At 37.1% G+C, this 53,406-nt stretch overlaps 4 protein-coding genes, 1 long non-coding RNA gene and 1 pseudogene across 17 annotated transcripts; 3 read left to right on the top strand and 3 right to left on the bottom strand.

Annotated features, from left to right (window-relative positions):
• Positions 1-7,253: 7,253 nt before the first annotated feature.
• Positions 7,254-10,246, bottom strand: LOC133725023 (uncharacterized). 11 transcript variants are annotated; one of them, XR_009854227.1, is made up of 5 exons: positions 10,034-10,246; positions 9,763-9,914; positions 8,527-9,639; positions 8,314-8,437; positions 7,254-7,592 (listed from the first exon to the last, which is right to left on the bottom strand). It is a non-coding gene; the product is annotated as an uncharacterized LOC133725023 (long non-coding RNA). The 11 variants fall into 11 exon arrangements; XR_009854220.1 differs by having other exon boundaries at positions 8,314-9,639; positions 10,034-10,245; XR_009854223.1 differs by having other exon boundaries at positions 7,254-7,528; positions 8,314-9,639; positions 10,034-10,245.
• A 13,957-nt stretch (positions 10,247-24,203) lies between these two features.
• Positions 24,204-24,883, top strand: LOC133728695 (uncharacterized). The gene is made up of 2 exons (XM_062156125.1): positions 24,204-24,515; positions 24,611-24,883. Exons 1-2 carry the CDS (start codon positions 24,204-24,206, stop codon positions 24,881-24,883), a joined length of 585 nt encoding a protein of 194 aa, XP_062012109.1.
• An 856-nt stretch (positions 24,884-25,739) lies between these two features.
• Positions 25,740-28,935, top strand: LOC133725022 (uncharacterized). Of its 3 annotated transcripts, none has more exons than XM_062152038.1 (3): positions 25,740-26,286; positions 26,884-28,040; positions 28,796-28,935. In XM_062152038.1, exon 1 carries the CDS (start codon positions 25,826-25,828, stop codon positions 26,162-26,164), a length of 339 nt encoding a protein of 112 aa, XP_062008022.1. In that variant the 5' UTR covers positions 25,740-25,825; the 3' UTR covers positions 26,165-26,286; positions 26,884-28,040; positions 28,796-28,935. The 3 variants fall into 3 exon arrangements, with proteins under 3 accessions (XP_062008022.1, XP_062008023.1, XP_062008021.1); XM_062152039.1 differs by having other exon boundaries at positions 26,857-28,040; XM_062152037.1 differs by lacking the exon at positions 26,884-28,040 and having other exon boundaries at positions 25,741-26,286.
• On the bottom strand, positions 28,373-31,173 carry LOC133725021 (aquaporin NIP6-1). The gene is made up of 5 exons (XM_062152036.1): positions 30,677-31,173; positions 30,226-30,450; positions 29,848-30,042; positions 29,194-29,255; positions 28,373-29,019 (listed from the first exon to the last, which is right to left on the bottom strand). The coding sequence occupies exons 1-5, from the start codon at positions 30,917-30,919 to the stop codon at positions 28,818-28,820; spliced, it is 927 nt and encodes a 308-aa protein (XP_062008020.1). The 5' UTR covers positions 30,920-31,173; the 3' UTR covers positions 28,373-28,817.
• A 7,126-nt stretch (positions 31,174-38,299) lies between these two features.
• LOC133728685 (aminopeptidase M1-like) lies at positions 38,300-41,423 on the bottom strand (annotated as a pseudogene).
• On the top strand, positions 40,776-47,893 carry LOC133725020 (factor of DNA methylation 1-like). The gene is made up of 8 exons (XM_062152035.1): positions 40,776-40,910; positions 41,879-42,800; positions 43,257-43,438; positions 44,214-44,303; positions 44,395-44,682; positions 45,381-45,593; positions 46,735-46,969; positions 47,624-47,893. The coding sequence occupies exons 2-7, from the start codon at positions 41,888-41,890 to the stop codon at positions 46,963-46,965; spliced, it is 1,917 nt and encodes a 638-aa protein (XP_062008019.1). The 5' UTR covers positions 40,776-40,910; positions 41,879-41,887; the 3' UTR covers positions 46,966-46,969; positions 47,624-47,893.
• The last annotated feature ends 5,513 nt before the right edge of the window (positions 47,894-53,406 follow it).

Here is a 53,406-nt window from a genome sequence, read left to right as displayed (position 1 = left end):
TGGTAGCAGTGAAGAGGATACTGTGCTACTTGAAAGGTACTGCTGATCTTGGAATCTTTTATAAGAAGTTTCAAAGTTCAAATTTGTGTGGCTTCACAGATAGTGATTATGCGGGTGATATGGACGATAGAAAGAGTACGTCTGGGTTTGTGTTTATGATGGGTTCAGGAGCTATCTCGTGGTCAGCAAAGAAGCAGTAAATAGTGACATTGTCAACTACTGAAGCTGAGTTTGTTGCAGCTGCTTCGAGTTCATGTCAGGCTATTTGGTTACGAAGGATGCTTGGAGTTTTACAAAACCAGCAGCAGAGTCCAACCATTATTTATTGTGACAACAGTTCAGCAATTAAACTCTCAAAAAATTCAGTTTTACATGGGAGAAGCAAGCACATTGATGTGAGGTATCATTTCCTCCGTGATCTTATTAAGGAAGGAGCAATCGAACTGGTGTATTGTCCTAGTAATGATCAAGTGGCAGATATTTTAACTAAGCCTCTCAAATCAGCTGTTTTTGTGAAATTACGTGGAGAGCTGGGTATGTGTTCTTGGAAAGAAGCTGTGGATTATGGAGTCTGTGGTGGAGAAGTGAGCTGCTGGAGTTTTCTTTGTAAACTGATGTCCTAGGACTTCAGTTTAAGGGAGAGTGAAAGAGTTTGTTTTATTTGAATAATTGTGGAAATCCTAATCTGGTTTGTGATGACCCAGTCTTTAGGAAGACCAATTCTTTAGGAATATCCCTAAAGATTAGGAGACATAGTTTAGTTGTTGTTATCAGTTGAGTAGACTAGTCATATTGTAGTGGACTAGCTGTTGCTTTCTTTTCGTAGAGTTGGTTGTAGGTTTACTATTTAAACCATGTTGATCAGTCAATAAAGGCACTTTTGAATTCCAGAAAATCCTCTTCTTGTTCGGTTGTTATAGTTTTGTTTTTGAAAGGATTGGTAAAAGAGGAGAAGTTGAGTTTGTCTACTGTCATTTCGACTCCAGAGAAGTGAAGTACTTCTGGTGTAGGTTTGTAAATAGATATCTCGACCAAGTGCCTCAATTGTTGGATGTGTACCGAAGAAAAGGTGACAGCACTAGGCTGTTGATCTCCAGAGGAGCTTTCTAAATGCTGACGAAAAAAAGAGGTTTCTCAATCATTTTTCTCAGCCTTCAATTCACTTTTTTCTTTTTCTTTTGTTAGTGTTAGTTCTAAACTTCTAATTTGCCATGTCCTGTTACAGTGAAACTAGTATCGCTCATTTGCCTATTCATTGGCCATTTGGTTACTTACTCGCATTCTGCAACTTCCATCTTGGTGTGACTCTTCTTTTCACACTTTTGTTGACAGTAATTACAATCGCTGGAAAACTATTTTAAGCATTCAATGATTATTTTGCTATTGGTTCAAATGCATAAATTTAGGGAATGTGTGACATGCTATATTATATTTTGTTAGCTAAGTTTCAAACCTAATGTGTTCCAATGAAAAGCATGTTTGAATCTACGGATTTCACCTAAGTTATACATGAGTTCTATGTCTTTACTTCATAGATGTTGGAAGTTGAAACTGAAATACTTCTAAATTTTGATCATGTTCTTAGGGTGGGCAGGGTTACTGGAATTGCATTCATATGCCTAATATTTCTGTTACTTTTGGAACCCTCTTTGGAATTTTAGTTACTTACCAAATTTCATTGATTCAAAATAAAAAAGATTCCTAAACTATCCTATGTATCTTTCCTTTGCTCTCTTTTTGCCTTTTTCTGTCTAAAGTGGCAAATTGGTTTCACCTTTAATGGCTTGTCTATAGTTTTGAGATGCATTTCCATCTTGTATTTACTACATGGTTCTAGAATTTACTGCTAGCCTGCTTTTCTATTTCCATCTCTGTTGTTCAATTGAAAACCCACAATTTCCAGATTCAGAAAATTAAGTTTGGGGAATCTGTTTCAATGTTATCCACAGTTCCACATTTCACTGATTTCTACTGTTAGTTTCACCTATCAGACTAATCTTATACTTAAACAATGACATTATGCCACATCAATTTACAGTTGACAAGATGGTCAGAAAAGCAGTTAGTAGAGTGGTTAGAAGAGATGCTGAGATACAGAAATTCATCTCCAGACATCTAAAGACTGAAACAAGGAACATGAATAATGAGGTACGTTTAGGAAGCTTTCTCATATCAACATAAGCTGATACGCGACTGATGATTTTTCTTTGTTCTTTTTGCAGAACCGAGTGTGTGATGTTCAAATCATCGATTATGAAATTACCCAGAACTTAAGAAAGGGCTGCAAATAGAAGCTAGCTTTGTGGGATTTCTTATATCTGAAGAGATGGAAGCAATCAGATGTTTCAGCGCAACTAAGCAACTCGGCCATCATTCTATTTTGACACTTATTTTCCTCGGTTATGATTCAGAAAAGGACAGGATATTACTGTTCTATGAGAGGTATGACTCTTTGTTAGCTGATTGGAGAGAAGGACATGAGATTTGGTAGCAGCAAGCTATATGATAACTCTATTTTAATATCTCAAAAGCATGTCTTGCAGTAAATATATGTAATGACTTGACAAGGAAACATGTTTTGCAGTGAACAGATACAGGCCACAAAATATTTACACGATAAAGGGTTTATTCATACAGGCCTCAATAACTCAAGAAATTTTGCCATCCAAAATAACAAGTTAAAGATGTTAAACATCACCTCGAGCCTACAGGACTATCTACATGCACTTCCACAAACCAATGCAGAGACAATCAAGAGGGATAACTTCAGAAGTCTGAGGGACTTGATGAGGCTAAGATATCAGGGATAACTTGAGTAAGAACTTTGTTCTCCTGGTATCTTAGCCTCATGAAGTCCCTCAGACTTCTGAAGTTATTCCTCTTGATTGTCTGTTCATTGGTTTGTGGATGTGCCTGTAGATACTCCTGTAGGCTCGAGGTGATGTTTAACATATTCAACTTGTTATCTTGGATGACAAAATTCCTTGGGTCATTGAGGCCTGTATGAATAAACTTTTTGTCGTGTAAATATTTTGTGGCCCGTATATGTTCACTGCAAAACAGGTTTCCTTGTCAAGTTATTACATATATTTTCTGCAAAACATGCTTTTGAGAGATTAAAATAGACTTACTGTGTAGCTTGCTGCCACCAAATCTCATTCCCTTCTCTCCAATTAGCCAACAAAGAGTCATACCTCTCATAAAATAGTAATATCCTTTTCTTTTTTGTACTGTAGCTGAGGAAAATAGGTGCCAAAATAGACTGATGGCTGACTTAGCGAGTTGCACTAAAACAACTCATTGCTTCCCTCTTTTCAGATTTACGAAATTCCCCAAAGCGAGCTCTTAGTTCCATACCTCCCCTAAGTCTTATTATGGATGCAGATTTGCTCACCATCAACAATTAAGTGGTGATACCACCACTATATATGAAGCTGCCACATGTATAACAATCTAACCATAGTTAACTACGTCTAACTCAATCAATTAAGAATGAGAAAAAAACATTTAACATTATGAAAATCTTTATATTTTATTTATTTTACTATTCATCTCCATCTTTCATCATTCATCCTTAATTATCATCATTTTTTCTGGGTTTTCTCTTGGATTCGTTCTAAAAAAGCAGTTAACATTATTAAAATCTTTATATTTTATTTATTTTACTATTCATCTCAATCTTTCATCATTCATCCTTAATTATCATCATTTTTTCTGGGTTTTCTCTTGGATACGTTCTAAAAAAGCATTTAACATTATTAAAATCTTTATATTTTATTTATTTTACTATTCATCTCCATCGTTCATCATTCATCCTTAATTATCATCAATTTTTCTGGGTTTTCTCTTGGATTCGTTCTCCAAGAGGGATAACTTCAGAAGTCTGAGGGACTTGATGAGGCTAGGATACCAGGGATAACTTGAGTAAGAACTTTCTTCTCCTGGTATCTTAGCCTCATGAAGTCCCTTAGACTTCTGAAGTTATTCCTCTTGATTGTCTCTTCATTGGTTTGTGGATGTGCATGTTGATACTCATGTAGGCTCGAGGTGATGTTTAACATATTCAACTTGTTATCTTGGATGACAAAATTCCTTGGGTCATTGAGACCTGTATGAATAAACCCTTTGTCGTGTAAATATTTTGTGGCCCGTATCTGTTCACTGCAAAACAGGTTTCTTTGTCAAGTCATTACATATATTTTCTGCAAAACATGCTTTTGAGAGATTAAAATAGACTTACTGTGTAGCTTGCTGCCACCAAATCTCATTCCCTTCTCTCCAATTAGCCAACAAAGAGTCATACCTCTCATAAAATAGTAATATCCTTTTCTTTTTTGTACTGTAGCTGAGGAAAATAGGTGCCAAAATAGACTGATGGTTGACTTAGCGAGTTGCACTAAAACAACTCATTGCTTCCCTCTTTTCAGATTTACGAAATTCCCCAAAGCGAGCTCTTAGTTCCATACCTCCCCTAAGTCTTATTATGGATGCAGATTTGCTCACCATCAACAATTAAGTGGTGATACCACCACTATATATGAAGCTGCCACGTGTATAACAATCTAACCATAGTTAACTATGTCTAACTCAATCAATTAAGAATGAGAAAAAAGCATTTAACATTATTAAAATCTTTATATTTTATTTATTTTACTATTCATCTCCATCTTTCATCATTCATCCTTAATTATCATCATTTTTTCTGGGTTTTCTCTTGGATTCGTTCTAAAAAAGCATTTAACATTATTAAAATCTTTATATTTTATTTATTTTACTATTCATCTCCATCTTTCATCATTCATCCTTAATTACCATCATTTTTTCTGGGTTTTCTCTTGGATTCGTTCTCCCCCCCCCCCCCCCCCCACTCCAACGGCCAAAGCCATGACTGTCGAAGGAGAAAGCAAAAGAAGAATCGGAAAGCTTCTCGGGCCACTGCCAAGGACGTCAGCGGCGGCGGCGATGTGAAGGAGAACAACGATGAACGATCCTCCACGGGTTGTTGGGAAGTTGAAATCGAAGAAAGCCCGAGCTAAATGAAGACATCATGGACGAGGAGTTCAGAAAAAATTTCAAAAATTCACGTTCAAGAGTGCTGCGAGTGTTGTGGAGGAAGCCTCAAGGAAGAAGGTTGATTCAACGGATTGCAGAATTGAAACAGATTTGTGCAAGGCCTGCTGTTGTTGAGGTGTGGGAATGTGGGATGCAAATGCTGATCCTAAATATCTTTTCTTTCAGAAATCGTATATTTTCTGGATGTTGTGGTGTTGGAGAGATTAAGGTTTGGGGATTTGGTGAGCAGTTTTGAGATGGTTGAAGAGAGTCTGTAGATGAGACTGAGAGATCGATACCCAAACGAGAAAGAAATAAGATGGATTAGAGATGGGCAGATGCAATTAATTGTAAAACAGACTTTTATTATTACATTTATTGTGTGAGTTTGGCAAAAAAATTAACTATAGTTATCTTATTTTACACATGTCAGTATTTGAGAGGGTGGTGACACCACCACCAACTGTTGGTGGTGAGCAAATTTGATTCCTCTTATTATTGCATGCTTTTGTCAATAATTTGTAATCTGATAACCAATGACATCTACACCAGATACTTCATTCTACAAAAAATACATAAGTAAATAACAAATCACATATGAGCTTATGTTACCACATTATCAGCCATGTTTGATTGTGTTAAACCTTTCTAAATGTACCTCATTATTCCTAGACCGAAAAAAGAAAAGAAAACATACCTCATTATTCATCCTCCTTCTTTTCTGGTTCGTGGTAACATCCCTTAGAGATTTGGTGTTGTATTGCCGTATCTTGGGCTCCGCAGAGAGTCTTTTAAAGTTTAAACGAATCCTTAACCATCTTGTTAATTGTAAATTGATGTGACATAATGTCATTGTTTGAGTTGCAGGCATGCATCATATAGGGTTGAGAATTCAGTATTCAAGAGTACATGATTGTTTTGGCAAAATTTTGAAGTATAAGAGTAGTCTGATAGGTGAAACTAACGGTAGAAATCAGTAGAAATCAGAGTGAAATGTGGAAACATTGATAAACATGGTGCATGGAGCAAATCTACTACAACCAACCAACCAACCTGAGTTTTCAAAACTTTAAAGGCACGTTTACTTACTTGGAATGGGAAGGAATGATTACAGGATAAAACTATTCCTACGTTTACTAACACATAAAGGAATCAAAATGATTTCGGGTAAAAGTATTCATGCGTTTACTAACACATGAAGGAATCAGAATAGGTGTAGGTCTCACCTCCTTATTAGGAATTGATTCCTGAATACTCAGGAATTTGATTACGATGGGGGGAGATGGATTTAGGAATCAACTCATCCGGTTTCTTCTCCCATTCCAGTTGTCTCCGATTTATGATTATTTTCCATTCCAAGTAAGTAAACGTGTCATAAGGGTATCTACAAGAGCAAATCTAAGTCGACAATTCTAGTTCTAATGGTCAACTTGAATTACATATCAAGCGTATCCATAAGAAACCATAAAACTCGCTGTTAATCAATTGGAATCTTCGAATTATTAATTAAGCATGGTATGTTGCCCTGTAATTCCATTAACATTTTGCTTTCTAGCAGGCGATTTCTTGCAGAGTAAAAGGAGGAACATGGAGAAAGGGTAAAAGAGGAAATATCAGGAAAAAAAATGGCAAAAAGAATTTGAGATGTGTGTATTACGAGGGTAGGAATGTGTGAGTAAAATTACTCAAAATTGTGTAGTGTATACGAATAGAACAACTCAACAACACTATAAGCGCCTTCAGAAAATAGAATGGGCAATGGGCCAGAAAAAGAGGAGGCTGATTGGAGATTCTTTTTTGTTTTTTTATCAGCCCAGCAATTTTGCCTTTAGGAATATGATTTTTGATTTTTTGTCCTACTCAATTTGTGTGCTCTAACTTATGTGTTTATTATCACGAGCCATAGCTGCCCGCGCGTTGCTGCGGGAGTTATGGTTGCTAGTGAATTGCTTAGAAAAGTAAATGATTGTATACAAAAGAATATCATTGATTTTGTATTGTTGGTTTGTACATTTGGTTTGCTTTAAATTGTTTGATGGTGGTGCAAAAATTTAGGTAAGATATATTTGATTTGAAAGGGTATCGTGTAGAGAGATACAATAGAATATTCATTTGGTGTTGTTGTTGCTTGCTGGTTCTTCGACTGCAATTTCTCTAAAAGAAGAGCTTGTCTTACTCTGTCAGCAATCATGATAACCATATGTCGATTTTCTTCAGAGTTCTTTTTCAATGTGGTTACTCTGCGGGTGTATTATCAATATGATTAATACTACATTTACTGACATTAAACACATTATATGTCCTTTGCGGGTGCATTTGCCAAACACAGGCTAAGCAAAAATTGTCTATATTTGCAATTAGAATCAACTAATTTACATCAGCTCCTTCGGTGTGACCCCCCCGTGATTGTATCATGTCAGTTTCATCAGTTGGAGTAGTTACCAGCTCCTTTGGAATCTGATTTGAGATGTTGTCACTGGAAGTCAGCTCTCAGTCAACTCTCATGTGTTTAATACTACTGTTGAAATTCCAGAAACAAACTGGATCCAGAATGAATCAAAGTTGCAAGAAATAACCATTAATGCATAGCAAGTATAAAATCAAAATCAAAGCAACATAAGATTGATTCGATTTCAAAGCAGAAATCAAAGCTCAGGACAATATCTAGACATCAAAATCAGTTTTGAGAAGAATAATAAACTTCAATCCGAATTAAGCACACAAATCTGAAATGAAGAATAAATTCAGAGAAGATGAAAATTGATGTCAGAACTGTATGATTAATGATACTCAAGTATAATATCATTTGAATCATTAAGTTTGTTTTTGAGTAATAGAAATAATTTCATTTTGATTAATGACAAAAAGCTACATATTATAATGTCTAATATTTCCTTCCCTTGATTATTTTTATGGTGCCTTTATATATATATCTGAGAAGCAAACTGATAAACTGATAAAGCAAAGATGCATAACAGACTTTACTATTCAGAAGTGTTCAGATTTGAGAAACAAACTCAGGAATCAAAGATGCAAGAAATAGTCATTATTGTATAGCAAGTAGATCCAGCATCAAAAAAGATAAAGACAATTGTAAGAAACTAAGCAGAAATTTGACAAAATCATATATAAACAAAAACAAAGAAAAGAAAAATCTGTCTCTGAAAGTCACTGAATACCACAGAGAAAAAAAAAATCACTTTGAATTCAGAAGAAAGACCACAAATTCAATAAAAACAGAGATTCAATTACTTGACAAACCTAGTGAGCAGTGTCTGGGAATAATAATGTTGAAACAAACGCAGATGCAAACCTGTCCTTTTCTTGTCTTGGCAAGGACAGTTCCAAAGGTTCGGGCGGGTAAGTGTTCCTCTGCTGAATCCTCCTGACAGTTCAAAAAGATTAAACTGCAAGTGACTTGTACACAACCAATACTAAAATAAATCCAGCACAAAGAGTATAAGGGTTGCATACCTCAGGAGCTTTTGGCGGTCTTCTTATTGAGTGTGCAAGAAATTTCCTAAATGCATCATTAAATATTTCTATGGGCTGAACACTCTGAACAAAATAATAATCGCTTAATGCATGTCTACAATGAGTAAGAAACAGACGAAATGCGATATTCAAGTTTAAAATGAACATATGGAGACCTTGATATCCCAAGATTTGAAATTCATTGGCAGCTTTCACCTTGTTCTTGGATTCCATGAGCAAAGCATAAGATATGTAAAACTCAGAATGTGTCTTTCCAATCTCATTTTTTAAACATTTTAAATCTTTGAACTATATGATTAAGAATTAAAAATTTAGGAGGGAAATCAGCAATGATGAAGGGGAATACTGGATTCATATTTTCATACTTCAAAATAGTTTTGGAACTATTCCTAGACCTCTGCTATCCTATCAAGGTTCAAGAGAGGCAGAGAAGCTGCTTGTAATATTTATTTAAAGAATTGTAGAAAAGTTCATTCACATAAGTTTCATGCTTTTACTTATTAGTAAAGTAACTGAGCACATTGATATGAATCACTCATATTAGTGGTTAGAGTTATTCAACTTTGGGCATTTATTTGCCGAAGATCGAATCAAAGACTATTCAGCCAAAAGCAGTAATTGTATGATGATCCTATAAGCAAACAAATCCAACAGAACAAAGTTTAATCGCTTTTAAGAGCTTGGAAAACCAATTTTCACATATGGCTCAGTAAATTCGACAGCTTTTCAAAGTTGAAGTAACTTATGTTGCAGAAGATGCCACATTGAATTCAAGCTGGGTACATACAGATCAGTCTAAACCTCTAATTAGCACCTTTCACTCTAGAACAAACTACAACACTACCAAACAAAACATAGTAAACAGATCAATTCAATGCACAGAGACTGGTAGTAAAATACAAAGGAAATACCTCTGACCCAGAAGCAAAAATGTTCAGTGGGGATAATCAAAAATAATACTGAGAGTTGAAATTAGCAGTTATGAGAGTCAACTGTTGTTGCGGTTGTCCCCCATCACAAAGACATACGCTTCTGAAATGAGCAGCGTGAATCAAGCAAAACAGGCAACATAGTCCTCGTAAGTAATTGAACCTGTTATTATATGGAACCAACTGAATAAAAAGAGAAGCAAGAACAGGAACTTACACATCTAACAAAAGAAGAAAAAATCCAACAACAAACACGACAGATCGATTCAAACCACAAATCCAATACCTTGCAACCGGTCTTTTCTTTCTTCTCTCTTCTTTCCAAAGCTCACAGATCTTCTGCTTTCGTCTCTTCTATTCCTCTTTTCTCTCTGCTCTCTTCTTTCGCTTTTGTTGATCTTGATGTAAGCCACCCAATCCCAACCCCGATCATTATGCCTATCCAACACAGAGAAGAGCAAGGACAGAAAACTACAATCCATCAAGGAAACCTTACTATCGTCTACTTCATTGAAAACAATAGAGAAGAAAACCACAAATCAGATTCTCAAAAATACCTTCCAACCGGTCTATTCTCGGCAAGATCTTCCCCTCTCTTCGATTCTTCTTTTCTCTTCTTTTGCTTTTTTTGATCTTGATCTGAGTGGTTGTGTGGCTGAATTCCAAACCTGACAACGATCCCTATCCAAAAGTGAGAAATGACTTCTCCAGCAGCTTGATATTCTCCTCAAACAGTGAGGACAAATAGGGCTTTTCCGCCTCTTCTTAGGAACAGTAAAACAGTGTTATTCTCTAACTCCCTTTATATATAGAATAATAATTACTTCTTCCATGCCATTTTTCATCAATCAGATATTTAACAAGAGCAGTCGACTGTTCTATGTATACGTACCGCATCAGTCTATCAAGTAGTAACATGTAATTTGATTTTTTAAAATTTGTTGAGTTTAATGGTGTGTGAAAAGTCTGAAAAGCTCGATTATGAACTCTTTAGTTTTTTAGTGGCATCTCCATTCTCTCAATGTATTCATCGAATTTTTAGTTGATAGCATGATATATGAATTATGGAGCTTCAACGTGAAAAAGTTCATGTATGAAATATACATTATACACTTTTTATAAGGATTTTTGTCCATTTACCCTAATTCTAGAGATTTTTTTTCCCACTTATCCCATTAAGTTTTTTTAATTTTCCCTTATCCATGAAGACTCTAATAAGGTCTTCTCTAGTACCCAATTATGTTTTTTTTTTTTTGGTTTTTTGTTTATTTTTGAGACTATTTTACCCTAACCCCTTTGTTACATAGAGAGAGAGAGAGAGAGAGAGGCCATATGAGACTTTGTGAGAGTCTGGTCACCGGTTGCCGGAATCTGGCCAACGATCGCAGGATTCCGGTCACCGGCCACCTGTTGCCGGAATCTGGTCACAGGCCGCGACCCATCGGACTTCTGTGAAAATCTCGCCGGAGGTCTCCAAAGAGGTCGTCGGAGATCTCATAGGTCGCCGGAAAGGTTTATTGCCTAGATGTTGCCCCCCAATAGAAACCTCGTCGGCAATCTCCAAAGAGGTTGTCGGAGATCTTATATGGGGCCGGAGATGTTTATTGCCCCCTGAATAAACCTGAATTGCCGCCCAATAGAACTTTCGATGGCCGGAATGAGAACTAATCTCCGTAAAATTAGACAAATAAAACTTTGATTAAGAAAAAAAAACGAGGAGATTACATCATTTCAAAACATTTATTGCCCCCCAATAGACGTCTATTGCCCCCCAGTAGACATTTAACAGACCTCTATTGCCCCCCAATAAACCTTTTTCTTCTTCTTCTTTTTTTCTTTCAATCTAGGCCTTCTGCCCCTATTTTACCCAAAAAATGGGCAAAATGACTATCATACAAATTAAATGACCAACTATGCTAAATAACAATGGAAAATTAAAATAATGTTCAACAGAGAAGTAATTGCCAACTAAAACCCGAACCAATTCTATAGAACCCAAAACACAACTTTCTTGCACCCTTTGTTTAATGAGTCCTCAGAATTGATACTATTTATCTTCTTTGCTTCTTCCTTTTGGCCTCCTACGCATTTTTCCAAAAAAAAAAAAAAAAAAAGAAAGAAAGAAAGAAAGAAGAAGAAGCCTGAACGACGGAGTCAGAGCCCCGACTCGGAGCAAAGCCCTGACCCGAACTCCAGTACTGGCGCATGGAGCTTCGGAGGTCTGATGACAACCCTGGCTTGGCGGTGGAGCTTCGAAGGTCTTCTTCTTGTGGCGGCGGTGCTCGCAATCAAAGATGCAATCGAGGTCGGCCGTCAACTCTCTGATCTCACAATTCCCTCGGACGATCAAACTCGCCGAGTTTTCTGTATCGGAATCAACGATATGAAGCTCAAGGAGCTCCAATTCCTCACCGATTCAGTCTGATCCAACCTCTCCAACTCAGTCTGATCAAATCTCTCCGACTCAGTCTGATCAAATCTCTCCGACTCAATCCGATACACATCTGGCGGCTCCCTTCTAGTTTCAATCTCGATCTCCTCTCTAACTGCTCCGGCTACACCTTGTTCTGTGACGTCTGCCCCTTCTTGGCCAATCTGAGAGGGATGAAAGAGAGAGAGAGAGAGGAGAGAGGAGAGATAATGGCATGGATGCAATTCCTTAATTAAGTCGAGGGCAAAGTTGTCACTTTCCTTTAAACTGGGTAAGTGGGATTAAAAATTTGTTACGGGAGTAAGTGGGATAATTTTTGTGCTTTCGGTCAAGATCCCTTTTTATAATCCAAACACCTTGCTAATTTTCTTTCTTGCCCATCTTCCTCCTTTTTTTTTTTTTTTTTTTTGTTCTCTTCGAATGTAGAAACGGAAAATTACAAAAATTCACTCCTAAATATCTTATACCTAAAGTATCAAAATTAAAAGCTTGAATTGGAAAAACATATTCCAGAGCGAAACCATAGGTTTTGCGTTCAACGGCGGTGGCCGCCTTTTCGGTTGGTTTGTATCCTGCCTAGCGGCACCGGACGTCGGGTTTTCTCTATGTGTCGGCGTCGATAGACATCTCCATTGAGGAGGAAGATTGCAGGCTCGGGTTGTGGTGTTTTGTTTGCTCAGAGATGATTCTCAGGCTGGGTCATCGAGTGGGCGACTAACTTTGTTCTCGTTAGAAGTGGATAAACGGCGGAATCTTGGTATTGGCGCTGATCAGATTTGGTGCCAGATTGTGGTTTGCACGGCTGCTCGGTGCTCAACTGCAGAGCCAAGGCAGGATCTTGATCGACAATCTCTATTGATCGGCGCTTGGTTGTAGAGGGGAGGCGACCGAATGGCCTTCTGGATGAGTCGATCACTGGATCCAGCGGCGATGCATATGGCGATGAAGGTGGAGGCGCTAAGCACATGCTAGCCTCTGCTCGGTGTGCTCTTACTTAAATTTGGGCTAGGATTCAAGTTGGGGCTGTTTGGGGCCTAAGGTTTGCTAGGTCACAAGCATGTGTGAGTTGGGAGAACATCTATAAGTTTTCTAAGATGTTTTTAGTTACTTACTTGTACCACACTTGCGTGATTGCCAGGTGAGGGCTAGTTGAATGATTCTTTTTTCCTTAAAAGATGAGGTTATCCTTTCTTGTATAGGTTTGCTTAATGCAAGCGTCCCTTAGAACTTAATGGTTTGCATTTTCTTAGATAGTTTTACCGGATTTTCTTACCCGATTTCTTATTTGAGTGTTAATTTGTAGACTCTGGCCTGTTTTGGCTATTGATTCTAATGATATCAATTTCTATTCAAAAAAAAAAATCAAAATTAAAAAGCTTGAAGGGCAGAAAGTGGAAGTGAATGATGTCTTCATCCCGAAACACTTGCAATATGGCCAACACTTGTAATCGCATCAACAATGAAATTTGCCTCTCGTCAAACATGAGTAAAAATAATGGATTTAAAATGGAAAGCTAGTTCAAGGATGTAATGCACCATAGTTTTGATTCTTCAAGGTATAGAAATCTTCTTTTTGATGTTGTCAATTAGTACTTTTGAGTCACCTTCAACTTGAACTTTAAGATAGCCATAAAGTAAAGCAGCATGAGAACCAGCTCTTGATGCAAAAGCCTATGAGGTTAGAACATTAGAAACACCTTTTTTTTTTTTTTTTGGATGAAGCAATTGTTGGGTTTCCTTGATCATCTCTTATAACAAATCCTATAGCACTATTGTTATTTATAACAGAATCATTAAAGTTTATTTAATAAAGTCTCTTGAAAGAAGAATTCCATTTTATTAGCCTTGGATTCTTAACATTTTTGAGCTTACAACTACATGAATATTGCTGATAAGCCAAGGCCACAATGTTTGCTTTGGCTTCTAAGGATGAGACTTCATTCTTCTAATTCATTTTATTTCCTTCTTCAACTCGAAGCTTCAAAGCTAGTTTTTTCACCAATAATTCTTCGGTCAAGTGCTTCAAGGTTTGCTTGAAATCTTTCTAGGATGGAGGAAGCTTTCCTATGCTTGCACCTACTTGAAACTTTTCATGTTCATGCCTTCAGTGTGCAAACTCATGAATTATGAATGCAATTCTTCAACTTGGGTGAGAACCAACTTGTGATCCACCATCCTATAAATCATAAACTTGCTCATGATGAACTTGCCTACACTTGCAACTTGTGACAAATACTTCTTCTTCAATGTCTCCCATAGTTCCTTTGTAGTCTTGCAAGTCAGATACACGTCATAGAGGGTGTCATCCAATCCATTAAGGATATGCTTTCTACATAGAACTCACTGTGTGTCTAAGCATCTATTGCATTCAAAGTTGTCTTTGACAAAGGCGTGGCTACACACGGGTTCCGGTGGGAAATTTAAAAAAAAAAACATTAATTTGTAGCTTAATTTTAGTTTTAAAATTTAAATATTAAAAAATACCCCACCCCAAATTTCTAAACTTGGCCCATATGTTAAATTTTTTTTGGTCATATATATGTTATTTCTTTGCTTGAAGTATTTGATTGTATTTTATTTTCTATTCTGCTTTAAAAGGCAAACTCACATAAAAAGCTTGCTTTTTTTAGGTATATTAGTTCAGAAAAAGAGTTGGCTGAAAATTATGATACGGATTCAATAATTAAAGATTTTGAGTTCTATTAAAGAGTGCAGGATAAAATTTGAGTAGGCATGTTCTTTTGTCCTAGACTTGTTATCAAATTTTTATCAAACGTTATAATGTTGATTTTTTTTTTATTAATTAGCAATTTGATTATTTGATATGTATTTAATATATGATGTGGTTTAACTTAAGGAAAGAATAAAACATGTCACTTGTAAAACTTATAAAAAAAAATTAAAGCATTAGTAAACTTTTATTAAAAAAAAAAATTTAGCCCACCGCATTTTAAAATCCTAACTCCGCCATTGGTCTTTGAGATTGGAAGTTCTTCTACCACAAGTTTCTCTTGAGAAATCACATGGGCCAAGTTCAAGGTTGGGAGGTAAAACAGAATTTTTTGTTGCCAGCTTTTGAAATCAACTCCATTAAACCTCCCTGGTTTCTCAGCATGAGAGTTGTTCTTAACAACATTCAGCGATTGATCCATTGTTATTTCTATCTTAGATTGTTAGAAATAGAGATTGTAAGAAACTGATCAATCCTCAATAAGTAAAAGTTGTTCGTAACCAAATATATATATATATATATATATATATATATATATAGATGAATGGTAAGGATTGCAAGTAATGGTGCAATCCTAAAAAAATAACATCAGGAAAAGATAGACCAAAGTATATCAACGAATCAAATATGAACTATATGTATATATTGAAAGAAAATCAAGAAAAAATAAATCAAATTCATGGACTTGAATTTTCAAAGAGACTTGCAATGTCCTAAAATAGAAATATGTCCCTACACATTTGTTGTAGATCTTCGTGGATGTCTACCCTGCAAGATACAACTCCCAATCTAAGGTTTGCAGTATTTTATTTATCATAAAATAAAAAATGGTTAATGAATTTTTGTTTGAAATTTAAAAATTTAGGATAATTTATAACAAATGCAAGGTTAGCAATCTAGCATGATGGTTTATGTGCGACTCGAATATGGTATGTGTTTTAGGAAAACTGAAATTGGGAGAGAATTGAGTCGTACTTTCATTGATAATAGGGGCCTCTATTATATAGAGGATTACAAGGCATAGAATCAGAGTTGTAAAAGGAAACGTAATATTACATTGATTGGATATCTCCAAGATTCTCCGAGATTATCTCTAATTCTAACCCTATTACCACTAGGTCAAGTAACCTAGAGTTTGGGCCAGACACATATTCTGGATTTACTTGAACACTCCCCTTGTGTTGACCAAATGTGGTACTCCTCTTGTTGCCTCGTCAAAAACCTTGCCGAGTAATAAAAACTCAGTGGGACAAAAATAACCTCGGTCGAAGGAGAAAAAGAGGACAACACACCCTTCATGTTTCGAGACCATACACGTAGACATCTCCCCCTGATGCTTGCATCTCCCCCTGATGACTATGGTCATGGGAGTTCGTATAACTTCCGCATACGATGCTACCAACATGTTTCTCGAAAGTGGAATTTAGGCAATGACTTAGTGAGCAAGTCTGCCACACTATCCTCAGATCGAACTTAGTTCACTTTGATCTTGAGGAGAGTCTGTTATTGCTGATGATGCTTGGTGTTGTCGCATTTGACGTAGCCTTGCTTCATTTGTTCAGAGCAAGCAACATTATCCTCATAAATGCTCGTAGGCTCATCTTGTGGTAGACTTCAAACCACAATTGCTTTGAACATGCGTAATTATGGATCCAATCCATATACATTCACCAACTGCTTCATGAAGAGCAATGATCTCTACATGGTTCGAAGATATAGCGACTAGGGTCTGTTCTTGTAGACCTCCAAGATATCGCGATCTTATCTATGGTGAACACATAACCAGTTTGGGAATGACCTTTGTGTGGGTCAGAGAGGTACCTAGTATCAGCAAAACCTTCCAAAACACTAATGTCGTTTTGGGATGGGGATAGAGAACGCAGACCAGTGTTGGCGGCGTTTCTGGTGTGTGATAGGTCCGAATCCATCATCTTTCTGTAGGGATAGAATAAGCTCATATCAATCGTACATCTTAAGTATCGAAAGATATCTTTTACACCAATCCAATGGCATCACGTTAGTGCAAAACTATATCTAGCTAACAAGTTTACGGCAAATGAGATGTCTGGTCTTGTGCATTGAGCTAAGTACAATAATGCACCAATTGTACTTAAGTAAGGCACTTCTGCCTCTAACACATCTTCTTCATCATCCTTTGGACGATGAGTCCTTTTTAGGATCAAGATTGCGGACAATCATGGGGGTGGTTGAAGGCTTAACCTTGTCAAAATATCTAAGCATCTATCAACACGATGCTCAAGTTCCAAAATGAGACATAATCGTGTTCTCCCAAAATCCTTCATCTCAAAATCGGATTTCAAGTGTTCAGCGGTTTCCCTTAATTCTTTAAGGGCTTCTAATGAAAATCATGTCCAACATGAACAGCGATAGAATCCAAAACTTATTATGGAAACACAGGGGCATATCCCTTCCCAATCAAGTAGTAACTTTAGTGAGCGTTTCAACCTCATTGTAAACGCGCTCTGTGGTCTAGAGCCACTTGACTTGGGTAAATGAAGTTCATCATGAACCTTCATGTATATTCTGTATCTAGATCCCATAGAGATACGTAGTGACCACATTTGTAAGCTGCATATTCAGTTATTTGGAAAGTGCCAAATTGACAAAGTAGTGGAGTGCAATGACATCCATTACGAGAGAATATGTCTCATCGAAGTCGATTCCAGGGCGTTTTGTGAGAAGCCTTGTGCCATAAGGCGAGATTACCATATCTTTTTCTCATCACCCTAACGAATATCTATTAGTCAATATGTTTTATGCTAGGAGGTGTTAGCATCATTGGCTCAGAAAACCTTCCTCTTTGTTAGAGAATCCAACTTAACCTGGATCGCATATTTCCGTTGAGGTAAAATTTCTCTACGTTGGCATCCATTCATCAAAGGAGCGTGGTTCGATATCATCGGACTTAACAAACTCATGCGCAATGAAATGCGTAAATACATCATCAATCATGATGGATTTTCTATCCCACGTCTCATGTACACTAGTGTAATTTTCAAGGAGCTCTATATTCTCAAGAATAGGTTCTGACGTTGAGGCGTCCCCCAATGATAACCATAATCTAGAAGATTCTCATGAGACCGATTTTGAGTGTCGATGATCCAAGGATTGAGTTGTGCCAAAGTATCCTTTGAACCCACAGGCCTCCTACGCATCCTAGCTGGGCCCATGGCCTGTAACGCCAAAGTGCCACTCTCTATGGCGTTGGCGCCATGCCTACCTCCGTATAGAGTGGCGCTACGTCTTCTCGTAGGGACGTCCATCCTTGCAGGCATGTTTGCAGCAGATATGTGTGATCTTGTCTCTTTAACAGGAATCGAGATGAGACATTGTGGGGACAGACCACGATAATTCCTGTCATTTCTGTTGAACATCTGTGTTCTTATCTCCCCCTAACGACGGGAAGACTGTCTCATCAAAGTGACACTCCACAAGACATGCGGTGAAGAGATCGCCCAGCAAGGGCATTAAGTGGCAGACGATTGTTGGAGTCTCATATCCAACATATTTGCCTAGTCCTATATGAGGACCCATTATAGTGCGTTGTGGCGGCGCAAGAGGCACATGAATGGCTCACTCAAATATGCGTAAGTACGAGGTACTCGTACCCAGTCACTAGTTGTAACGCATAGATAGATTGAGTGGCGGTGGGTCGTAGACGAATTAGCATGGCTGCATGAGATGTTGCATCACCCCAAGCGGATATAAGGAGATTGGTGCGCATTACCAATTTCTTAGCTACCATGTAGTCGTTTCCGCGAGACCATTTGGGTGTGTTCATGGGAATATGATGTCCAACATCAGTCCCATTGTAATAACCATCGAAAGTCTTCAATGTAAACTTTCTAGCATTGTCAAGTCCAATTGACTGAATAGGATGATCCGGGGAGTGAGTCCGTTGTAAAATGACATGTGCTAGGAGTGTAGTATAAACAGCATTTATAGGTGGACAATGGCACACCACGTGACCAGCGTGTTTGTGTGTCAACCAACATTATGAAATATTTAAACATCCGCAAGTTGGTTGAATCAGTCTACAGAATCCCCATGGATTCTATGTAAGAACAGAATGAGTATTTTCATATTCTTTGCATAGGACGGTCTCAGTCCTAATTTTCCTAAGGAACGGGCTTTGTAAAATGAGCGATCGGCCTTAGAAGCGACCAATGAGGATTGTAGTTGGGCATGGCCGTTTGAAACGCTATTTGAAGCAAAGTTGTGACTACATCACCCATCTTGGAGTCATAACCATGGGAAGTGACAACCATGGTGTTATGGCCATGAGAATTGGCATTCATGGCGTCATGGCCATGGGTGGCGCCTACTATGGAGTCATCAAGGGGGACGGTGGCGGCCTTTGGCCGGCGGTCACACTTAGTCTGGGAATCAATATTTGATTCTTGCTTTGTTTCGCTCGAAAGAATGGATGTTCGTATGAAGTCTTTAATAGACGGATCATCATATCATGACTAGGATGACCTATCCTGTCGTGACAAAACCAATATGTGTCTAAATTCAAGAGATCTTATCTCATGATTTCATTGGATTTAATAGCTCGAATAGTGACATAGAGTCCACTAGAGAGACACATAAACTTCTCTAAGAGGCGCATTTGTTCGCAATCATTAGAGGTATAGCAAAGGAACTCATTTTCGTTCTCTACATGCGTTTTCGCATGGAATCCATTGGCTTGAATAGCTCAATAGGGCGTGTTTGGCCCTAGGAGCGTAGAGAAATTCTGTGACATTAATCAAGGTGCCATTTGGTAAGAGGAATTGGGCCATTCCATGTCCTTGAATTAATCCTGATGGCCCAGCCATTGTAGTCACAAAGTAATATGCTCAAAATCAAAATGGAGTCAAATGAAAAGGACTCGAAATTTTATTTATAAGTCAATGGAGTACATCATTGTTTCTTAACCATTAAAATAATCTAATCCAAGTATTAGCTAATGCAAAACAATGATAGTCGTTTAACTTCTTTCAGTAACTCCAAAATAAATATGACCAGGTGAGTAGAGAGATGCTGGTGGAGCAAAGCTCACTTAAGTACCACTTATCTCAAAACCTTCCTACACATCATACTCACTTTGGATGAGCCAACTTTGAAGAGAAACTAAACTAATGGCATTTAGTACAAAATATATGGCAATTGCCTATTACATCTCTTAGAAAAATAAAGACTTAAACAGAATTGGCGATCTATTGATCCCAGCTAAATTTGAAGTCTTCAACCCTTCATTCTAGATCATCTTCTTGATCTTTTTGTTTCACAATATGCTTAATTTATAGGTGGTGACAATATTTCCACTAGCTCTACAAATGTGTGCCCAATGACCGGACACTCCACATCAGGAACATACATCTCTGTGCTCAGACTCCATTGATTGATGCACTTTGAAAGCGTCATAAGGATGGCTCTTAGTGTTGGTGGCGCCACCAACATGGCCAGAAGCGTTGCCTCCCTCTCTCTTTCCACGTTGACCTCTTCGGTTCCGTGTTCGCCTATTTTGGCGGTTACCTTCCTTAGTAGAGATATTATATGTACCAGAATGTCCAGAAGTATCCCTAAGATTAGGGTTTCGCTCTAGGCGCCCTCTCTTAGGGGCGCGACTATAATTGGACGCTGGAATATGCTTTGTTTCCATGGATCTTGAATTATAGTTCTTCACAAGGATGTTGTTATGCTTTTTAGCTACATTCATAGCTCCAATGAGCTCATGAAACCTTGTGATCCGTCCTGCAGTAACATTGATTCGATAGTTCTTAGCAACCATCAATGCAGAGACGGGGAAGGTAGAGAGAGTCTTCTCAATCAACATCGCATCTGTGCTTCCGAGTTGTAGTCAAGAACTGACTTGAAATCACAGAAGCGGAGGCTATGTCATCTCACTTCTAGATCAGGAAGTAGGGAGTCACGGACGTTGCCAAATCTTTCTTCAAGTGAGACCCACAGCCTTCTGGGGTCTTCTTCATTCATATACTCGTACTGGAACAAATTATCCATATAACGAGTCATTAGGATGATGGCTTTGGCCTTATTTGCCTCCAAGGCTGCTCTATTTGCTTCCAAAGCTTGAGCTTACTCAATAGTTAGCATGTCCTGGCTAGGCTCGAGAATCGTATCCAGGATTCCATCAACCTTGAGATGCTGGCGGACATCACGAACCCACTTGTGATATCCAGAGCCAGTTGTTCCCAATGGAGTGAAGTCCAGTTTATTCAGGTTACTCATCCTGAAAGAGAACAAGAAAAATGGTTAGTTTCGGAGCGAAAAAGGCTACCACGAAAACATATAAAATTTCTGAGCGTAGTCGCTCCCAAGAAATTATGAATTTCCTAGCATAATCGCTTCCAAGAAATTAAGGATTTCTGAGCGTAGTCGCTTCCAAGAAATCGGATTCCAAGAGGTATTGGATTATATTGAAACAATGATGTAAGTGGTCGATCATAAATTTTCTACAAACTCTAAGTTTGGAGATCTCAAAAGGTCCAAGCTTGGAGTGAGCACGAACCTCCACAGTTCAGCTTTTGGTCTCCCCTATGAAGAAGAAAGGGGGTAGAAGAAAAGGAGTTTGCAAGTCCCCAATTAAAAGAAGAGAAATTGAAAAAACGGGAACTTTTAGTAAAAAATACCTCAAAATAGGGATCGGAAAATCGCCGGAAAAAATCTCGCTGGAAAAAGTGGCCGGTGACCGGCGGTAGTGGGCTGCCCTTCTCCCTTTTTTTTTTTTTTTTGGCCTAGGCTTGCTGAGGAGATGGCACGTCCTTGACTTCTTCTTCTAGCCCGCATAACCCTCCTTTTTTATCTTTATTTTTTTATTTGAACGTTGGCCACGTCTTGGGCTAACACGTCTTGCACTGCGACCTTTTTTTTCCTCTCTCTTCCTAGTTTTTTTTGCTTTCGCTGGCAGATTTGCTGCCGGTTTCTGGAGAAGTTGTTCCGGTTCCTGGAGGCTGGGGTTAGGGCGACGATGGTGGTCAAGTTTGACTGTGAAACGGTTCACGATATTTTTCTTTTTGGAGGGCTGGTTCGGTACGTTTCCATCCGGTTCCGGTGATGCCGCCGACGGTTTTGGGCTCCTAGAATCGAGAGCTTTAAGGTGGGGGTCGATAGTTGCTAGGGTTTGAAAGCTAGGATTTTAGGGTTTCAGGGTTAGGGCTTCGTGCTGATAACGTGTTTTAGGAAAATTGAAATTGGGAGAGAATTGAGTCGTACTTTCATTGATAATAGGGGACTCTTTATATAGAGGATTACAAAGCATAGATACAGAGTTCTAAAAGGAAACATAATATTACATTGATTGGATATCTCCAAGATTCTATGAGATTATCTCTAATTCTAACCTTATTACCACTAGGTCAAGTAACCTAGAGTTTGAGCCAGACACATATTCTAGATTTACTTGAATAGTATGGTCATTTGTTAGACAACTTTTTTTTTTTTTGATAGATTTCTAATAGTTGGATCCACTCATTCAATCATAAAGTAGCACGTCATCAAAAATGAACCATCAAGTTCATGTACACTCCTAAGTTGACTAAGCATGTCACCTCATCGCCACGTCATAAAACATGGACCTCACATGAATCACTTCAGCAAGTTAACGGACTCAGTTAACGGAAGACTAACGGATTGGACATATTGGATCAAGCTTGAAAGTGCTAGGATGTTTCTAATGAAATTAGAGAGCAGAAATTGAATGATTTTACCTCTAAAATGTAGGGTAGTAACGGGTATTTATCCCTTATTTTTTTGTTACATTGGAGCATGATCGAACCCTTAATATAGTCTAGTCCTAACTCAATTCTCTACTCTTCTCACCACTTGGACTAATCCCAAACATTGGAGGAGGATCGAACCCTTGATATAGCTTAGTCTTAACTCAATTCTCTGCCCTTCTCACAACTTGGTCTATTTTCAAAGGCACTTTTATTTATTTCAAAGCATAGCAATTCTTTTTTTCCTTTGTGTGTTTTTTTTTAAAGTTATTTTTTTTTCAAATATGGATGTTTTTTAAAACCGCATATTGTTTTCAACTCGCACACAGTATTTTCAAAACCTCTTCTATTTCCGGAATGTCACATTAATTTTTTTTTTGGTTCAAAATCTCATTCTAGAACCTCTACCAACCCCCACTCCAGCTATAAAATGAACGTAGATTGTCGAGTTGGTACGTACATCCATAGCACATATCATATCTCATTCTTCTAATACAAAACGGTTAATTAAGATCTAGATGAATGCCAAGATGAAAATGACCATTGCTAGTGGAGAGTTTAGTTATTGTTCTTATCGGATCAATGATTTACCAGAGGTATACATATCTACCTCTTTATCTCTTGTACATGTTCTCTAATGTTTATGATTTTTTCTTGCTTTTCATAAACCCATAATATCACAGTGCATGTTCTCTCAAAAGATTTGAGAATTTTCATATTAAGCTTTTGTTTTGTGTTTGTTGAATTTTTTTATGTTTACTGCTTATCACTATGTGATAGTACAATTTCTATATTTCTATTTGCAAACTACCGATTGGGAGAAAAGAAATTTCTTAAGAACCGGCCTTTATCTAGTTTAGATATTTTTTATTATTTGGCTAACATATATAACTGAACTATTTTGGGGCATGGAATGACCATGGACTATTGAACCCTTTCTCCACAAGACAAAAAGAAAAAAAGTTTACATAATTTTCAATTTTCAAATACTTAATGTCATCTTGAGTTTCTTTCGAAACACATCCTCAATTTATGTTTCTTCATTTTTATGGGTATTTTTAAGTTTTTGTCAAACCTGTTTATCTGTGATCTATATATTCAGATTTTCATTTACATGTTTTAAACTTTAAGTCAGTTTTAGTCTTTTCTATTCGTAAGATTAATCCATAACTTTTAATAATAATTGATGCAGTTTAATTACTGGAAAACTTATTTTGAAGACATTATAAACATCACACGTATGTACACCAAGTCACCAACGCACATACATCTATTTTTAACTCAATGAGTAGAGTGAAAAATTAAAAATGATACAACTTAACTAAATAATTTAGATAAATAAAAATGTGATTACCAAAAAGACTGCATATCTCTTTATTTTGATTCATAAGGAAATGTCATTACCAGAAAAGACTATATCTTGAGCCCTTTTATAGTTAACATTTTTCTCAGTTAGGCTGGATTCCAAACCCCTTTTAAAAAAAAAATAATAATAATAATAAATCTGAAATGTGATTACCAAAAAGCTGCATATCTCCTTATTAAAGGAAATGTCGTTACTAAAAAAGACGGTAGATCGTGACCTCTTTATGTAGTTAACTTTTTTCCTATACGTGTTATTGACTCAAAGAAGTAAAAATATAAGGACGAAAAAGGTAATAAATCCGAACAATATCCAATGAATCCAACCATGTTTCATCCCTTGCCCTATAAATTCATCTCCCTGTAAATGAACTGTACCATTCACAAAACAAACCAATTATTTAACTAGCATCTTTTGTGAGTAAGGGAGATATATATATATATTTTTTCTGAAGTGAGAGATGACCATGGAAATGGAGTTCAGGTCTGGAGTGGACGACGCATGGTATGCCGTCAAAATTTTGATGGAAGGCAATAGTGCGGAACGACTAAGAGTGAAGTTTTGCGACTTCGAAGACGAGTACGACGAGGTGTACGAGGCCAAGGACCTAACATCAGCTAACCACGTGACGAACTTCCGATCGAGGTTCAGGCCTGTGTCTGTTCAGGTGCAGGACTCGGAATGCCCGAACGTGGTGGAGGGCATGCTCGTGTGTGCCGCCGTTTCTGTTACACCCGACGATTGCCGCTTCTATGATGCTGTTGTGAACCAGGTGAGGATTTTCACGCTCATAATTTACTCTTACAGTTTTCTCAAATTAATTCGATGAACAACCATAAACCATTGATTGTGATTTTGAATCATTAGGTGAAACGTAAGAAGCATCGAAGTGTGGAAGGAGAAGAAGAATGCCTATGCAAGTTCGTTCTATTCTGGAAACATGAGCCAAAGGGTGGAAGCCTTACGACTCAAGTCGTCGGAGATATCTGTAGAGTCCAGCCTCGGACGGAAGAAGTAGATCCACTTCTGGCCTTGTTTCTACAAACGGCAAGGAGTATGATCCAAACCAATGAGTTGAGCCTTGTTCGTCTTGCTACTTCTTCTACAGTACCTCATGAGGCCTCTTCGAAAGGTTTGTAGTTTGTACATATTTCCTTAAGTCGCGCTTAATTTGTACATATTATTTCCTTCAATCTTCAAAATGTTTCTTAATACTTAACTATTTTTTCATGACGTAAGAGTGAGGGAAACTCCATTTGAAAGAAACAAGGATGTGGAAGAGGTTTCATACAGTGACGGACGCAGAAACTTCTGGACATGGGGGCGGAAAAAATGAATTGGATCAATATTATTCATTAATTTGTCAATAGAATGGTGAATAGTAAGGAGTAGCCTGTTAGATTCCACGAGTTTATGAATATATTTTAACTATGAAAAAAATTATATGTATTTTTTTTTTTTATCACATCAACAACTAGTCTTTTTGTGAGTCGAACTCACAACCTCCCACTTACAAAGGGGAGACTTATGCCACTAGACTAAATGGTACTGGGCAAAATATATGTATTTTTGAGTTTTTTTCTTTCTTTCTTATAGTGGAATATAAAAAATTATTAGAAAATAATTTTAAAAAACTAAGATTAAGAAAAATGTTGTAGAACTTTATTTATTTTAATTTTCTAAATAATTAAAATAAAATCAATTATCCCATACCATTTCTTCTATTCATAAATAGGAGGTTATGAGTTATTAGTTGTAACATTTAAGTTGTTTATCTGATAAAAAAAAAATCAAATCAATTTTTCTACTCAAATTAAAATTTTAAAATCGTGCCTTATAATGAGATAGCACCAGCAAGGCCTGTTTATTGACCTGACATAATATAAGCTCAGATCATGAGCCGGATCAGGCTTAATATTTAAGTAAATAGGCCGACACGAGCTCGACACGATAATAAATGAGCCGGCTCAAGCACGATAGGCCATCTAGAGTTTTTTCCCTTCAAAAATATGAGCTTTTTGAGTTCAAACTTTTTGCTGGGCTTTATATTCTTCCCTCTACCAAATTTCCTGAGAGCTGGAAATGGAAGACAATGACCCATGGCTAGCCCGAGACAAGCTCTATCATCTCCTCTTCTGCTTCTCTCTCACCCTCCTCTTCTCCACATTAGCCGCCCGAACCCCCTACCCGTTTCTACGCCGCCACTCTATTCGGGTCGGATCACTCCTATCTCTCTCAGCCGGCGCCGCCAAGGAGTTCGCCGACGAGCTCGGCTTCTTCCACTCCGCCGGAGCCTCCGCTAAAGACGCCGTCGCCAATTTCCTCGGCGTCGTCATCGCTTCCCTCCTGCTTTATCTGCTTAACCACTTGGCCCGATCCGATAATGATGCGGGTCGGATCAAAGAGGTCTCCATCGTCTGAACAGAAAAGGTGGGCTCTTGGCTCGTAGGGTTTGATGGGTCATTGTGGGAATTTGGGATTTGGAGAAATAAGAATCGGGCATTTTGGTTTTCGATGAACACCTGAAGTAGTGGTAACTTTTGGTAAGTTTTGTTTTTTTTTACTACTTATGGTTAAATTTGCTTGTTTTGTACTTTTGGTAATTGCTGTTGTTCATACTTAAGTTGTAGAGCAAATTACATAGAGCATCATAATTTGTTTAGTTTAGTTTATTTTCACTTTTATAGGATCATCTCTAACATTGTGGTTATGTGTGTATTGTGCTTGTCCCAAATAGATGGTGGGATTTTTGTTTATCGTTAATGTCGAGTAATGTGATGTATGATTTTTGTTGCATTGTTTAGCTTGGAACAAACATGTAATAGAGAAATATGTTTGCTATAACTATTACTAACCAGGGGAAGAGAAAAGAAAAGAAAAAGAAACAGATAGTTTTGCTATAAGCTTTAGCTTTGGTAATCCCCTTGAGTAGAATTATGGTAATGTTCCAAGATGATAAACTATATGTACACTTTTGAATATTAAGAAGATGATGTGACGAAATTATTAGTTCATGCGATATAATGTGGATCCTGTTGTCTAATATACTTGGATGTCTGAAAGGCTTGTTCACTGGTTAATTTGTGATATACTTGCATGTCTCATTGCTGAAGCCTCATGTGAGATGTGACTCTGGACAGGATGTATCTAAATGCAAGTGGCAAAGCTGGAAAAGAACAAAGTTAATTCCTCATATGCCTGATAACAACATATGATATCCTTTTTCTCTTCAAAGACAAAGAAATAATTGGAAATATCGTTTCCAAGTCTAGAATTTTCTTTAGTTAATTATTGTAGATTAATAATAGACTGAGAGTCCTCTGGGTGTTGCATGTATTTTCTTCTTCAGTAGGTTAATTGATGATTCATCTTTCCTTAAGTACGATACGTATATCATAATTTGGAAAGCAAAGGTATCATCAGATTTAAGCTTATTTGGAGACAGGTTTGTAAAATTATGGCTGATGGTAGAGGCAGCAATTGTGTATTACAATATATGTTTATAGGTACCCTGTATGGCTGATGCTAGAGTCAATACTTCTGGCATTATTCAAAATAGGGCACCTAATGTGCTTTGTATGGAGATAAGCTTATAGTTTGTTTGTCGTAAAAATAATCTTGGCATAGACCATTTGTTTCTTCACTTCCCTTTCATCCTAAGCTTTTTAACACTTCCGCCCAATTTGTTCTGCGTGATTTCCATTATGTGAGTAATATTGACAGAGATATAAAGTTTCGTTGAGGGCTATGAGGAAGAAAATGAACAGTTGATGGTATAAAATTTGTTTTTGGGCATCTTTGTGGGCCACAGTTTCCCTGCCTTTAAAGAAAGAAAATAAAATTTTGGGATGTACCCTTCTCATGTGGATCAGAGGGAGGCAGTTAAGATCATTTTGTGCATAATTGATCTGATGTATACTGAGATCATTCTGTATCTGGTTTTTTGAAATATTCAGAGGTTGTGGGTATGATGCTGTTTGCATTGGTGGACTGCTTGTGCACTTTCGTTGTATTGCTGTACTTCTGTTAATCGATTGTGGAAATATATGTGTGTGTGTGTCAACACTTTTCATCAGGACAATCAAGTGTATAAGCTAGTTTGAGTTTGGAAAATACAGTGATCAATGTAAACAATGGTCCAAGGTGTGTTATTCAAATGTTGGTGTTCGCCATGGACATGAATCACATGATCACCTTCTATATTTTTGTAAAAATAGGAAAAGCTAGCATATGTTATACACCTTCCAATCATTTGCAAGATTCAACCTAATTGAGTTGCAATGCTGTTTCTGCATTTGTAAGTTTTCTGTTAGACTTCATCTGGACCGCCTTGCCAAATTTCAGCTTGTTTTAACTTCTTTCTCTTCTTTTATTAAATACATGCATGGTGCTTTTGGTTTGATACTGTAGTACACATATCATATATTTATGTATTTACCTGCACACATATTATTTTATGTAGTTCTTTTCAAGCTAAAAAATTTAGAACTGAAGTCTAATTCAATAAAGTGTGCCATATGTAGGTGTAGGTGTTGAGAGTTAATAAAAGTGTTCCTTGGTATATGATCCTATTGAGTTGGTGGGCTTTGATTGGTGCTATTAATGCTAAAAATCTGCAAATCAAGTAGGGGAAAGAAAGCTGCATAATTTCTTGCAAAATGAGACAATTGAACTTAGTTCTATAATTTGGGAAAATACTGGAGAGAAATGTGACATTTCTGTACTTCCCACTGGGTTTTAGGAAATGATGAAACACTAAATAAGGGACTAATACTGTAAGTTTGTTCCCTGATTTCATATTTGTTGTGTTGTTAACAAAGGTCAATCCACAACTACCCCACTGTTGTAGGAGAAAAGAAAAAAAGAGGGTGGTTGACAGGAGAGAGTCCCTACCTTTGCTAATTATTAATACACAACTATTTCATTTTCTATTATGTACCACCATAGATCATGTGTTTGTAACTGAGATCATACCACTTCATTTCATCTCACTTCCTTGTGCCATACCATGTGCATTATGTCCTGATGTGAGCTTCCGGATTGTTCATGTAGGCTTGATGAAGGTGTTGAGAAGTCATCTTCTGAAGCTTCTTGTCAAAGGCTTTTCATGATTTTCACCTTCTTCCTCGGGCAGCTTGACTGCTGTGTAGGTTCCCGCCCCGCAGAGTGCCCCAAGAATTGGTGCAGTGAAGTAGACCCATATGGCTTTGAAGTTGTTTGCAGCTATGGCTGGTCCTAATGTTCTCACGGGGTTCATTGAACCTCCTGTTGTCTCCCTGCACAATGTATGAAGGAAAGGTTTCAATATATTGACTTGCTGAATTTTTTTTTTTTTTTTTTTTTTTAAGAATAATTGACTTGTTGAATTTTGGTTTACAAAAAATCTTGAAGGTTGAATTTGTGACTATCAGACAGACAAGCATAGATTATTGGTTGGAATTCAGTCATACCCAGCTATGAGTATGTTAAGCATGACAGTTGCTCCCACCGCGATTCCCGCCAATTCCCCAACCTGCATGTAACAAAATTCTTTGTAATTTTACATTTACAAATTGAAGAATTCTATTTACTATTAACATGTTTCATAGTTGAAAGCTTTCTATCATATGGTAAGAATAGATTAGCTCAAGTTTTATCAGCAACTTTGTTGTTGGCAAGAGGGACAATAAGATATCTTGCGACTATTTTACTGAAGCTGGATGGCTTATCCCTTCTCTGGATATGTTCTTACTTCTAACTTTCTAAGCTGACCTCTTCTTCAGAGACATGCACGAACATGAACTGTGAGATACATGTAAATTATTTAACTGCTGGTGGTGACTTCGTTGGAAATTGGACTTAAAGAGGTGCCATGTATATATGATCTATCTTCATTGACTCGTCTCATGCATAAAATATTTATAATGAATCCCTGTCTCCTGGAAAATCCAGGGAAGGTTGGTGTTTGTCCGGTATGGAAGTTTATTTAAAAACAAAGTATATATTTTACAAATTCCAGGGAAGAAATATTTTTAAGAACTATTGTGAGTATACCTCACTCAGAAGATATTGAGTCTCAAACTCATCATTTGTTCATGAAAAAAGAAAGGTTTTGTAAGACTTACAGCTCTAGTGTCGGTGGCTACAGCAGTGACCACAAACATGAGGTTGAAGCTGATGATGAACTCCAGAGCAAAAGCCTGACCATAACTTCCTGAAGGAACTGTAACTCCACCCCCCATTATGGGGTGAAAAATCACCTTCAAGGCAAACGCAGAACACAGAGATGCCAACACTTGTGCTCCGATGTACACCGGTACCTGCAAAACAATATCACAATTACATTAGCCTTCAAATTTCTTGTCACATATCTTGAAAGTTATTTTTCGTTACTAGACTTTCAATCGGCAGTTGTGCACCATACATTCAAACAAGATTCTAGATTGATAGTTTGGCAACTAACATGGCCATGCTAGAATGTTTGGTGGCAGAAAATTTCTCACATGTTTCCATGAGAAGTGCTTGAGTGCAGCAAAGGCGATGGTGACAGCAGGGTTCAGATGAGCTCCAGAGATGTGACCTGTCGATAAAATCACAATCATAACAGCGAGTCCAGTGGAGGCTGCAAGGCCTAGAAGGGTTTCAGTGCCTTCAGTCTTTTGGTTCACAATGGCTGTTGCTGTCGCAGCAAAGATCAGTATGAAAGTGCCTAGGAATTCAGCTCCCACCTGGATTTGGCACCAAGCCACCAACCCATAAAAAATGATACCAAAAATGAGTGAGTTTTAAAATTTCAGATTTTTCAGCATTATAACATAAAACTGAATCAAGAGATTCGAACTCTGGCATTAAGCATGTGGTGTAATTACTCTCTACCAGTAGAGCTACAAGTCTCAGTTCGACAATAAAAGCAAGAAATAAGGGGGATTAAAACTCAGGAGCTCAGGTTCATACCTTTCTTGCAAGTGAGACAGGAGAGGGTGGTAGTGCAGAGAAAGCTCTAGGCAATGCTCCTTCCAAAGCCCAATCATCAACAGTAAAGCACTTGCTGCAACTCTTGAGAAGTGATTTCCTACCAATCCCACTTGATCTGTGATCTGGCTTGAACCCACCAAAGAGAGGAGCACCAGGAGTGCCTGGTGTTACTGGAGTTGAAGGAGCTGAGGGAACTTCCTCATTGCCATTGTTGTTGTCCATTACTCCAAAAACAAAAACAGCAAAAACTAGGTGAATTAAATAAAGGTTGGAGTAAAGAGAAGAGAAGAGAAACTTGTTTGAGTTTCCAGTTTCACTACTTGTTTGTCTCTATGTTTTGAAGTGTGTAGTGAGGTGATATATATATAGTAATAAGATGGGGTTGACCTGGAGAATCCCAAGGCGAAAAGTGGGGAAGGAAGTAAGTGGTTGAAACTGCTGGAGATGAGGAATTGTGGACGGTGGGACATTGCAGAGACTCTTGCATTTTGGGTGTATGAATAGTACTGAGATTTCTGTTTTTGATTTTGATATATTTTTTGTATCAAAATTATAAGTCAGTTGCTTCAAAATTATAAATCAGTTGCTTTAACTCAATAATTGTCTATGCTACCCTGTCAATGAATTCCCAAATTAATGGTGTCCTCTTAAGGAATGCATGTGACATGTCAAATTATTGTAGGGATGGAGAAAGAGATGAAGATACAAGGGCAGTAAAAGTAAATTGCAGGAAAGTGAGAACTGTCTTTTTCAACTTCAGAATCAATTTTTGAGTGAACTTGTAGGCAGTTTTTGTCATATGCTCTCCAAAACCAAGTATCTCTATGATCGTTTATCACTAGGCAGTGTAACTTACTTATCAAGTTAATGTTTTTTCTTAATCTCAAATTTTTTTCAATGTAAAAGAACCTGGCACCTTTTTTAAAAAAAAATTTTTTTATAAGATTTCTAGCAGCTGTCACTTTTGTTCTTTTACAGGGGAATTTTACAGAGGATAACCCTTCACCCCACCCTACACCAGGCCACTTGAACTAGCAAGGTTCTTGGGCAAACTGTCAATTCTATTTTATAACTAGCTTTGTGAAAAGAAACAACTGGACCATTAGTTATAGTATGTGTCAAAGGACCAGGTATTAAATAGGAATATATGTGTAAGTGTAGATTTATAACCTTAATGCTTAATGTTTAGCTTAATGTTAAAGTCAATATGAGTCAGCACCTTCAAAAGTTGATGAATATGCTTGCAGACATACTTAAGCTGGCTGCAGTATGCATCAGTACATCTATGCATTTTTGTCTGTGTGTCAGAGAAATCAAGTAAAATAGTATTAGTTAGGCAAAAAAAATCCAAAACTGATGCAGAGAATCTTTGAATATAAGCAGTGACTACATTATTCATTCAAGCAATTATGTACTTATGAATGGTATATACTTGAAAGTGGTTTGGTTTTGATTGCATTAAATTGCATAAATTGTCAAACCGGCTAAATGGAGTTGCTGGTGAAGTGTACTTCAAGGTATGGTTTCAAACATAATGCAGGAATCGCATTTTGAAATATAAAGAATTCATTGATAGTACTTCAGTATTTTGTCAATTTCAAATGTTCAAGAGAGCATTTCAGACTTCTTTTTATTAATTAATGTTTTTCTATCTGTTATCTATTTCAACCTCTCAATCTTCTTTTTCTTTTTTTGTTTCCGGAAAAAGAAAGTGGTCTTAGGAATGCTTATTTTGCCAGTGGAATATGTTCTGCACTATACAGAGTTGTAAAGAGGTGTATGTTAGATTGTTAGATGGTGGAGGAAACCAATTTTTTCTCTTTATTGTTATTGTTATTTTAAAGGACTACTGTTCAGTCCTTTATCTATTCAATTGTTGTGTGAAGTACGAAATTATTCTCCAACAGTAAGCTGTAAATAGAGTAAGTACAGGAGGAGAGATATTGATCTCACATTTGTGGTTTTTTGTTTAGTCACATGATCTGTAATTAGTCATAATGAGTAAACATATATTGTAGTGATGTGATACGTGATAGCCGATGCAGTAATAAAGGAGTCCCTGGCCTTCAGCATTTCTCTTTTCGAAGATTATAATCTCCGAAGCATCATCTGAGATTGGATTGTGCGGTGTTGGTGAAGACGACCACCTCTAATTGTATGTTCAATCGTGAAAAGTGTAATAGCTGCTGCTGCAGCATAAAATGCATGAAAGAGACTGAATTAGACAAGGACATAGATGCTCAAAGAGCGAGAGGCGTGTCAAGAAGCTAAGTTGAAGTCGATGAATTGCCTCAGAGAGTTTAAGGCAATAACAACTGGTTGGCAAGTGTGAGCTTCTTCATCTCGCTTTAAGAAAGATATATTCTTAAATCCACCGGAAGGCGCAATCTAGGTCACCATTTCCTAAATGGCCTTCTATATTGGAATGGTAAAGAAACTTCAATGGTTTAAATGAATAGTACAGTGTTGCTTTCAATGGTTTAAAAGCGTTGAAGGAGGCCTTTACGTAGTTGTGATTCTGATGAAGAGGAATCAAGGAAATGCTCTTGAACTATATTTAATTTGCTTAACGTCAAATCTACAGAAAAATTCGAGTGGGAAAAGCCTAAAAAAGAGATTATGAGGAAGAATAATCATAGGAGGCACCGATTCTAGTTTTCACGTGACCATCTATGAACGTACCTCCCTTCTCTTCCTCTCTTTGTGACTCCTTTTTACATATTCGATTGGTTATCAAGATGTTCTCTGTTTTCTCTTTTGATTTTCTTGACTCTATGTTGTTGATATAGCAATATACTGTAGCCGCAGCATTATGCAATTTATGTGGGGAGTGGTGAATTTTCTGCAATTGGATGAGAGTTACAGCAAAGAAAGATAGGGTGTGAACTGTGAAGAGATAGAGATTGGTGTGAAATCCTGAAATGACATGTGATTCTAAGAATGTCTCTGAAAGACCTTGCTTATACCATTAATCACAGTGCACATTTTGGTGCACTAGTGCATCAATACGTTAATATTAACATTATTGATACCCAAAATTAGTATTAATAATTAAGATGACAACATCAAGATTTTGAGGTCTACCAATCTTCCAAATCAGATCGGTGTGACCTCCTTCATTGTCCACTAAAACCTGCAAGAAAGAAAATCTAGTAAATGGGGCACTAGTATGGTACCAACCACCAACCAAAGACCCTCAATGCTTAAGTTAGGTGATTCAAAGAACTGGTTGATACCTCTGGTACTTAAAATTTGCTACCTAATAATGGGATCTATTAGAATTGCATATTGCATTATATTTGGCGCAAAGGTCTTCGAGTTCAAGCAGAGCATGTGCTCCATATCTCTGGATGAAGGCACCAATCATCTTCACCCCGCCAGGCTTTGGGGAATGCTATTATTAACCATTTTAGAATATGAGCATTTGTGTTGATGTACAATATTTTTTTAACTACTGTAAATAAACATATCCACAATTATATAGCACAGTTTAACACAACTAGAATGCATTAATACAAAATTTAGAACACCAGGTCTAGGTCAATATGAAAAGCTTCCAACTCTGTCAGAGTCTTACTCAGCTTTTTAGCAGTTACATTATTTATTTTGAAGAAATATGTTACTCATGTATGCGGTTAAATTTTTCACCACCTGTTACATCAGAGTACATTTTTTAAGAAAAAAGAGTTAAAAATTCAGTACTCAGCATTATATCAAATGCATAATAGAAAGCTTTGATTTAAGAAATGTTTATATGTTACATCATTCACCATATCTAAAATTTAATATGTAACAAAAAGCTTGATATGGCCCCTAAGTTATGCATATGTTGATTTTGCAAAATTGATATGGTCCCTAAGTTCTAAAGAAAATAAGAGATGCTTCCACCATAGCAGGTAGGGTTTTTTTATATATTATTTTATCGAGCACTATAGCAGACATTTTTTTATATTTTATTTTATCGAGCACTATTGCAGACATTTTTTTTGTCATTCTTATTTATTTATTTTCCAACTGTAATTTACTGTTTTGTCCATATTTATTAAATTTTCATTTTTAGGGGGGTGTATTGTATTTGGATTTGTGCAGACTTTTTTTAAATGACAGACTTTTTTAAAAGTCCACGGACTCTTTAAAAAGTTGATAGACTGTTATGGATTTCTTAAAACCATTGATTTTAGCAAGAGACTTTTATTGATTCATGAAAATCTATATACTTTATTATGAATGACTTCTACAGATTTCCTAGGATATACAAAATAAAAAAAATTAAAAAAAAAACAAAAATAAATAAAACAAATGCAGCCCAAACACAAAATAAAATAATAACTTGTTTATCTTCTAATAGAAATTGACTCAAATAAATTATTGTTAGTCTGTCTAGCGAGTTTGTTCTCATTCCTAATCTCCCAACAACATAAATATACAATATAGATCACTTGATGTTTATGGGTAATTATTCTCATCAATTTTGTTTTCGCCGATTAACATATATTGTAGCAATATTGGTCAATGCATGTCTTGATCTATAATCATTCAATTGAAATTCAATTGTTCAACCTTTTTTTTGAACCATAATATAAAGGGGCTGTGACCAGTTACCCATTTTTAGCCCAAAAAATGCCCACTTACTCCACCAAGAGTTTTTTAACCCCATTTACCCAATCTTACATCTATTGACATTTTAGCCCCTGTTAATTAAATTAAAACCCATCCATCTCTTATCAGTCTCTCTCTCCTTCCCAAACTCTCTCTCTCTCCCCCCGATCTCCACCTCCACTCTCTCTCTCTCTCTCTCTCTCTCTCTCTCTCTCTCTCCTCCCCATGATCTCCACCTCCGGTCTGTCTCTCTCTCTCTGATCGCCGCGCCGGAGATGCAGTCCAAATCTGAACACGACGATGAAGCTCCAGTCGGCGATCCAACGTTCTCGTCGCCGTTCGATTGATCGGCGATCCAGCCACTCCAACGTCCTCGTCGCAGTTCATCGGCAATGTGTCTACTGCCCCTAACGCTGCCCCTAAACCCTAAACTTAACACGAAGACATTATTTGGGGGCAGTAATGTGTCTACTGCCCCCCACTAAACCATTATTACTGCCCCCCACTAAACCATTAAAACTTGCCCCAGTTTTGTGAAGGGTTCTGACTTCGTATGAAGACATTATTTGGGGGCAGTAATGTGTCTACTGCCCCCCACTAAACCATTAAAACTTGCACCAGTTAAGTGAAGGGTTCTGACTTCGTATGAAGACATTATTTGGGGGCAGTAATGTGTCTACTGCCCCCCACTAAACCATTAAAACTTGCACCAGTTTCAAGGATTCACAGTGTATTGCACTTTATCACAAACAAATCAACAAGAGATGATTACTGTCTCCTAAGAAAGACATTATTGGGTGGCACTAATGTGTCTACTGCCCCCCAATAGACCATCAAACATTACACCGCTTCCTATGTTTCGCAGATTATACAAGTTATTCACACTCAAAACAACAGATAATGTCTAAAAACCCACATTATGAGGGTCAATATTCTGTCTACTGCCCCCCACTAGACTGACACAAACAACACAATTTTTTTCATTTATCAACTACTGCAATTTAACACTACATTTACTTTGGAATAGCAGTTTTCAGTCCGTCAATAAATAAAGCAGTCATCATTGGCCCCCAATACAAAGTCTACTAGGGGGCACTAATGTTACAACTTTTATGGTTATGACTGCACAATAGCAGATAGCCATTTTCAGTCCGTCGTCGATTCCTTCAGAAGGTCAACCCCGGCCTCGCCGAGCTTCTCAGCGACGAGGACCGTCGGCTTGGCGTCGAGCCTGGCAGCGGAGAGCACGACGACGACGACGAGTTTCGGCACGGCGATGGCTAGAGCAGGCGTCGTGGGCGACCTGCCGGAGGGATGGAGGGAGGGAGAGAGAGATCCGACGTCTTCTGGAGAGAGAGAGAGAGAGATAGAGAAATCGGTGAGGGGGGAGGAGAGAGAAATCGGTGAGGGGGAGAGAGAGAGAGAGAGAGAAACTGAGAGTAGAGAGATTGAAGGAGAGGGCAAAAAAGTCCCAAAAATTAATAAAAAGAATTAATTGGGTAAATGGGAAATAATCCCTTAGAGTGTTTTGGGTAAATGGGGTTTAAAAACTCTTAGTCGGGCAAGTGGGCACATTTTAAGCTAAAATTGGGTAAATGAGCATTTTCCCTAATATAAATTCAAATTAATGAGAATAATTCATTAATAAGATAAAATTTAGTATGGTTCAAGGTCTTAGGGTTAGACCACAATATTTGAGTTTTAGGGTTTCATAAATCATTTTTATTGCTATTAGGGTTCGAAGTATCACAATTGAAAAAACAAAAACAAAAAAACAAAAATCACATTCAACAACTACAATGAACATGTTGGGTATCAAAAAAGGTTGATATCATAAAAGATTAGAGAAAAGACAAAAAATTAAAGAAAGAGAGATGATGAAGGACAAACTTCTTCGTGCGTAGAGAGAAGAACTTTGATAGACCTTTTTTTTTTTTTTTTTGAAGAGGAAACTTTGATAGACTTTTTGAAATCTTTGGTGTGGAGGCCGGAAAATTATTGGAGTTTGGTATGTATAGTTAACACTACAAAGTCCATGACTATCCATGATTTTCTAATTCCATAAGTATGAATGATATTTTGAATACCTCTGTACTTTTATTCATTTTTAAAAGTCCTAATTGAATACCCCTAGATTTTGGTGGAATTCATGAAGTCTTTAAAAATCCTAATTGAATACCTCAAGACTTTCATGGACTGTTAAAAGTCTATATTAAATACACCCAGACTTTTAAATTCCAAAGATTTCTTTAAAAGTTCCACTAATTCTATATACAATACACCCCTCTTAGTTACATTATTTGAAGAGAAATGGAATTTGCTTGATTGAAGTGAATTGATTGATTACAAACGAGAACACATTTAAACTACTACAAGCATAGAGATGCCAAACAAGGCGTGGGAGACAAGACTTTTGTCTTGATGTATTTGCTCCGGATTTGTCTTGGCTCGTAGCATAAGGATGAACATTGGCATGCTTGTGAGCACAGTGCAGAATTGCTTCAGGCTTCAGTCTGTTCTGGTGCTTCAGATATGATAAAGTGTCTTGTCTGATGATCTATTGCATTGCTTGTATGTTTGCTAGGTCTTCAGTCCTGTATTAGGACTGATATCAATTTTCAATCCTAAATTAGGATTGTGCTTAGTTTCCAATCTCATACACTTCTTTGAATCTTAAATTTATATACTGTTATATGTTTATTAAATGAGTTGAGTTTGAATTTACATACTGTTATACGTTTATTACTTCGACCCATTAACAATCTGACTCGACCCATTAACAATCCTAAGAAGAGTTCTTTTTTTGAATAAAGGGCTGGTTCTATAATAAAGGAAAATTTTCACACATTAAGGGGGGTGTATTCAATTCAGATTTTAAAAGATTGTGTTTGACTTTTTAAAATCCGTGGATTTTGCTAGATTCTACAGAATTCGACAGATTGTTTTAATTCCATATGGATTTAGATAGATTCTCAGGCATTGTTTTATTAGATAGTTTGGATTTTAAAAAGTCCATGGAATGTGATAGCCAGAGAAAATTACGAACTTGAAAAAAAAAAAAAAAAAAGAGTTTCTATATGTCTCTGCTATTGAACAACCTAGAAATTCCTTTATGTCAAGAGTTTCAGACTTGTTTTGAGTAGGAAGCTCTTGCGTACATCATACCAGCCATAGCATAAGGTTATTGGCACAATCCATTCTCCATTGCCTTGGAAACCACTTGACAAGAATTGTGTCTGATCAAACTTCACTTTTTGATCTTTGACTTCGACATAAACAACTTGTGCACAGGTTCACCATATCCCTCTTTAAAGGCAGTCCATAAGTCTTCTGTCTTTGCATTTGAGTAAGCATGTTTCTTTATATATGCAGCAAGTGACCTCTGAAAGGGTTCAGCATTAAGATAGTTCTGTAGCATCCAAATAACAAAAGAACCTTTTGTATAACTTATTGCATCAAATACTTTATTAACCTCAGCAGCATGATTCATCTCCACCTCGATGGGGTGCGATTCTTCAAGATCATCCAGCCTTAGACCCTCAGTAGATTCATCAAGAAATTGAGTACAAACTCTCGGTAGCTAAATAGCTCATCCATGTTAAAAATCCCTCACTGAGCCATAAATGTGTCCACCATTCCATGGTTACAAGATTGCCAAACCATTCGTGTGCCAATTCATGTGCCACGATTATTGTAACATTCTGCTTGCTGGAAGCTGCAGAATGCTGAACCATAATTCTCCGTGGCCCTAGTAGAAAAGTCAGGGATTGCAACCATATCCAATAGGGTAAGGCACACCAAAATATCTGTAGAACATGTCATCGTTGTTTTGTATTAAAATACCAAAAGGAACAATGTAGCATGAGCACATAGGAAATAAAAACTTGATTAACCACTACTTATTGTCTACAGCATGCATGAAGTGTGAATGACAGATTGTAAAATGAATAACCAATAATCCTTTTTGATATATAAACATACTGTTTGTACAATTCAAGTGTCTTGACAGCAACTTGCAAAGCAAATATGTAGACATAATTGGTGATTCTAGATACGAAACTGTCTTCAGATGTTAGTTTTTCTTCTGAAACGTAACCAGCATGTTGGAAAGAGCTACTAATTCAGATGGTACATCTTCTCATGTAATTTTGAATGTAGCCTGTAAATCACAGCACTAGTAAGAAACAATTAATAATCTCCAGTAATTAGATCTGCAAGTGCCACAGTTTAACCAAAAACACCCTTTGTTATTCTTAATTGAAGATATGTAACTAGAAAACTATGAACATGATCCAGTCTTGATTTAAACACGATACTAGAACAAACCAAGACTTAAACCAACTGTGTGTGAGTCAGAGAGAAAGAGACCTTGCAAGCAGGTTTGCCCCAACATGGAAAGCACCGCCTGGCATCAACTGGTTCAAACTGTTTAACTGCCATGTTTTTCTTCTCCCCATTATGCTCAGATGTATTGCACAGAATTCAAATCAAAATTTCATTGGAAGAGTCTGCAACACTTTCTACATTCGAATAATAATACCTTATATAGAATCCATTCATATTGTCTTTCAAATTTCCTTCGAACCCAAAAGCCAAAACTCCCAGCCCAAGTGGACGCTCAAACTCCATAACCAAAATGCCATCTTCTTATGGCTTGAAAACCTGACCAAGCATTCAGTTATTCATCTAAATTAGTGAATATACCATGCCTTCAAATCGATGTCACTGATTTCGAAAATTAAGACAGATATTAGTTTAACAATCAATTGATCAATTAGTGCCCCTAAAAATTACTGATTGAATGTCAGATACTACGGCAAAGATGCGGAGATCAGTGATACCTTGGAGGAGTCTGGTTGAGAGAAAGACACGGAAGCGGCATTGATGGAGAGCTCGGCGGCATTGAGGACTATGAACTGGGTATCGGCGACGATCTCGAGGTCGATGGCGACGGAGCCGACGAGGTCCCACTTTAGCGTTATGTCGCGGCACGGAGAATTTCGGAAAAAAGAACAAATAAGATCAGAGAAACGTTGGTTATCGGAAAACAGCGAAACGTTGAGGTTCTCGTCAGTTCGTCTTCTCCTGAGCTCTATTCATCTTGAGAATGAGAGAGTTCGTCAAAATCTTACGTCTGATGAGTGGATTTCTGATGGAGTTTTCTATTTATACCAAGCACTTTAAAATCCTACAGAATCCAGCATCTGATAAAATCTGTGAGAATCGTTAAACTTTTGAATACCATCGGATTTGAATGGATATTTTAAATTCCTAATTGAATACCACAAGATTTTAAAGGATTTTTTAAAATCTTAATTGAATACCTATGAAGTTTTAAAATACAAAACAATCTATTAGACTCTTAATTGAATACACCCCCCTAAAAGAAGAGAGTTTGACCCATGAGGACAATAGATTTCCGAACAAAATAAAGAGAAACGAGGGACTCGAGAAAGAGACTCTTTTAACCTTCCCTTCCCGAAAACCAATCAACGACTGACAACTGTATTAGCCCTCAAAGCCACGGGGTATTTAGGGCTCATTTTACTCTTTCACCTCACCACCACCAAGACCCAGCAGCTCATTTCACCCCAGCTCACTCTCTCTCTCTACTGTAAGTCTCTTTCTCTCTCTACAATCTACACTCAATTCCGGAAATTTGTGTTAGAATTCGTTGATTATATGCACGTGCATGTTGAATGTGGCTTCGAATTTGTGGATGCAAAGCTTTTGTTTGTGTTTCGGAAACAGTAATTTTCATTTTGCATTTGAAATTTGGTTTCTGTGATAAAGAAATGTAGGCGAAGACTGATTTTACGTATTAGAGTCATCACTGTGTTGTTCTTCACAGCAGCCTGAATTTGTTTCTTTCTTTGGATAATTGGGAGGCAGAAGCCATCTTTAACCCAATCAATAACCTGAAATTTGCGGTGAAACCAGAAATCCACCAGCATGTGTGATCCCTTAACATACCAGAAGCAGCAATATTACCAATTTGTTGCGTTGCACCATCGACATTTAACTTGTAAATATCTTTAGGGGGCTTAATCGAATACATACCAATAGATAGTTTTCGTGGATTTCCTTGTGATACTATCATTTGCAGAGTTCCACTCTTTAGCAGCATCAATAATCACCTTGCTAGGATTAAATGGGAAATGGAAATCATTGTCAAAAATCAGTTGTGTTTGTCCCATTTCCATAAGTACCAACGGGTATACGCACAGATAGTACACCGTTTCAGATTGCCATAGCCATAGCGGGATTTCTTGCATTGAGTTTTTTTTCTTGTTTTGAAAGGAGAGCTTTTAGTTTCCGAGAGTAATTTTCGTAAAAAATTTCTTGTATGTGGATTTTTGTATTTTTCTTTTGTATGTACATATGTTATAGGACATTTGATAATCTGTTTAGCATTTTGCTGCTCAGATTTTTTAACATTTTAAGGGAAAACTGATTTTGTATTTTTTTTTGTATGTATTATGTTATAGGACATTTGATAATCTGTTTGGCATTTTGTTGCTGAGATTTTTTTAACATTTTAAGGGAAACTGATGCTCATTTTTTTTTAATAATTATTTGTAGACAATTCTAATGGACGCAATGGACTATAGCTCTGATGAAGAATCAGATATCAGTGAATCTGAGATCAGTGACTACAAAGATAAACCATACGAGCAGTTACGAATTGGAAAGTTGAAAGTAAAGGGTCCTAATGGCACTCTCCGATGCCCCTTTTGTGCTGGGAAGAAGAAACAAGATTATAAGTACAAGGATCTGCTTCAACATGCTTCCGGGGTGGCTAAAGGTTCTGCTAACAGAAGCGCAGTCCAAAAGGCCAACCACCTTGCCTTAGCCCTCTATTTGGAGAAGGAGTTAGCTAGTGAAGCAGATCAAACCCAGCGTCCGGCTCCTCCCAAACCTGTTGTTAAAGAGGAGAAGCCAGAAGATCTATATGTGTGGCCTTGGACTGGTGTTGTTGCAAATATATTGTTGAGCCAGCCAAAGGATGGGAAAGATTTGCTCGACTCTGGGTATTGGTTGAAAAAGTTCTCCAAGTATAGACCTGCAGAAGTGCATACATTCTTTAATGAAGAGGAACAAGCGGCAGGGGCTGTCGTAGTTTTTAGTAAAGATTGGAATGGCTTCGGGAATGCTACGGATTTTGAAAAGATGTTCATATCCGATAGTCACGGGAAAGAGCATTGGTTTGCACGAAAGCAACAGCCTGGTTCAAGTATTTATGGGTGGTGTGCGCGCTCTGATGATTATGATTCCCAAGGGCCAGTGGGGGAATTCCTTCGCAAGAGAGGACAGCTTCGAACGGTATCGGACATTGTCCAGGAAGCAGCCCAAAGCAAAAGTAATGTTGTGGCAAACCTAGCCAATAAAATTGATATGACAAATGAAAATCTGGATGAACTTCGATACAAATACAATGAGAATGCCCTGTCTTTAAGTAGGATGCTAGAAGAAAAAGACAGGCTACATAATGCCTTTGTTGAAGGTTTGATCCTGTCCCTTTTCTGTGTTTTTGTGCTTTTTTTTTTTTTTTTCTGAGTTTGTGCTTATGGGCTCGTGCAGTTTCTGAATCCTCCAGTTTAACCTCTGTGTTTATGGTGAACTTTTTTATCAGCATTTGGTTTTCATAGTATAAGGTGCTGTTGAGTCCTGTTGAAAATTTTGTAATCACTCCTTCACAACATCAAACAACAATAGATTACTTTAAGTAGATCTCAGTTTGTTCCCCACCTATATATCCCTTCACTTGATCCGTGACTATATGCTGGAATGGATTGTGATCAAGGTTGCTGTCGGACATGAATTTATTCTTTATTGAGATCAAAGGATGATTTTGTACCACTGAGTTATGTAGTAATGAAAAATAATAAAAAATAAAAACAAGATGTATCATATGTTATTATGATATAACCGTACTTACATGTTTCTTTTTGCTGATCAGAATCAAGGAGAATGCAGACGATGTCACGAGATAATGTTCGGAGAATATTAGATGAGCAAGAGAAGTTGAATTACGAGTTGGAGTTTAAGAAAAAGAAACTTGATTCCTGGAGAAAAGAATTAAACAAACGTGAAGCACTAACTGAACGTGAGAGGCAAAAACTTGACGAGGATAAAAAGAAGGTAGCATGCCACATTCTTATAGTAGTTTAAGCAACCATTCAAGCTACCTGCTTTTAGCAATCTATATGCTCTAGATTTGTTAGCTATTCCATTATCTTGGAATGTAGTTTCAGTATGATTTTACTTCATCTAAAATATAATCCAATTTCCAACTTGGTGATTAATCAAAGCTGTTGATATATCTAGAATTTGATTGTTAAAGTCTCAATCTCAGTGAATATATATTATCTAGCCAATCATTTGAGGGCATTAATGACTTAATCAATAATGTCCGAGTCTAGTCAATTTCCTATGTACTTATAGGAGTCTAGAAGAGTTTAGACCTCTATAGAAGTGACTGATGGTATGCATTTGTAATATAGTATCAATAGAATCACTTGCTTTCTCTATGTGGTGTAAGTCAGAGTCTACCCCAGTTTCATGTGTGAATATTAGAGACTAGAATATATTTTTTTATTTTTTTTTTAAAGTTAGTAGTAAAAGAATCATTTATGGTTTAAGGATCCATTATTTCTATTTAATTGCTGTGTGCATCAAAATACTTTCAGTTTTTGTTCGTATTATCTGTTGTTCAAATCATCAAAATAGCTTTCTTAATTGAGCAACAATTTATCCTCATTCGTAGCGATGGAATTGGAGGGTCTAATGTTGAAGTACACTTGTCCTTGTTAATGTGACACAGGCATATATATAGCTTATTTGTCTGGTCTAAAATACAATAAAATCTTACATGGCAGCTGGTTACTGATTATATTTATTTACTTTTGATCTCCAGAACGATGAGAGAAACAATTCGCTTCAATTGGCTTCTGCGGAGCAGAAAAAGGCGGATGAGAGTGTCTTGAGGCTGGTTGAACAACAAAAGGTATTAACTCCAGGCTGACTAGAAATTGTAGAAATTATATACGAATTATGGTTTGCTTGGCTTTCACTGACTAGGACTTTTTAATTTTCAGAGGGAAAAAGAGGATGCCTTAAATAAAATACTTCAGTTAGAAAAGCAATTGAATGCCAAACAGAAGGTAGAAATGGAAATTGAAGAACTAAAAGGTAAATTAGAGGTGATGAAGCATCTTGGGGATCAAGATGATGATGCTGTTCAAAAGAAGATGAAAGACATGAAACAAGAATTGGGGGAAAAAATTGAAGAGCTTGAGGATTTGGAATCTCTGAATCAAACTCTAATCGCCAAAGAGCGACAGAGCAATGATGAGTTACAAGAAGCTCGTAAAGAATTAATAAAAGTATGCAATTCTTTTTCCTATGAACTTGGACTTTGTTAACTCATATACTCACACACACACACACACACTCATATACATATATTGGACATGCAGCCGTACACATGAAAAGCTTTTTATGCAGGAATTCCCATGTGTGTTCTTTGGCCATCAAACTTTAATTACTAATTTTTTCTTCTTAAGTTTGGTCCTGGTTTAGTACTTTAAGGTTTATGTCTAAATTGAGAGCTGAGCTCTAGACCTCAAGTCTTACATTAGAAATTACTGAAGTTATACAAGAGCCACTAGTTAATGGCTTAATGCTCAGCCTTTATTATGGTAGAAATAGTGATGTTGTTTTGTTTATCATCTCTACATTTTATTTCCTTGGAAGCAACTGAAGATTGATAAAGTACCTTCATAAGAAGGAGAAAAAAAAAATGACCGAAGTGCTTCTGAGTTCTGAGTGATCAGTTGAGAATTGCATTCAGTAATTTTCTTATTAAATTTTATTTTTCTTGTCATAAATCGCATGGCTTCAACCAAAGTGTGAAACAGAGCCAGATATATGCAGCTAATCATTTTTTTAAGATATTCCACTGTCATAGATTTACACATATAAATCAAATGAAACAAAATAATATTTTTCTCAATAAAAGTTGATTTGTAAATATAATATGTTTCCTCGCATGAAGGCTCATACTGTTTTTATCTTGTTTTAGGGTTTGACTGACATGTTGGCTGGTCGATCTCATATTGGGATTAAGAGAATGGGAGAGCTGGATCAAAAGCCCTTCCTCAACACGTGCAAGTTAAGATTTCCTCTCGAGGAAGCAGGGGTTCAGGCCTTAACTCTATGCTCCTTGTGGCAGGAAAATCTGAAAGATCCAGATTGGCATCCTTTCAAGGTGATAGAGAAAGATGGGAATCATGAGGTATGTCTTTTGGATGGTGTCGAGTCTTATATTTCTCAGTTCACTTAAGTATTCCTTGCAGCAATATCATGATAAAATATGTGTCTACATTGTTGTTTTGTTTTGAACCGTCTCTTGGTGCTATTCTTAATTTTTTGATATCAATAATATCTAGTATTGGGCAAGGAGTGGGGTACTTTTTCTTTCTTTGTTGGTCTTTTTTGCTTATGAGGATTTTAGGAAATTGTAAGAAACATGGTTGATGGTGATACAGACTGATTGAGTTTAGGTGGTGTATATGTGTTGAAGGCATGCAACCCAAACCAACTGATAATGGGTGAACAGGTCCAGAATATTAGACATGGTCATGTGAGGCTTAGTTCTAAGTTATACCGTTCAACTCAAAACCAATTGCTTGTGGGGAAAGGCCCAACATATTCTTTGTTGAGCAAGGCTTAAGTTCCCTGCGTGGGAGATTCTATATTCAATTTTAATGTTTAGCCTTTTAATGGAGTTATAATAGGATGGGAGGCAAACATAGGTTATTCTTGTGGATAAAATGAATTTCTTTCATATTCTCTATCTTCCTTCCACCCAAATGATTTGTATTTTCAAACAGGGGATTCTGGTAGTATAGGTGGGTGGAGTATGGGGAGACACTCCTATTGTAGAATAAACGAGCAGTTATGCTTGTCATATTTTATGTCACATTGATAGAACTAAATTGATACTTCTATATGTTATATGTCATACCCGGACATGTATGGTCTTTCAGGATTACCTTGCAAATGTATGGTTGAGCCCACATAAGTTTCTATTCTGACTTAGAAGTCCAATTTGTGTGATTTTTGTCTTGAATGATGCGGCCCAACTTATTATCCCACTTTTATCTCAAGCTCCTAATATGCTGGGATCCACTGCATGTAGTTGGGAAAAAGTTGTGCTGAATAACATTTTCGTTGGTCAGGAATGAGGATGAGTGGAAAAAAATAAAAATTGAAGATTTCAACTTATTTTGGCATGCATGAGGGGATATAAGTGCAGTTGTGCTGATAACTAATTCCTATTCTCTGAGAATTAAGATCTTAAGGAATTTTCTTTCAAAGGGCAATTGGAAAGTCATAAGAAGATGATTAATTTGTTTCCATGATGTGTGTTGCAGGAAATCATCAATGAGGAAGATGAGAAGCTACATAATCTGAAGGAAGAGTGGGGGGTTGAGATATATGATTGTGTTGTTACAGCTTTAAAAGAGCTTAATGAGTATAATCCAAGTGGGCGGTATGTTATTCCTGAGCTCTGGAACATAAAAGAAGGAAGAAAAGCCACATTGAAGGAGGTTATTGCCTCTATCTTGAAGAATATTAAGACACTCAAGCGAAAGAGAACATGAGCAGGTTGGTATTTATTGTTGTTGACAGTTGAGTTTCTCTGGTGTTGCAGTTTGTGTGAGTCTGGGCTGATTGTTAAACCGGAAAATTTATGTAGGAACTGTGCTAGTCTGGGCCCGTTCCCTTAACAGATAATGGGGGCTTCAATCATGTCACATAACAGTTTATTATTTAGCTGTGGTCCATATTTTAGGATATTGTTGATTGGAATTAAATTATGCATTCATAAGTTTCTTACGAAGAGAAGAGAAACAAAAGAAAATAACTTCTGCACACCGTCTAGTTGAAGTCTATTATAGCTGGTCCCGTGACAGCAAGTATAGTGGTTCCTGATGTTCATGAGTTGCAGAGTTTGTATGTTAGTAAATGATTTTTATTTATTTTTTAGTTGTTTTTTCATCCAATGCAAATTCAAGTTCAGAGAAAAGTGGCAAATACTCAATTTCAGTGGTGTGGTTTTTTTTCGTTTTTCTCTTTTTCTTTTTGGACAACATTCTCAAATTCATTTGCAGATAAACTCGCTTTCGGGATGGTGTGATTTGAAATGATGATTTATTATTTCTATTTCTTTACCGCTTTCAGTGCCCTTTATTTGATGTACATGCACTTCTTGTTAACATTGTTCTCACTTTGTGTGGTTTCTTATTTCTTCGGCAACAGCACAGAGCAGACCAGGGAATTTGGAGCATAGATGATTGTGAAACTGCAACTGTGCAAGTGGAAGGCAGGACATTGAAGCTGTATTGCATGTTTTAAGTTTCCATATGTGAATCTTATGCTAATGAAAATAGCTTATTAAGTTGGAAGACTGTACTTTGTTTAATATTGAACCTAAACAAGTTTTATGGGGAGATTCTGTGACTGCAGTTTTACTCTGTATCTGTTTCACCAGCCTCAATCAACTAGCTCAAAGATCTAATGGCTACGGCACTACATAGGCATTCGGAAAAGGGAATGTGTATGCTTACACTACATACACCATAAGCGCTATAAAGCTACTCGTTGGTGAACAATTTTTACTCTCTGCAAAACTGTCTCCCTTGGAGCAGCTTTGAATTCTGGCTTTAATATTTTTCTTAAAATGAAGAAGAAAGCCACTCGGGCAACTTTACACTTTCTTGATCAGAATTAAGGAAAATTCTTCTATGCACCGGCAGTGTAAGTAAATCAAAAGATCCAGTAAATTTTAGCAATTGATATTTATAGACAATTTTTTTTAATAACAAAAAAATGTATTTGATGTTATGCAACCGTCTATTTGGTGCAAGTGCACGTCGATGTACTGAATACTCTCTAAAATGAAAGGCCAAATGAGTCTATACAAGAAGACTGTTGACTAAATTTGAAAACTAATCCTACTCTGATCTAGGCTTGCAATAGCATCAGTAGTGAAATTCGTTTCACAAAAGACATGAACCAGTTTTAGATTTGGGCTGACAGTGCCGATTTTGTTGGTTTAAATAATTAATAAACTTCATTGTCCTCTATTATTATTATTATTTTTCTAAGGGGAGGGGGAGGGGGGAAGAGGTGAAAGAGACCACCATCTTGAGAGCAACATTCCTAAATCAAGTAACACCAACATTTAAGACTAGGGGTGGGCGCGGTTCGGTGCGGATCGGTGTTAGGCCAAAACCGCAACCAAACCGCTTCATTCGATTGTGCAATATTCAAAACCGCAACCGCATTTTCAAAAGCCACACCGCTTACTTCGGTTACACCGTTTTCCGGTGCGGTGCGGATCGGTTTCGGTTGTGTTCGGCTTTCGTATAATATGTTCATTAAATGAGAGTCAAATAACCTATTCTCATTATAGAATTCTCTTGTTCTCTTTTCATCCAAGCCGGCAACATTATCATTAAGCTGTAGTGTGTTGATTGGATTAGTTGGGCCATGTCCTCTGTTGAGAGAGATGAGGGAGGCAGAGTCGAAATGAGGGGCTGAGTGGCTTGACTTAAGGTTTGCTTCTATGAGAGCAATCAGGTGTAACGAGAAGTATGTGCAACTTGATTTCCACCAATTAGAATTCAACAACTATCAAAATAATATTAATATAAATAAAAATATTAATTTAAATAAATATTAATTATTCGGATCGGTTCGGTTTTTTTCGGCCGGTTTACTCACTAAACCCGCTTCCAAACCGGAGAAATCCGGTCCGGTTCGGTAAAGTCATTTTTTCCCCCTTATTTCATCCGGTTCGGTCCCCAAGCCGGTTTTTCGGGCCGGTTCGGCCGGTTTTGGACCTCCGGTTCGGTTTATGCCCACCCCTATTTAAGACATCATTGCCTAGGTCAAGGGAATGCTCTATCTAGCCAACCTTAAATAATGTAGTTCGACTCACATGGGGGAGATCCTCTCCCGTTATGGGATATATAGTTTTTTTTTATTAAAAAAAAAAAACTATCTTCATTTCTCGACTTCAATTCTTCAAGTCCGGAACAGAAAATAAAAAAGAAAAGTAATGTTTTTGTCAGGGTTCAGAGTTTAGGTGTAGGAGTAGTTGTGTCTTTCTATTCTTCTATCAATGCTATTCCGACCAGGAGACCAGTTACCGACCCAAATCGTAAATAGTAGAGAGCCAATTACTGAAGGAAGAGCAGTATAGTACTGGTGGTAGTTGAATACTTAATGTAATCCCCAACGCTCCCACACCATTCATATTTCTCATGTTTCATCACATTATTTGATGCACTCCATATGGCACTAGTTGTTGGCCAAGAAAATTATATCAGTGGCGGATTATCTATATAAACTACATTTTACTATCCATGGTTTCATTTATATTGTAGGACATTGTCTGATACGCCAATATAAAACATAGGGCTATTGCAAGTCATCTCTTCGTTTTTTGGTCACAGTCACACTTCGTGTTACTAGTTGAATGTTTGTTGATCTGCTACTGTCTTATATAGGCATATAGCATAACTTAATTGTTGCCTCTCGAGAATGTCGGCCGGATAAGTAACACAAAAAATGGTGATCGGGAATCCTCCGCAAGGTTTGTCCGTGGATGGTGAGGGCCTAAGATCAGGCTGAAAGGCGTAGTCGATGGACAACGGATGAATGTTTCTGTGCTGTCTCTTCTATCTAAGGGTACACGTACACTCTTCAACACCAAGCAACATGCTCCACATCATGGCATAACATTTAATAATACAAAAATTAGCAGGGATAGAATCAGGATTTGTAACTTGAGGGGTAATATAAACTTATTACCAAAAAGCAAAAAAAAGAAAAAAACATGTGCAAACTTTTTCGTTAGACTTAGATCATAGCAAGAAATTCAATTTTATAAGTTTTGTACAAGCCTTGTCATGAATTGATGAAGCTCAAAACCTAGAAGATCAATCATAAGCTCTGACCCATGAGTGATATAAGAAGACAAAAAAATTGGAGGTCAACACTAAACAAAATTAAGCACCGGACGTTATACAAAATAATTTGTTTAAGAAAATAAACCATAATACATAATGTAGATAGGGATGGTTCTAGTTGGATCTCCAAATTTGCTATTTGGACCTCCCATATATACTTAGTACACCTCTAATTTACTTTTTAGAATACTTGAAAAAGTCTTTATTTTTATCAAAACACCCTTGAACATGAGATACAACAATATGTTACTCTACTTTTTATCTCTATCTTCAACCACGCACGAGAAGAAGAATGAATCAAAATTAATCACATGATATTGCTCTCTTATGAGTAAGTCTCTCCTCCACCAAAATTAATTAGAGGCTGGGTTGATTCTCGATTTTGTATGTTGTTGGAATCCCTTTGAATTTGCTAAAAGAAGGATTTCAAGGGTTTTGGATAGGAAGATTGAGTAATAACTATATCATAATATTCAATTAATTTGGTTTAAGAAAATTTCAAATCAGATTGTTTTGAATTTACTTTTGTATTAAATGATAGACCATGTATAAAAATTATTATTTTTACTTAATTATTTGAGGTAAATTATAAAACTATATAGACAATATAAGGAAATTTCAGGAAAAAAAAAATTTAATTGAATTATATTTGGAGGAGGTAAGAAGTGTCACGCCCTGAATTTCAATCACAAATAATAATACAATTTCAATCAACACAAAAACTCCAGGCGTGATGGTTCGGACATCAATAAAAAATACCACTAATTTTTTTTTTCTTTAAACAAGGCAACCAACGATGTCCCGACCCCTCAATGTAAATATAGACTCGTCCTTTAGAGTCATATACTACATTACACAAAGTTTACAAATTAAATTACGTTAACAAAATAATAAGTAAACGCTCTTCAGAGCTTACTACACAGTGGAAGTCTTAACAACAGTAAAGCCACAAAATTAGCTTCCTACCCGATCAGCTGCTACAAGGTCTCATCTTCAGCCACGATTTTCCTGACCTGCAGGATTAACCCTTACACCATTGAATAGTGCACCGGGTTGCCACACAACAAACCCGGTAAGCTTAAGAAAGCTTGTATGAGTAACTCAAAGCCACAAAGCAGAAACACATGCTTAAATCACCTCAACCTAAACAAATGATAAGCATAACTCGCAACTACAACTCACGGTTTCATATCCTCCCATATCATGCTTACATAAGTCAACTCGTGACTAAAATTACATGCTCTGATCACCATTGGAGCAGAATTCTCTTCGACATTGGAGGTCTGGGAGTCAGACCTTGGAAGGAAAGTACCCACAAGCTTTTTGTCTGTCTATAAATGTCAGCGGAAGGGTATGTAACGACCTATTCTGGCTTGTGATGAATACATTATTTCACCCTCAACCTAGCATCCAATTACACAAATTTCAGTCAAACAAAACCTCCTCAAGTAATGTTTGAAATCATTTAAACACACAACGACGAATTACAAAATCACACTTCTTTCCTCCCCACTAGAAGCCTTTGTCATCAATGTGACATCAAAGGTGAGAATCATTGAATCACCTTCCTATCCTCTCCACAGAGAACAATCGTCACCACTATGACCCTTCAAAATCATTCAAACCCTTCAATAGTAAATACAAGAAGAAGACAAGCAATCACAATTCAAAACAAGGTAAATCAATTCATAGACCCTGCGTATAGTTTTAGTTCTGGAGGTTACATTATAACAAATAATTCAAGCCATAGTAATGAAATCACAACTTCATGCTCTGACATCCGTAGGTAGCTCTGACCTTCACAGTTACCATCTCTTTAGTTGTTAACTTAATAACAATTCAACTCCGTTACAGAGCAATCATCACACTGATCAATCACACAGATTTCACCGGCCATCACACAGATATTCCCACATGCTTTACACAACAATCATCACAAAGATCATCACACTGATTTCACTGACCATTATGCAGATATTTCTACACATGCATGCTTTACATGACAATCATCACAAAGATCATCACATTGATTTCACCGATCATTACGCAAATATTCCTACACAAGCTACCATATCTTAAATCACAATTTAAGATAGTCATACTAGACCCATGGTATCTCAATAAATAAAATTCTACAATCACAACTCAATACACAATTTCACCATTCTCAAACAATAATGAACTCATTTCAAAATATTGTTTGCATCACAACAAAACCACCAATACATATATATTTCACGTAAATATATATACATAGTCATCCACTCAGGAATGCCACTAATACCAACTATAGTTTTGCAGTTAAATAAATAACTCCCAAAACGATAAAGGTAATTCCGTTTGTAATGAACATTGTGAGATTACTCACCTTTGAATCCCGCTGCATCTTCACACGCTAACTAAGATAAACACAAAATCGCTGCAATCCGCTCAACACAAGTCTGTCAAATACCTAATCACATGTGGTCTCATCTCAGTACACCAAAGTGATTAAAGTTCAAAACCCCCGTTTGAACTAAAACCCGAAAGTAACACCAATCGAGACAAAACTTCATCTGAGACCACCCATAGTCTCCAGAACACTCTTAAGATCAATATGTCAAAACGACAAGCAGATCCAATGGTCGGATCCTCACGGATCGAAAACTGAGATAATCAAAACCGCTAAAAACCTAACATGCTTAAACGATCTCCAAATGCTACAAATCATATATCCAAGTGCTCGTATCGACGAGTAGATGATTATGAAGTTAGAAACTGCCCCAGACATGGCCGGACGAGCCGCCACAGGTGGCTGCACGTGCACCCCACGCGCCGCATTGCCAAAATCCAAACCAACAAGATCCAACCGTCCAAAATGGAGTTTACACAACAAGGATCAACTTTAATACCTGGGACTTGAGCCAACTCGGCCTAGATCGCCGTCCCAAGTCAAAACCACTGTTCACAGTGAGTTGAAACTCCTTTGGTGAAAATCGATCAACACCACTACCAAGGATCGAACGAGGATGCTTCCATGAGCAAGACAAGACTGGTTTCAAGCCTAGCCGTCGTCGGAGTAGGGAG

Source organism: Rosa rugosa, chromosome 1, assembly GCF_958449725.1.
Source record: "Rosa rugosa chromosome 1, drRosRugo1.1, whole genome shotgun sequence".
In the NCBI taxonomy this organism is placed as follows: Eukaryota; Viridiplantae; Streptophyta; class Magnoliopsida; order Rosales; family Rosaceae; genus Rosa; species Rosa rugosa.
Note: the sequence above shows the minus strand (reverse complement) of the source record. Positions and strands in the feature narration are given on the sequence as shown.

What these genes read in the sequence shown, in the direction of transcription:
- LOC133728695 (XM_062156125.1), top strand. Translation starts at nt 24,204, where the DNA reads ATGACCATGGAAATGGAGTTCAGGTCTGGAGTGGACGACGCATGGTAT. An exon ending in ATGATGCTGTTGTGAACCAG is followed by an intron (nt 24,516 to 24,610) that starts GTGAGGATTTTC and finishes TTGAATCATTAG; the next exon opens with GTGAAACGTAAGAAGCATCG.
- LOC133725021 (XM_062152036.1), bottom strand. Translation starts at nt 30,919, where the DNA reads ATGGACAACAACAATGGCAATGAGGAAGTTCCCTCAGCTCCTTCAACT. An exon ending in CTGTCTCACTTGCAAGAAAG is followed by an intron (nt 30,451 to 30,676) that starts GTATGAACCTGA and finishes TGCCAAATCCAG; the next exon opens with GTGGGAGCTGAATTCCTAGG. An exon ending in AGCACTTCTCATGGAAACAT is followed by an intron (nt 30,043 to 30,225) that starts GTGAGAAATTTT and finishes ATTGTTTTGCAG; the next exon opens with GTACCGGTGTACATCGGAGC.
- LOC133725022 (XM_062152038.1), top strand. Translation starts at nt 25,826, where the DNA reads ATGGAAGACAATGACCCATGGCTAGCCCGAGACAAGCTCTATCATCTC.
- LOC133725020 (XM_062152035.1), top strand. Translation starts at nt 41,888, where the DNA reads ATGGACGCAATGGACTATAGCTCTGATGAAGAATCAGATATCAGTGAA. An exon ending in ACATAATGCCTTTGTTGAAG is followed by an intron (nt 42,801 to 43,256) that starts GTTTGATCCTGT and finishes TTTGCTGATCAG; the next exon opens with AATCAAGGAGAATGCAGACG. An exon ending in AGAAAGATGGGAATCATGAG is followed by an intron (nt 45,594 to 46,734) that starts GTATGTCTTTTG and finishes TGTGTGTTGCAG; the next exon opens with GAAATCATCAATGAGGAAGA.